The sequence below is a fragment of the Thermobia domestica genome, chromosome 18 (assembly GCF_964235325.1).
Source record: "Thermobia domestica chromosome 18, izTheDome1.hap1.1, whole genome shotgun sequence".
Taxonomy (NCBI): Eukaryota; Metazoa; Arthropoda; class Insecta; order Zygentoma; family Lepismatidae; genus Thermobia; species Thermobia domestica.
Window position 1 is genome coordinate 143,790,537 of NC_137471.1, and position 71,455 is coordinate 143,861,991.

At 34.7% G+C, this 71,455-nt stretch overlaps 1 protein-coding gene across 2 annotated transcripts; it reads right to left on the minus strand.

Annotated features, from left to right (window-relative positions):
• Positions 1 to 4,017: 4,017 nt before the first annotated feature.
• LOC145676017 (uncharacterized) lies at positions 4,018 to 42,915 on the minus strand. 2 transcript variants are annotated; one of them, XM_081746856.1, is made up of 3 exons: positions 42,697 to 42,915; positions 21,467 to 22,022; positions 4,018 to 5,618 (listed from the first exon to the last, which is right to left on the minus strand). In XM_081746856.1, the coding sequence occupies exons 2-3, from the start codon at positions 21,859 to 21,861 to the stop codon at positions 4,901 to 4,903; spliced, it is 1,113 nt and encodes a 370-aa protein (XP_081602982.1). In that variant the 5' UTR covers positions 21,862 to 22,022; positions 42,697 to 42,915; the 3' UTR covers positions 4,018 to 4,900. The 2 variants fall into 2 exon arrangements, with proteins under 2 accessions (XP_081602982.1, XP_081602981.1); XM_081746855.1 differs by having other exon boundaries at positions 21,467 to 21,981; positions 42,697 to 42,914.
• Between the last annotated feature and the right edge of the window lie 28,540 nt (positions 42,916 to 71,455).

Consider the following 71,455-nt stretch of genomic DNA (forward strand, 5'->3'; position numbering starts at 1 on the left):
ATTGTGTTTAGGTACAATATAGAAACAAGGCCTGATAGAATAATTATATGTAATTTAGTGACGAGAAACCTATATTGCAACAAAGAAAACTTTTTATTCTTGTAACTATTGTAACTAATAAGAACGTAGCTAATTGTTTATGCAAGAAATCAATTGTAAAGAACTCTGACACCACATGTTATTAATTCTTCTCTACTTGGTCATCATCCCTAGCAATACATTTTGCCAGTGCTTCTTCGCTTTCCGTAAGTCCGTTTTGTAAGTATTCAGTTTCGCTTTGAAAACAAAGTTAAACCTCAAAAATAACGTCAGTCCTAATATCAAAATGGCATCTTCTGACAGGACGCTTCATTTCTAGGAAGAAAAAGATCTCACTTGGTGCTTAACCCCGTAGTTTGGGGTGGGCAATATTTCCTACCCTAATTCCACTGTTTTTGTCATGGATGCGTGGGTGGAAAAACTGGTGTATTGTCTGCCAGCAGCAATACCCATTTTGTGACCAATCTACAACGTTTCTTCTTCAATTCTTCTCGTAACTTACTCAGGAAATTACAATAATAGGTACAATGATAGGTAATAGATTGCTCAGGTAATAGATAATTTGTCATGATGATCCATTTGCAGCCTCAGAAAACGTAAAGTACCACCTTGGTAGCATACTTCTGCCCTCATGCTTTTAGGGAAGAGGAGAAAAGATGGTTTCCTTGTTTGCTCATTTCCTTTGTTTCTGAGCCACAAAGATAAACCAAACTGTCACCCATTGTCACTAGCTTTCCGAAAAGGTCCTCTTCATTCATCTCAGAGTCATGTAACATTTCTCTTACATCATCTCTGGAATTCAACTTGTTTTTTGGAAATATGCGAGCAGTCGTGACAAATACCGCGCAGACACTTTGTGAAGGTGCTGCTGTTTGTATGTGAGATATTCCAAATAGACTAGATCCATAACTCATACTTGTTACACCCATAACACTTTCCACGATTATCTTCCTGTCTTCCATTATGATCTCAACTTTTTAGCTCAAGGTGTCATCATCAGTAAACGCTGATCTTCGAGATCTAGAAGTGCCCTAGTGGATATGTGTCCAGTTTGGAATTACCGTTTCCACTTGGATACCATCTCATAGGATGGGCTTTCATCCCTACAGACTTTTTTCATCTCTAAATAGATACGTTCTGGTGATTTCCACTGAAGATTCAGGAACTTAATGACACTTCGGTCTCAAATTTCTCAATCATCGCACCTTTAGTCATTGACCTGCAAAGAAAGTGTCCAAAACAAATCCAGTATTCGCAAGGCTATCATACAAGGATCTAGCTACTAAGTGCATTAGTGATGGGTAGTTCCGGAAGAATTCGTTCCGAAAGAACGAATCCTTCAGAGGAATGAAAGGATTCAAGCTCTGAAAGGAATCGGATTCATTTGGGCGGAATCACTCAGGAAGTTAACGGATTGAATCAGTGGATTCGGTTGGTGGACCAGATGGCGGAACCAAACAACAGACGAGTGCATTAATATGAATGGAGTCGGATTGATATGGATGGGATAAAAACAGTAGTAAAGAATAGACCGATACTGCACAACAGAGAAGCAAATAATGCACGTACTGCGCATGTCTGGAAACAAGCAATCTTACGCGCTCTCGTGTCACTTTTCCGCAATATTCTGACCATCGCAACTGCTGTCCCAACTGGAGGAGAGCGGGAGATCGGTTGCTAGTCTTATCACTATTTTTTCTTCCTTTCTTTTTGTTTTTACTTTTCCACACGTGTTCAGCATTACCAGGTCTATAGATTTTTATTGCAAAATGGATAATAAAACTATTTGCTGTAACATACAAACTCTTATTCAATATATTCTGATCTAACGTTGTAAGGATCTCGTTACGAGTTAAAGTTCCTTTTCTTTGTATTCGTGAAAGTGTTTTTGACCAAGTAGTGGAATGCGAATGTGGGATATCACAAGGCAGAATATAGTTAAAACTTATAAAGAGAGAAATATCAAATCTGATTATATTTCCATTGGGCTGGATTACAGAAATTGTTCAGAATTCTGTTCAAACAGTTGCAACGGGGAGTTGTGTGATGCAGTGGTTGCATGTTGACAGGAAATAGGAGTTTTCCCTATCTGTATAAATTGACCAAAGTTGGTCAGAGCTTCGATACAGCTTAACTTAACAGCACAGCGGTAACCAATTATTCTTGTTTCCTTTTCAATTTGGCAAAGTCGAAATGCAGTCCCAAAATAAGGAAAAATAAGGAGGTAACTATAGAATTGTAATCAACGTGAGGTGAGTGTCAATTTATTTAATTTCTAGTTGGTTGTCCTTTGTGTGTGTTATATGTTCGTGGGTTGTGAGTTCGTTTCCATTCAAGTTTCATTGAAGTCTAATACGTTTTCGATTTTTCCGTTAGAGTTTTTATCGCGTGATAATTCAGCATTTAGTATACCTGCTTTGAGCCATTGTTTTTTTATTCAATATATATATATATATATATATATATATATATATATATATATATATATATATATATATATATATTTGTAGATTATTGGAATAACCGTATCTTGATTTGGTATCTTATGATTATTGAATATTGAACATTTGGAGTATTGGAATAAGATTGAGAGATTTAGTATGATTCTTGGATGCGTTAGATGTACAGGGTGAGACACTGCTATGACGTTGACATTATTGAATTCTAATTAAAGTAATTTTTCACTTGAAATTAAATGTTTAATTTTTTTCTTTGCTTGAATTGCATTTAGAATTCAGTTTCCCCCCAAATTTTTGACTCCTTTGAATTTGATTATTATTATTCGAGATATTGAGTGAAATTAATAACTTTTGTCCTCGTTAAATAAGTGATATCAGTTACCTCTGAGAAACGTCGATTTGTCGCAAATTTTAATTTTATTCTTTGTACTGAGATCTCAATTCAAAAAATATGACATTCCGAATTGGTCACATTTCCTAATAATTATCATAGTTATATGAATATGTCTCTTCTTATTACGAGATTAAACAGTTCTTAATCACAATAGATTATCTTATTAAATTTCAGAATTGTCTACATTAGAAATTTTAATTTCATGTCTACCTCACTTTTACTAAAATATATACACCATTATACAATTTTAGTAATTAGATTTATTGAATATTTGCTTTTGCAAGTTAATTTCCAAAGAATTTTGAATGATATCCTGACACGTATTTATGTTGCAACAAATAATAAAATTACTTCCAAAATACAATTACTACAAAGATGAGCTTTAAGTTCTTCTCTTACCTGATCATATTTAACTTACCCCTTTTATAGTCTATTTTTCTTTAGTATGAAATGCATTCAGCTTACTTTATTTTATTGTTTCCTGGTAATGAGTAACAAACAAATGGTTTTCTATTCATGCTATTGTTTTTTTTATTTAAAAGTTACCAAAGAAAACCCCGTCTGAAGAATCAAACGTAACTGATGGCGAAACAGTGGAGGCGGCAGGGAGTCCACAAATAAACGCGCATGCAACACTGGAATTTTCTGAAGTCGCGAGCAGAATCAATTTTGACGAGTATTGAGTCCTTGCAATTTAGAAAATAAAGATTATATTTTCTTTCTGGTAAGGAAGAAGTTCAGAATGCGTTAATAGGTCCCGTGCGTGATCAGGTATTCGATTCAAGCGCCATATTTCTAACCTCTCCAGGCTGGTATATGTAATTAATTCTAAGTAATATTTTGATATATATTATGGCAAAACAAGAAATTTGAAGTCTAGATCCACCTGCAAAATCATAGAACTTTGATGGAAGATCTATTTTTTGAAAATATCTATTGCTAAACTGAATAATTAGAGACCAGTGGCGAACAATTTGCTCCACTCGCATATATGGGTTGGCTCTCGCTAGCTAGGTGCAACACTCGTATTTCAAGTCTCCATGGTAACTTGGTGCTCCGCAATTTTAACACATACACACATACTATATATATAATGGTTGTATTTTTGAGCCTTCCTTTGATGAGTTTCTGGCAACGACACTAAAATACACACCTGGTAAATCAAAATATCCGATCAGCAGTAGTTGTAGAATTATATTAGAGTACAGAATGTTTTTCCGACCGTTTCTTATTCCTGAAAGCACGCACATGGATTGTCATATGAAACAGCATTCACGTAGCTTTTGAGCCTATAATTTGCAGTAAATGCCTCGCACATTAAATGCAAACATTATCTTCCCGGCTTGTAGGATTGAATACTTATAGTTACGAACTAAATTTTTGAACAAACCTTATATCAAGCTAAAAATGATATATACTCTGTCGTCTGTATGGGTTACAATGTGGTTCGCCAAGCAGTTCGTTTCTTAGATACTTGCTGTACTATATGAAATATCTATTTCTGTGTATAAAGGAACACATGATATTTCAGATAAGCTTCGAAAACAAACATTTCATCACATTGAATGCAGAGATGAGATTTCCTCTATATGAGTATATATGTATACGCGTTTCATTTTTACTTATCTGAGAAAAGCTTGACCATTATGATTTGAAGCATACAATTTTTCTGGCAAGGAATTCATTATTAAAATAAAAGGAAGTAAACGGTAATACTTCCACTGAGTCAAAGGTAGAAATTCCAAACTGCCTTTTGGAGTTTAGTTGCAGTGCATTCTGCTTTTAAAACAATCGAATAATATCAAAAGTCCAGCATGAGTAAACATGTCCTTAGAATTTTTTTTCACGAGTAAAATATCCTAAACGCAAGAACATGGCATGTATCATCGTGCCATTAACTTCTTTGTTAACGATCTGCCATACTAAATAAAAGGATGAGCTTAACCTACATGAGTATGCATATTGTTAAGGTACATTGCTGAGTAGAAGTCTTGCCACACGAATCAAGTTAAGATTTTTCACTTGTATGATCAATCATATGCAAGTTTAATGACATTTTTCTAGTAAACGATCTTCCACACTCAATGCAATGATATGGTTTTTCACCCGTATGGACAAGCATGTGTGTCTTTAAATTACCGTTCTGAGAAAAACATTTTCCACATTCAACGCATTGATATCGTTTTTCACCTGTATGTGTAAGCATGTGTCTATCTAAATAACGTTTCTCAGCAAACGTTTTACCACACTGCATGCAAGAATATAACCTTTCGCCTGGCTTGTCACCTGTATGAGCAAGCATGTGATTACTTAAGTCACATTGACGGCTATAAGCTATTCCACACTCATTGCAAGAATATGTTTTTATTTTCGTATGAGTAAGGACGTGCCGACTTAATTCACTTTTGTTATTAAACACTTTTCCACATTGAATGCAGGAGTGTGTGCTTTTATCTGTATGACAAAGCATGTGACGATTTAAATGATATTTCATAGTAAACACCTTCCCACACTGAATGCACTGATATGACCCCAAACTTGTATGAGTAAGTTTGTGAGTATTTAAATGACGCTTAAACCTGAACGTTTTTCCGCACTCAGGACAAGTATGTTGTCTGTAAGCTTTATGTGTATGTTTTACATCCGTATTTACTGCACTAGGCGTTGGAACGTTGAAATTTTCGTTCAGCGTCGTATTACAATTATATGAACAAGTGATTTGTGATCTGTAAAATATCAAACAAAATTGCTTTATATTTTGAAACAATACCTCTAACTACAAAATAAGATCCTAAAGGGAGATGAATCTTTCTCAATAAGGATAACAATATTCTCTAGAGGAAATTACAGCAATTAGAATCAAAAACTCATTAGGACAAAAGCTAATGTTCAAAATATCTTCCTAAAATATATATTCTATTATCGAAATGCGGTCTTTAGCCTTGCAGACACTAGAACCTGAAGGAGACATTCCCTGTGAGAGGATAGTAATATGTTCCTAAGAAGTAAGTTTATTAGTTATGTATTCCATAATACAAAGACGGTTTTACTTTCTTCTGAAGGGACCATCTGTAATAATACACACAATTCAATAAAGAATTTACTTAAAAAATGTGCACATCATATCAAATACTAAGGATTTGCGCCAGAAATCTTCAGTGAAGAAAGTAAATAATTTTAATTTCATATTACAAATGTTTTACTTTAATTTAGTGGTTGAGGAGGTTATTCAACATATCATATATACATTACACAAAGAATACTTTCTAGGAATGTATTTTACTGTACGGTGTTTTATATAGCACTTTCTAGAAATGAAAGAAACGTTTTGTTTGCTAATAAACTAACTGAGATTAATTCTTTTATTGCGACCCTAAAACATGAGAGAAAAAAACACACGACTTCCCGAGGGAAAAAGATTACCTTCCGTCATGCTAGTGAGCTCAGATTTGGTTCCAACAGTCAAATGTTTGATTCCAAGCCATGCGAATTGGTAGCGCCGAAATTAGACAGACGGAGAGAGATTCAAATATAGAGAAAGAGAGGGAAGAATTACGTATGCAAGTTTAGAATTGGGTAAAAATGATTAGACAGCATTCGTAATATGACGAATATTTTGAGTTTGTGAAATGGAAAAGGAAAGTGTCGGGACTTCAATGACCACACGAAGCAGTTGTTGAATTAAGGAGATAGCTCCTTACACCACAGATAATTGCGAAGAAAGAGGAAGATTTGCGGAATCGAGAACTAAAAAGATCTTCAGCTTCTCAGACGGATTTCGAATCACGACCCCCTTAGCTATCAAGCCATAACTACCTATTCAGCCACGGACAAATCGAAGCAATCATTAATATACTTTCCGTTTAGCTATGTTGAACAAATAATATAATGGAATATTCGAAATGTTCGCTCGGTTGGTACACCCTTTACACTGAGCGCAGACCTCTTGTAGCTTACTTACAGTGTGCACAATGAACTTCTTCTTGTTTAGAAACATGTTTCAAGACATTAAAAATTTCTTACTATTACTCAATGGAGATTTTTTTTTTGATAGAACTGTCTTATAAATTGGTGCTAACTTTTCCCAAACCCTAATGTAAAATCAAACAAATCATTGTAAACATGCTAGACTTTTGTAAACAAAAATGTTTCGTAAAAAAACAAAAAAAAAAAACGGAAATACGCATAAAAGTGTGACCTGAATGTGAACCTATAAATTTAAAAAATAACGCGCTTAGGTCATTATGTGTTAGACGAATGCTTAGTGTAAGGGGCTACTACACGGATTGTCCTAGGTTTGTATTTTATTTCTCTTAGTTACACTCATATTCTGTATTCCAGAAATTGAATGCTATGACTAAACGTAGTCGCAGCTATTTTAACCGAAATTATTTCCAAACATCAGACTTGCTATTAGTGCTTTTCTTTAAAATCTGATGTGCCAACTCTGATATTAAATCTTACAAGCTTAATTAAACTCGCTTCCCTACGTCGTATCATCTTGAATTTTTTAACAACGACGCCAGTCCGGCAATACTACAACAGTTCATTGTCACTGGAATATATTTATGTATGTTTAGAATTGTCCGACTCAGAGAAAATCGTACAATGCACCATATCATTCAACATGGAGTCGTAAAAGAATTTCAGACGAATTTAGTATAGGTATAAATTAACATCTGAAAAATATACTATGTGAGGTTAACACACTAAAGCCATTCCTAGGGGGAAGGTGAGAAATGGAAAAAGAAGAGAATACGAAAAATATTTTTGTCGAATTTATAGTTTTCGAATTAGAAGAGATCAATAGTGGCACTCCAGATAAGCGCTTTTTTTGTCTAACGATGCATAAACAGAACATGATTTTAAAATTATGTTTTTCCATTCAAGTATGATTTTTATAAAACTTATCCTTCATCTTTATTTTTGTTAATCTATAATAGTCCTTAGTTGTACTTACACATATTTTTTTTATTTCTATTTTCCTGTATGTTAGTCATTTACTACTTAAATTTTATGTCTTATGCATTTGAAGAGAAGCCTAGAGGTTATAGGCTTCTTCAAATATATAGGACATAAAATATAAATAATGTCTAATATAAAAGTGTTCCTGAACAAGACGAAATTATCTTCATGCAAGAGGTCTACGTAGAATGTAAACGGCGCACCCACTGAGCGAATTTTGGCATATTCCACTATGTTTGTTACCCTACATAGCTAAAGGGAAAGTATATGTTTGACTGCGTAGAGTCCTCTGTGGCTGAATAGATAAACTCGTTGCTGGATAGCTAAGATGTTTGTCGTTTAAAAATTGTCTCGGAATCTCAAGATTTTTCAGTTCTTAATTCAGAAGATCTCACGAAAGTTGCGAACATTTGATCCTCATACTCCATCTTCATTCGAAAACTCTTTGATGTTATCCTCAGTGTTCAGAAACACTCGATCTTCTGTTCACAAAAAACACAATCTTCGTTATATTACGGATGCTATCTGATCATTTTTCCCCGATCCTAAACTTGCATATATAAATAATAACTCTGTCCCCATACTTGAATTTATCTCTCCTTATGTTGTCCGCTATTAACTCGCATGTCATGCAATCAATCCCCCCACTCCTGAAACAAAATGCAAGCGCTCTAACAATGCGCTATTTAAAATAGAGATTTATTCTTAAAAGCAGCGTCATTAGAGGTATTGCACGGGGGGGGGGGGGATCAATGATTCTATGCCGACATAAGAGTTTCACTATTTCATTGGTGTATTACTATACATTTCATCAAAAAATATGCGTTTATGAAACTCAAAGCAGGCGGCAATTACACTCTCATGTCTTGCCCAAAATGACGTCCATGGGATATTTGCTTGCAATTTGTGGGAAAACATATTAAATTAATCATTAAATAACACTCATTTCTGTCAGTAGATTTTGAGCTCTGCATCCACATTACAAGCTTTGGGAAGCAGAAAACCTACTACCACTGTTGACAATTTCCGAAAATTTCACAAGGAGCATCTCCCTAGCTTCATGTGATAAGCAGTCTATGAAGAAGGAAAAGAATGAGCATAAAGGCATATATGAAGCCCCGTAAGATTTTGTAACATTTATTTTTCAGGATCTAAAAACCTATTTCACAACAAATGAATGAGAGAGACGCTTTTAGAATTATAAAGATTGTAACAATGTTTCCTGCATTTTCCGTGTGAATGGGAAGAATATATTACGTCAGACAGACTCCTGTAAACAGAGGAAGACGCGTTGGTATGAATACCAGACATACCAGGAACAGTAAGTCAAACGAGACGTGTGTTTTTGAATGCATAACCACACGGCGTAAGAGTTTGTTAGTAATTTGGATTTGTAATTTGAACTTTCGTACAGTTTCATTGCTTCAAGCTGTACCTGAGGGTCTAACTCTTTCCAAAAGAAACTTAAACACATTATTATGAGCTAGACGCCGCACCGCATATAACAATAATAAAGAACACAGTAATTGTGTCTTCAGTGGCTTCGTGTTTTGTAATAAAATATTCAGAGTTCAAGTTAAATAATAAAAAAATCAGCTTTTTTAACCTATAAAATATTTACTTAACAGCCGATGAAGTAAAATCTATTAAAAATTATGTAAAACATATACATTATTGCTGTACATACACAATGGATTACAGATTCTGAAATATAAATAGACTCGGACCACCTAGTAATGTAATAGAATTCCACAATCAAAAATTAACTCTGGATTAATTTTACGTTCAGGTCTCCTTAACAGCAACTAGGAGAAGGTTATCCCATTATAATGTTGGATTAGTACGATGTTTTCAGCATATCTGCTATGGTATTGTAATGCTATGGCACTCCTGATGCTCAAATTTAATATGGTTTGCACTTTCATTTCTTACATAAATCGAAATGTTCTCGATGTACATGAAACTCTTTTCTTTTATTCTAAAATAGTTGCTAAGAGAGTATACAAGGTTATTGTAAAGTAGGCGCTGATTTCTTTCGCAGTTGAAAGGACATCTAGCAAGTTACATTCACCTCTATTGTAATGTTGCCTTTTGAAAAACAGACGAAGGGCGATGGGTTAGATCGTTTAGCTATTATTGACCCTTGAAGCAAATTTGGTAGGGAAAGAGATCTGCGCGAAGTTAACACAATGAATTGAAAATTCAATCAAGTGTATGAGAGAAAATGTTAGCAAATTGAAGAATAAAAAATAATAAAGAGGAGAATTCGTGAATCATTGTTACCAGTTATTGATAAACGCAACCTTTAGCAAGTGATCCCGAGAATCTTAAATATACTGATAGTGATCCAAATTCAGGGTAATTCCGTGTTGGGACGACGCAGATAAAACAAATGTTTAAATTTATTCTTCCGTTCTTACCAGTGTACTGTTCACCTTTGAAAACTTATAACCTTGAAGACCTTTATAACCCAAATTTCAGAAGATAGTAATTGAGCATTATATCTGCTTCATAAAAATTGAATGCAAAAAATTTGAATAGAAGACGTTATTTCCGTGTAATTGAATCCTAGAAAGATATTAGGTAATCGGCTTTTAACAAAGTCACTGATGGCTTTCTGCCTGCACACTTCCCCAAAATTTTTAAAAGCTATAAAGTTTCGTGTGTAACGCTGTCTGTATATTTCCTTTTTCAGCGTGGTTTTGTGTATCTGAATTCAAACCGGAAGAGATTACAGTTTAATGCATTGGCTTGTATTAACGAGAATTGATAGTAAGTAATGATCCACAGCTTTCTAGAATGACCACGACGGCTAGATTGAACTTTTTGTATCATGATTCTCCATGGAATAGAGATTGTCTATTATTCAAACCCGACTCTAAACGCCACCTGAATGAAAGCACGTGAACTTCGTTACCCGTTCTAATAATTTCCATTCTAAATATTTACTACATAATGTGTAAATCAAGACATTTTATGTTTGTAGGGGGAAAAATTTCTATAAGTTGCATTACTCAAAGGTATATTCCAAACTTTTTCTTTTGGCATACGGTCACCAGCTGATACCACCTCATCTAAACCCTTTGTTGCTGGCATCACATTAACACATACACCGTTGTTCAATGTCCCCTACTTTATCAGGGGAAGTTGAAATCTCTATTCTCACGCCAAAGTCGACTATGCACAATTTTAGTCATGCAAAAGAAATTAATGGAAGATAGGAAACGGAATTAATTCCCGAGGTTATGTTCCCTTTTTGTCTTAACATTTAATCTGAGTGACTCTCAGCGTAACATTAATGGCCCTGGGAGTTATCTTTAGATGAATCAACAGTCTACACTTACAATCTACTACTTCCATTCATGAAGCTCATTTTAACCGACGCAGAAATTTTGACCTCATACTTGCTGTGCAAACATGTTCTACCGATTACATTTCACTGGAAAAGACTTTTGAGCCAACGGTGCTTCATTTCACATAAATCTAATGCAACGATATTGTTTGACAAGGATCTGTATTCGCACCACACTTTATGGGATACCATTTCAATGAACGATGTCTGAACTCGCTAACTTACTTCCCGAGTTGAATAAGATGTTAATTGTTAAGGAGGACTATATTTCTCAAGTTTCTAATGTACAAAGCATAGCTCATGTATTGATTTTCTATCTACAATGTGATCCTCTCTGGCTTATTTAAATCGATTACAGATAGACGGTCTTGGTAAGTATAGGGACAATTTAAACCAGAGAGAGAAACTTTGTGGTTCATGTCAGATAAACGACAGCGATCTTGCCGTACAATATTTCGAAAATTGCTGAAAAAGTTTAAATTGGAGGGGTTCATATGAAGCAGGGCTAGAATTTTAGGAGAAATTTAATGGTATAATCAGATTTAACTGTACTAACTATGCAATTATAATGACATTAAATTCATTCTCAGATTATCTCATACAAAATATGATTAATGTGCTGATTTATGTGTTGCGCTATACACGCTTGCAAATGTGTCTCCCATGCTTTATGGACACGGGGCAATATCTCAGGTATAATTTCTGCGCACGTATTTTGTATCTCACCATATAGAATTGTTTTCAGTTGACACCATAGGTGAAAGTTCTATACTGATAAGTTAAATGACTGCCATGACATTCTGCTTGTCTACGTCGACCATGCAACAAACAGAGAATTACCATTCGAATATTGTCAAATTTGCAGTACATATTGAGTTGACGCCTCATGATGGTGAAAAAAGAGAAATCTGCTATTTGGAAGAATAAGTTCGCCTAGCATGTCCCAGTAATGGTCTGCAGTTAAGGTGACTGGATACCAAATAAACGAAAAATACGTATATCTAAGATTTTTTGCTACATTGTAATTTTCAACGAACCAAGGATTTAGCACGTACCTGTTCAGTTTCGGAAAAATGAGGAGAGCAATGGTGTTGACTTTGTTTCATTACCACCCCTTGGTTTGTGCACTTTTGATGCAAACCATTTTGCGAGGTTTACAGGTAAAATTCAATACTATGTATGGAAAGACATTTTATAAAGCACGAATTTATGCAAGCGATAGAATTAAATATAAAGTAATATACCTGTATTTTAATTTTTACAAGTACATGGTTATTAATGTAAAATCCTTACAAGTGCTTTACTACGGATAAAGTAAGTGAACGGTATTATCGCGCAGAGTTCAGAAGTTGTATTTTGTGTTTACAAGTGGAGTGCTGCTAGTATGAAGCCATGGCAAGTGCTATTGAAAATTGTATTTTCCAAAATCCATTCGTTTTCCCTACACTTGATTACACGTACAACCACATTCGCTGACGCGCCTGCTTCCTACGGACGCAACTTTTCGCTCGGGCAGTCCAGATTCGAACTGCAACGATTCGTTTAGATAGCATTCGTGTTTTAGTGACAACCAGCACAGATTGAAAAGCTTTTGCACTGTACTTTTTATGCATACATCCGTACTTCGTATCTATACGCAAATCGTAAAAGAATTTTAATTTTTCAACAATTACTAAGATGGCTCCCTTGAATTTTAGCAATGCATTGTAAAATACTTTCATGTTTGCCAGCGCAAATCATTTAAGAAAGAATAAGAATGAAATTAGTGAAATAATTCTAATTTTTGAACAATTATCTGGGTGCTCGCCAAAAGTAAACCTGAAGAGATCTTGGATGTACAGCTGGTTTGGAGTGATTATAACCACAGTTATTACAGTTATGTAAAATCTGATTATACAACTGGTTCTCTCCTAAAATTCTATCCGTTTCATATATCACATGAACCTCTTTCAATATTTTTAGCAACTTTGAAACTGGCAGATAGCAAATTGTTGGCCGTTCAACTGACAAGCACCATGAGTAAACTTACCAATTCCGGGTATCTAAAATCGCTTTTATCTTATAAGGGACGCTAAGGGACACTTTAGTAACTCTGTAAATACAGTATATTTCGAAAGCTTTCGAGTCAAAAGGTCACAAGTAACAAAATTATCGTATTACTAAGTTATAAATTATTAACTCTCTCTTCCTCGTACATTCGCTGGTACAAAGGCTATTTTTAAAATAGAATATATGGAACTCCAATCGGGATAATCTAATGCGAATTATGTAGGAAATATTATACACCACAAGCGTAGCTCATAGAACTCCCTCATTTTTTTATGTTTATAAATGATCTTGATAAAAGTAGGCATTAGAATCTGTACACCAATAATATTGAATTCTTTAGAATAGTGATTACATTGTACGATAACTACCTGCTACAAGAAGATAATAAATATAGTAAATGCGTGATGCGAAAATAATAATAAAAATATAGGGAAAAATGTACGATATACACGAACAAAAGACAATCCCGGTACTTTGTTAGCAGATATGAGGTTAATCATGTAGAAATAAAGGAAACAAGAATTATAAAGGATTTATGAAGACATTCCGTAGACAGTTAAAATTTTGTCAACATGTACATCGAATCATGAAAGGAGGAAAGAAAACCAAACGTTTTACTTTTAACCATTGACGTATGTTTAGAATACAACGCACGTGCATTTATACAATCTAAACGTAACACCTAAATTAGAATTAAGACCTGTAACATGGGGTAGAATTTTTATCACTTAAAAAACAAAATTAAATCTGAGCCAAAATGTATCGTTAATCGTGTTTCGTACGAGAAAATAATCATTATTCAAATGCATGGGAACATTGGAATAAACATTGGGAACTACAAACCCTAACTAAACTAGATAATACTAAATAATAGATAACATATATTGTAGTAAGTATTAGATAATACAGTGTCCAATATACAATGAACCTGGAGTTTGGGATAGTAGAACTTTTGAACCTCAAGCAATACACAAATAATGGTTATACCAAAATGAAGCATTGTTCATGTATACATTTTTAAACTAGGAAGCAGCGATTTAAGTACACTAGGAACCACAAATTTTGCCAGATGTAACCGAAGTTGTAAATCATTTTTTTTTCTTTGCAAAACATGTAAATTGACTCACATCTCATACGTATGTATGTTCTGTCGTTAATTTTCAGTTTATTCAGTTGGAATAGCTTGGAAACTATGGAAGAGAAAAAAAGAATTTTTCATTTCCACTCATAACTAATAGGATGAAACCTCTGTAAGGGGGAACGAGGGATATCGTAGTTTTCATAAGTTAACACTCTAAATTGGCTACATTGCTGATGTATCAGTACATCAGAAGGTGTGTTAAGGATCTGTCTACATTATGCAATTCCTGAAAACAACGAAAAAGAAACTTTGAAATTATCATGGTAAAATTTTTACTTACATGCAACCAGCAACACTGCTATTCATTTTTATGGGGATACTTAAAGCAAGAGGTATACAAGAACAATTCTGGAACTATACAAGACCTGCAAACGAACATTCGCAGTGTCATTGAGAACATCAGCACTTCTACCCTTCGTAAAGTTGCTGCCAAAATGGAAATACGTGTGAACCACTAAAACAGGTGGCACTTCCAGCATCGCTGTAGAGCTGATAACCCGTTTCGTGTTAATAGCAGTATTGCCGGGTGCATGTAAGTAAACGTTTTATCGTCATAATTTCAGTTTCTGTTGCATTATTTTCAAAAATTCCATAATGTAGAGAGGTTTTTAACACACCTTCTGGTGCACTGAAACATCAGCAATGTTGCTAATTGAGTGTGTTAATTTATGAAAACTACGAATTATCTAGTTCTCCCTTACAAAGGCCTCATCCGATCAGTTATGGGTGGAAATGAAAAATTCTTCTTTCTGTTCCATAGTTTCCAAGCTACTCTAACTAAACAAACTGAAAATTAACGGAAGAACATTCATACGTATAGGTTATGAGTCAATTTACGTCTTGCAAAAAAATTCATTTACACCTTCGGTCACACCTGGCAACACTGTGTGGCTCCTAGTGTACTTCAATCGCTGCTTCCTAATTTTAAGATATATTGTATTGTATTGTATTGTATTTATTTCGTCCTTTTTTCATATATTTAGCACTGTACTACAATGCATATGAAGCGGACACGTCATTTATATATGAATACAAAAGTAAAAGAAACAATAATATTGAAAATTACATACATTAGGTTAGTAATTAAGCCTTACTTCTTACATCTTATTACACTGTTCTTTTTACGACATCATTGTTAAAAATAAACTTAGCAACTATTACTTGCAGTGTATTTAGAAACCCTCCAACAAATATGTAATGCTAAAAGCAAGTAATGACATTGATTTACTGTACATCCTGTAACGTTTCTATTTACTTACCAGTTCATGTATTCCTCTACCGAGTAAAAGCAATGTTGTAATAAATATTTCTGGAGTTCTTTTTTAAATTTAGCAACAGAGTCCTGAGTTTTTATTTCTTTCGGAAGTTTATTGTAAAGCATGATACCCGCGTATTTACATCCTTTTTCATATAATACTGTTCTGTGTTCTACAATAGAAAAGTTTTCTTTGTTTCTTGTATCATGATCATGTTGCTGTTCTACTCGCGTAAGGATACCTTGTAGGTGTTTCTTTACAAATATCAATAGATTTAAAATATACAAACAGGGTACTGGAAGTATACGAAATTTTTTAAATATTGGTTTGCAATGATCTTTTAGTTTAGCAGTTGCCATCATTCTTATTATTCGTTTCTGTATCGTAAAGATTACTTTGGCCTTGTGTGTATTTCCCCAAAATATAATACCATATGTTAAATTCGATTGGAATAATCCAAAGTAAATTGTTTTTAAAGTAGACTCTCTTAAAACATTTTTAAGAACTTTAATTGCGAAATATATTTGGTTTAATTTTTTACTAAGCTTAGTTATTTGCACATCCCAGGAAAGATTTTTATCTATCCAAATTCCTAAGAACTTAGTTGAGTTTACATATTCTATTTCATTATTTTGAATTACAATGTTCCTAGGCTGTGCATGTGATGAAAATTGATTGCTTGTGTCTTTTCAATATTTAATTTAAGCTCATTTTCTTTAACTCAGTGAGAGATTTTACAAAGAATTTCGTTTGCACTACCTTCAACAACCTCATTTGTTTTACCTTTTACTATAATATTAGCGTCATCTGCATAAAGGGATGCTTCTGCTGGAGCAATATTACTTGGTAGGTCGTTAATATATATCAAAAATAATAGCGGCCCTAATACGGATCCTTGTGGCACTCCACATGTTATTTCTTGTTTCTCTGATATGTAGTGTGTAGCTTGGTTTGTATCCCTGTTATTGTATGTAATTTCGACTACTTGCTGCCGATTTTTCAGATACGATTGAAACCATTTGGATGCAATGCCTCTTATTCCGTAATCTTGTAGCTTTGAGAGAAGATTTCTATGTGACACTAAGTCAAATGCTTTCGAAAGATCCAGAAAAACACCTATACATTTCTCCTTACTATCTAAACTTTAATGTACACTTTCCACGAAGTTATATATTGCGGTTTCCGTTGATTTCCCTTGTAGGAAGCCATGTTGCTCGTGTGTTATTAGATCATGTTTAAGTAAAAAGGATGCTAGCCGGACACTCTTTGTGGTTTCTAAGATTTTTGAGAAAATTGAGAGAAGCGAAATGGGCCTATAATTTTCAAGCGCTGATTTGTCGCCTTTTTTATATATTGGTTTTACTTTTGCAATTTTTAATATACTAGGGAATTCTCCACTTGAAAACGACATATTTATGAGGAAACACAGAGGGTCAGCAATATATTTAATGCTTTTCTTTACAATACTTGGCGGTATGCCGTCTACGCCAGCTGACCATTTAATTTTCATTTTCTTTACCACTTTTATTATTTCTGCATTAGTAGCTGGATGTAGATACATTGTATTGTTGCAAATTTTTGAGAATATTTTCGAAGTGGACAATGCTGGATCATTATTGTACGTTTGTGATAAGTTGGTGTAATAGTTATTAAATAGGTCAGCAATTATAAGAGGGTCTTTTATTATGTTGCCATTTTTGATTACCTCTAAATTACCGTCATCATTACGAGTGTTTAAACTTAACTCGCTCTTCACTAGTTTCCATAACGCCTTCGACTTATTATCTGATTTTTTAATGATTGTGTCATTGTGTAATTTTTTTGCTGCTTTCAGAACCCGTTTGTATATGTTCTTGTATCTTTTGTAATATGTCTCAGTATGTGGTGATAGATTTCCTTGTGTTTTAGCTTTGTTAAGAAGTCTCATTTTTTTGCTTGCTATTCTGACCCCTTGTGTTACCCAAGGTTTTGATTGTTTTGTTGAAGTTACACATTTTACAACAGGGAATGCTAGATCGAAATAGAATCTTATGGTGTCAATGAAATAACTGAAAGCTTCATTAACCTGCTTATGTATATAAAGCTCGTTCCAATTTTCTTCGCTGAGAAGGTGATTAAAATATTGTATATTTTCGTCATTAAATTTTCTTTTGTACGTTACACTACTTGCTTTTGCATTACAAAAATTTTTATTAGGAGTTACATGTATGTCGAGTACTTGGGCAAGGTGGTCTGAAAAACCACTGTTGAAGACGTCTACTGTGTTGTAGTTAAGATGTTTGCTCACGATGAACTGGTCAATTGCACTTTTAGAGTATTTTGTAATTCGTGTGGGAACTTTAACAATTGCGTCCATATTAAATGAATCTAGAAGAAGTTCTACCTCGTGTTTTATAGGCTGTAAAAAGTCTATGTTGATATCGCCAACAATTACGACGGTCTTCTTGATTTTCGTAAAATAATTTAGTATCGTGTCCATCCTATTTATAAAAATTTCTAAATCACTGTCAGCAGTTCTATATACACATACAATTACAAGGTTATAATCTTCTATTTCTAATGCACAACTTTCAAAGTGTTTTTCTACATTTAAATACTTAAACCTAATGCATTCTTTTGTTTTCAGACCCCTCTTTGCATATATACAGGCTCCCCCTCTATCTTTATTACTTCTGTAGTATCCTGCTCTTAGCTGAAATTCAGGAATGCTTAGGTATTCTAAGCAGCCTGATTGTAACCAGTGTTCTGTTATACATATTAAATTTGCTCCGAACAATTTGTCCAAAAGTAGTTCTTCCAGCATGCTTTTTTTATATAACGAAAACCCTTGTACATTTTGATGGAAAATAACTATATTATTTCTATTATGTTTGTAACTTAAGTTGTCAGACTGTATACTTTGATAACATGTCTGCACTTTAACAGCATTACTCTCAATATACCTTAGTTTTAATTTATTGTCAATTAGACGATTATCAGAACTCCAATTATCTGTACGGATGTCTTTATGTTGGGTTGATGATCCTACCATAAAAAATAATCCGGACGGTGTGTTGGAGGCTTTCTTTCTCTTTTTGATTTCCTATATACATTGTCCTGATATGACGTAATTTCTTGAGGAGAGACAATGCCATTTGAAACATTCATATTTTCAATATTCGATTCTACCCTGATACCGTCTTCATTAGATGGTATGAAACAATTTTCTTGACATGGAATTTTACTACTTTTGCAATTTATGTCAAAGTTTTCGCGTACTGTACCCTTTGTATCAATAATTATGGGTGTTTTATTTACACTAATTTTTGTTGAAAGCTCTCCCATCATTACGCTAAGTTTCTCGCATATTTCTTTTTTATCTGTATTGCTTAAGTGCATACCATGTCTTGTGAAATATCTACGAGGAAAATCCTCAACAGTTAGGTGGTGCACATGACTATAAAGTTTACTTAATGTATTAAGTTTCTTATTGAAGTTTTTTACCGCTTGGTTTACACAAGAAGAGCTAATAAGATCATGGCGATGTGGAGCACCTACAACTATCACATTTGTATGAGCTAGATTTGGTAATAAAGAGCACAGATTTCTTATACCCACATCAGCTTCATTTCTAGCAATATCGTTGGTCCCTCCGATAATAACAAGTACATCGTTCTTGGTTAGATTATTACTATTTAAAGCCACTGGCTCAACTACATTACCTATTCTTGCTCCCGGTTTAACTAAACTAGTAATTTGTTTATCTACCAATATGAAGTTTAAAATACCGGCCAATCCCTTTGCATGGCTGTCACCATATATCACCACTTTCCGCTTGTTTATTTCTGTTGAACTTACTTTCGACTTCCCCCTCAAATTATTACTACCAAATTTTACACTTGCATTTCTTGTCTTTACTTCACTACTTGCTCTCAAACTATGCAGCTTTGCACTCTCAGTTTTGCCACTGCTTCCATCATGAACGCTTGTGTGATTACTACTATTTGTAGTCCTTTTATTTAGTTTCTTGCACCTGCTTGTAGCATCTAAGTTTCCATTTACACTGACATTACCTGAACTTTTGTGTACGTTGCTTATACAATTTTCACTAACTGCACTTTCACTATTCACATCTGCTAGGTCGGGTAGAACTGTGAACCTGTTTTGGGTGGGTATTTCCTGTAATACACCATGCTGACTGGTATTGTTGTTACTGTGTTTCTGAAAATTTATTTTCTTGTTACTAATTGGAAGATCACTCTTTGATGTTTCTTTATGCTTGTAATAGGTTCGTTTGCTGCAATTTGTAGGTTGTTGTGCACTTATTTTGTTATTGTGCATTATTACCTCACTATAAAGCGGTGAACCATTTCTTGCACTAATTACCGGTAATCCATCTTGTTGCTTTTGTCTAGGAATATCTTCACATTTTTCACTCGTTAACACTGAAATAACCTCACGCAGCGAATGTATCTCTTCAATTAGTTCAGTTATTAGATTACTCTGCGAAGATTTCTCCCAGCACGTTTGATCGTCATTTGTTTTCACCTCACTGATTCCAGTTTTGCAGTAACTACACTTTGCTAATGTAATGTTATCAATTTCGGGTATACTATTACTGTATTTACAGTTTCTACTTAGAGAACTGTTCCTTGACTCACCATCAGATATTTTACCATTACTAACTTGTTGAATTTCTACCAAATTTTTGTTGTTTTGAGGACCGTCTGCTACACCCACCACTGCAAGCGCCGCCATGTTGATTATATATACATGAACAAAGCTTCGATTTGGTATAACCATTATTTGTGTATGGATTCAGGTTTAAAAGTTCTACCATCACAAACTCCGAGTTGCATTCTATATTTGAAACCCTGTATATATTGTAAAAAAAAGTTCTATATATGTAGTAAGTACTGTTTAAATTACATCGGATACAAAATACACAATTACAGAATTAAGAGTTGTGTAATCTTTTCCTTTAAGGGAATAATTTCTCGTGAAGAATACTTTCGTGAGAAACCATTACATATGGCAAGAGTACTGCCTGTCTTCACGTTCCTTGTTTTCCACAATATTACGAAAACTGTTTCCTACCCCTTAATACGGGTCTCTTCCTTATAGAATGCCCTCAATACTCACAAATAAAGAACGTTTACTAGTACGCGCATTCACCTTTTCTCCTGTGATTGAGATCATCAGTACTCTGCGAGTATCAGTTTCAAGATCTCTCTTATTATGTTTAATTATCATTTCTATTTTAAGGTACATTTCATTTTTATTCTGCTTTTTTCCGTTACTTCTTCTTTTCCTGTTTACTGCTTTAAACTTTTCAAGACCAGCTTTTTATATACAAATTAAAAATTCTATTTTACTATCACACTGTTATTATTTTCGATTTGGGCTATTTCGGAGGCTTATTATGGTTATTTTAATATTATTAGTAACTGTTGATCATCGTGACTCGAACGCATATACAAGCCACACACGCCCCTATTAAATGTAAAACTAATAATTATCAGAAGCAATAGAAAGATATGTTATCGGTATATAAAGAGAAAATTATGAAAAATAGTTCTAATATGCCATGCTATACTTGCAGCTGCGCTTCTTCTGTACAGACAGCATATTTACGTGATACATAAATATTATTACTGCACATTTACTGCCACTGCAGCTAGTGTATTAAGAGTTACTACAACCTGAATTTGGAAATTGAGGACTGTACTGCCTTGCATCCGGAAAACCTTCCTTATAGGAATATCTTTGAAAAAAAATGTTTACCAGATAATGATCTAGAACATAAAGAGCAAAAAAGAACAAAAACGTTACCTGTGAAGTTCAGATCCATCTTCTCCATGTTCTGTAATTTTACCTGATAAAGTGTACGGTGATTTTACAGTTGTGTTAGAACTTTCCACTTTCCTTTCATCGGCGCAAAGGGTTAAGGCTATATTATCATCTCTGATTTCAGGCTCAGACTTTGTTTCAGAAAGTAGTTCTGTGATCTCAGAAAATAGTTCTGCGGTCCTAGATGTAACACTTTGAGGTAAAGTCGGATTTTCTTCGCGGATTACAATGAGCTTAGTTTCTTCATTATTTCCAAATTTCACACAATTCCCTTCACTCGGATTTTCATCAGGAGATTTGTTCTTCTCAGCTTCGTTGACAACTTCAGATAACATAGAAATTAATTCGCATTTAATTTTATGTTCGTTTTCCATCATAATAATTGTCACAATTACTTGATCACAATGTATCTAAGGATCTTCAACTGCGTAATTAGTAGAAGAGTGTACGTCATGTGATGTTTCCAGAAAGAAATCGTTACTTTCCCCTCCAAAAACCTTAAAAATAGATTAATAGAAGAGTTTCTATACGATGCTGTCTAAAGAAAACAGAATAATAAATTGAAGGTAAAATATACATAATTAGTTTACAATATATACAATATATTTAACAATTATTAACTTAATAGAATAATAACTAATAAATTAAAATTTGTATTTGTATTTATTCGAAGACAAATAGCGAGAACAACATATTTCTGTACATCGCCAGAAGACATTTAACATCTACATGAAATGCTTAAGTTTCTGGTTGTCTTTGCTTAATAATACTGCCAGTAAACTTGGTTTCACGTATCACTTGTATCAAATATTCAATATTTAAGAGTGATTGTCTAATACTTATCATGGGGTTTGTTGTTAAGAGATAGAGTACGGAAATTTTCTAAACAATAAGAATTTGAACATTTTATCATATACAAAATTAAAATAAACTGCAGAAATTGAAAGACTAGCTATAAAAACTCGATACTGGGAACGTCACCGTTGTTAAGAAATCACAGAAGGGTTATTTCACTTAATATTACGACGAAAACATATTTAAAGCAATTCATAGACCATAGAGCAACTTGTATTAACAAAACTAGAAATTTCCGGAGATATGTTGTAAAAATCAGTAACTTGACAACAATTAACGGATCAAATTCCTTAATAGTATATATACTCGAACGAAACAAACTATGGTACGATGAAAACTTTTTTACTAAAATAAATACTGAGATTTCCTCGTAAAACGGAGTGAAACAAAAAAAGTAAGAAATCTCAATATGGGTTAACCTGAGCCGTATGTTGGACGTGATATAACCAATACAATATCTTTACATGCCTTAACTCTTCACATTTCCGCACATACCAAATTAACAGACAACTCGTGAATAATTGTGTTGCCTTGGAACGAGTTTAGAACGGGAAAAAATAATGTCTCACCAAAAATATTACCTAGACCAAGCAGCGGATTTAGAGTTCCACAGCAGGCAAGTTGCATAGCCGATGTTCTTGAAAATAGCTTCGCAATCATTTTTCCCGTCGCAAATTATTTCTCGGTTTTGAGTCTTCTGAGATGTTTTACTAAATAGACATTCTTTAAAATATGATATTTTATACAAATATTGTAGTCGAATCCACCATTATTTACTCGTATGTCGAGAATATGTCTCATACACATAATTATATATTTTGAAATACTTCACGTGCGAAGGACTGAAGTCAATCAAGGACTGAAAAGCAAGTGATGTTGCAAACACTATTCAACCTATTCCTCAAATTGAATTTTTTCAATCTTTCTGGATATAAAATGAAAATTTTGTTTAACCAACGGTACTCGCTTTTACGCACACGGTTGCGGGTGAATTAGTAGAAAATTTTGATATAATTAATGGAACGAGATTGTGAGAGGATATGGCAAAGTATGGAGAAAACCCAAGATACTCACGTAGGCGGGGAAAAAGATCATGCAAACCTCTCACCGCAGACAGCCAGTCTACCTCTGAGTTACAATGCTCTCCGTCCGATACTTCAACCTATTCTGTAAAATCGTTTGTTTACATAGCAATTAATACACATACTTAAGAATGTAATCCGAAACAGACCCATATATTAAGTAAGACTGGAAAGAAAACCACGTGTTTTTCGTTTGTTTATCTGAATGAAATCTCAGCTTTACGTCCCACGTTATCCCGGTTAGGCTAAAGGAGACGGTGATGATGAGAGATGAATGAAATGGTTTAATGAAGAAAGTGGGAGGAAACTGAAAACCACGAGAAAACCCACGAGCACCGTGTTTGTCCGCCACAAAGTTCACTTCGCTGGAGCTGGGATCGAACCCGGGACCTCAAACACCAAAGGTGAACGCTCTACCACTGAGCCACCGCGCCCCCTTGAAAACACTTATTCTCGAGCGCTACTAGTTTTCTTTCTGGAATATAATAAACGTTTTTATTACGTACCAATTTCATGATATCTGTACTAAATAAATTATTTCTTCCTTATATGATGCACTAGACAGCATAGTGCAGAAAATTATAATAATAACAAATATATAACTCAAGGTTTAACTTTATTCGTCCTTCAAATATTAGGGAGAATACCATTTTTATTCTTAAGACGCGTTACACTTGTACGGAAGAATTACTATATACGTCATATTAGCGTTGTATCAGTTTTACCACGCTAAATTATGAGGAACGTAAAGAGAAGACGCTGAATTATGAGGAGCGTAAAGAGAAGACGCTAAAATATACGCACACAGATTTTTTTGTCTCACTGAAGCCTTAAGTTTATATAAAACTAAAACTTGAACACGGTGATTTACGTTTTTTTCCGCATTTTTCAGTTCTTTTGTATACATGTCGATACAAGCTCGCATTATATTGCGATGCTCTTGCAGTATGATGTGTCTGGCTTTTTAAGACCACCATTGTATTTTTGAGTAACGTAATCCCGAGTCAGACTGGTGAGAGAATAGTTTTGCCTTGGAGGTCACGAGCTTGGTTCTTGCGTTAGAAAAGTTTGATATGTACGTCAAGGTTCACTGCAATAACGCAAGCCTTATATAAACTCTTTAAGAATCAAAAGAAACAAAAGAAATACGAACTTTAATCGAAAAGATCAGTAAATTCAATTTTAATATAATATTTCTCAGGTCAAAGGTAACCATTTAGCCGATTCTGTCAACAGAATGAATAGTTATGTAGACTTTGAACCGCCTACGGAAATATTCAAGAAATAGAAGAAATCAGTGATCATAATGTTCATTTAACATTTGTTAACTTTTGGAAGTTACCTGTCCTTAATCAGCCTTAAGGTGACTTTCAGAGGCAGGATCCTACGTTAAAGCTGATTATAAATGACTTAGAACACAAGAAGGTTGAACCTTATTTATTAAAAGATAAGGTATTGCTGAAGGTATATGGTAAGGTATATGGTGGCGTAAGACCGGTAATACCAGAATCTTTGCAGTATTCAGTTATTGTATTTTTCCACGGCGAATTAGTCGGGCGGTGGCCATGCGGGTAAATGGTGTACATTTAGAAAGTTGGCATCTCGTTTTACATAGAATAAAATGTATCGAGAAATAATCGATTACATTCACATCTGCGAAATCTTTCAACGTATAAAGGACCGTAATCGTCATATATATATATGGCAAGCACTATGTAGAAAAGGATTCTTATGCTAATAGTTGCTTCCACATCGATGGTACCGGACCGTGGATACCTGATAATGGGAATCAGTATCTGTTGGTGGTAACAGATGCTTACAGTCGGTTCGTTATAATTGAACTATTGAGAACTGTGACGTCAGCGAGCATATGTCAGAAGCTTGACAAGATCTTTTATATGTATGGGTACCTTCACCGGGTTCTTCATGACAATGCTTCATACTTCTCGCTTGACTATTTCAAGCAATAATGTGTTAGGCTTGGAATTCAGAACTTTTGTACCGCTCCTTATTCCCAGTCGAGTAACCTACGTAGCACCAAACTCGTAATATAAAGTTGGTTCTTATAGCGTATGTAAGCAAAAATCAAACTAAATGGGTAGACCATATTTGTAAGGTTCAATATACATTGAGTTTCAGCGAAAATGCTGAGACGAGAAAAACTCCAGGTGAACATTTCTTAGAAAGCCATCAACTGAATCCGTTAGATGTTCGTCGGATTGTCGATCTAGGCATCCTTGACAGTTGTCAATAAAGAACAATTGACTTCCACTATTTAAGTAATATTAAGAAAGCGAGGAAGCAGTTTATAATAGAAAGCATGTTTCTACTACACTAACTGTTGGTGAACAGGTATTGGTCAGAAGATATTAAAGGCTTCTTTGGAAAAGAAAATTATGCCACGTTTATCTCAGTTATATGATGGCACGTACCAAATACTTTCTTATCCTACGCCAAATACAGTGTGGTTAGTGTCAATAAAGATAATAATGTTAAAATCACACGGCATGTTTCCTTCATTAAAAGATGTTATCCTAGAATAAATGTAACTTAAAGTGATTCCCTTGGCAGAGAGAAAAAATGTAGAGTTTTGAGATAAATGAAGGTTGGTTCTCTATAGCTTACAAAATTTGGTGAAAATTTTAAATTTGGTATTAAAATAGATTTTGGTATTGTAATTTATATCGTCATTTATGATTACCTAAGAAAAATATTCTATATCCTTCGCTGTTCAACACCCATTTACCGTCTCATCTAACTTCACAAACTCCTACCAAATATAGATTATTATGTTACATTTGTGTTTCAACATAGACGACCAAGTTCTTACTTTACTTTGAGTTAGTGGAAAAATGGTAAAAATTATCTTTCACAAAAGGTTTGAGAAATGGAGTCCCACAAGGAATGCAGATTTGGGGTATTAATTTTGTACTACAACAGAATTAACATACAAAACATCTTTCTATGGTATTCAGTAATTGTCTGCTATGCAAAGAAACCAATTGTACCACCAAAAACTCGAATGTTCGCTACAGACATTGAATTAGTAAGACGAAAACATGTGTATTCTACCGGATGAGGACCCTTGGTGAAAGATTTGTTCTCTTTTACGACACTTTCATTAACCCTATTGAATATAGCAGGGTTTACATAGTTTTCATCCCCAATTTAATACAATAAAGCTTAAATAGGAAACTTTCAACAGTTTATACGCAGACTTTGAATATAAGGACAGTAAATACTGCCCTAAATGTTCCTTGCAATAAGCACATTTTTCATCCCGTATTATGAAATGGTTGCAACATATTTTCAACACCGTACTTACCAGCAGGAATCTTGGCTAGACTATGAGCTTGTCTTCAACGGCTGTTTTCCAGCAGAGAATTTTATGAGAGGCTACAAGGATTGCTTTTTGAACCCATATTTAACAGAGTAGAGATTACGAACACACTTGGAAAGATTACCAACACCTGTTTACCACAGCAGAGATTACACACTAATTAACATTTTTAGTTACAATTTAAGAAAATCACGAACACATTTTCAAAAAATTTAACATAGCGAAGATTACGTTACCAGCAGGGAATTTGAAACCCCTCTTTAATATAGTAAGAAGTCTACAAAACACTTTTTCCAATCCTTATTTAAACACGCATATTAGACCAGTGCACGATAACAGATTGCATAACACAGCTACGAATATCATAAATATTTAACTGCATATAACTCGTAAAGGGTACAACATTAAAATTATATTTGCAGTCTCAGTAAAATGGCCGTAAAGCGGTGACCTAGAGTCAACCCTTATAAGACTATGGTACCTTTGTCTAACTTTATTTAACATATCACATATTACACAAAAAAATATTTAATATGCCAGAGATTACATCGATTATATGATCTTGCTTTACTAAGTGTTAAAAAGTGGAAAGGAGAGGAAATTAAGTTTCAAGACATTGTAGGCAAGTTTGTAGCAGTGAGGGCAAGAGAAATAGCATTCTAAGTTCTGCAGGAAAAAAATAAAAATTACCAAAAGTAAAATTATGATGATCATTTCCTTGAAAATCTTTGAGCCTTGTGTGACAGCAGGAAACTGAATGGTATTTTGAATAATTGGGTTCCCTCTTTTTCTCCATAGTTAAATAACAGTCATAATTATCAAATAAACAGGAAGGAAAATATCTGAATATAGTGACGAGATAGGAAGCTAGTTGCGAAATTTCCGCTATTGCCCTAGGTGTTGTCAACCTAGATACGCCATTCCTCGACCAAATGCCATCTTCATGAAAGAGGGTAGCTTAAATCGTGTACGCATTAATAAACCTTAAGTATTAAATATTAAATAAACTCCGGTAGGGAGAGAGAGTAAAGGACATCAAACGAATCTGTGCTGGTAGTTGAAGCATTTACTATTATATTCCTCCTCATACCTCAAGTTTGAGAATTTTGATTAAAATTGATGCAGAAGAACAATACTTAGACTTTCTATATTCTGTGTAGAAGTATGTGATCAGGTATAACGAATATTTTTTTCAGATTTAAACAAAAATTCTATAAATTTCTGGGAAGAACATCTGTTTGCCATCTGCTTAAACTACAATATTCTATTTCACGGGTTTTCGAACCTAGAGGTCGCGAACAAAGGTGGACAAAATAAATGCAATTAGGCTCTACTAAGTGAGAAACATTTATGTAAAGCTTTTGATGTCTTATTTCATTTTACGTTTTTATATTCTTACTTATTGTTAAATGCAGCAAAAGATTTTGAAGAATCGTTTTGAAAACAATTGGCATAAAAGAGGAACGAAACAGGTGAAACGCAGCTTATTGAAATACAAGAGAAAATACAATGCAAAAGGAACAGCAGTTTAAAATACGATTCAAAATAATATACAACTGTAAGCGATAAGCAGCAATAATTGAAAAGTTTATTACAAAAGACGTAGTTAATTATGGGTCACAGGCAAGAGAATGTGATAAAAGAGTCTCATGATGAGAAATAGATTGAGTATTATTGAAGTGCGGTTTCATTCCCATCGGAACATGGTCAGGCAGCAGAAAGTAACGCCTTGTGCTGACCACGAGCTATTTATTTAGAGATGGATAACAGAATTTTATATATTTACGCACAAATAAGATTTTAGCATGATATGTAAATGATAAAGTGACATGCAGATAACATAATATAAGGACATAGGATGTAGAGATTGTTAATCGTCTGCTGCTGGGATAATCATAGCGGGTTTAGACACTTGCAGCCTTATTAGTCAAAGACAAAGGGGTGCATTGAAGATGGCCACAATAAATGCAACAACGGGAATTATAGAGAACAGCAGTCTCATCACGTTTGTGCGTAGCGAGAAAATTATCTACTGGTAAATAAGCATAACGTGGTAAAGCTGTTGTCTCGTCTAACAGTTCACGAAAAATCCGATGAGAGTCTGATAACAGGCGTTGAATGTAGCGACAGCAGAGGCTGTACATAGTGTTGGTATTGTTGTGCAATGGCCTATTTGAGGAGTCGGAATGCATGACGGCAATAAAAGAGTAAGGTCTAAGACAATGTTCTAGGACCTGTAACTTGTTGCAAAGCTTTTGTGGGGCCGATAACCAGGCGACATATTCATGAGTAACAGCAGGACGAGAAAAACTTCATATGTATAAAAAATGGGTTTGGTATTAACACTACAAGTAGTGCCTTTCAAACTTCGTAACAAGTAAATCTGGCGGGAATATTAGCTTGTAAATTGGAAAGATGCTTGTCGAAAGTGATACCAAGATATTTTACACTATTTTGGAAAAGTATTGGCGAACCTAGTAATGTAAGACGTAAACATTTCGGTTTTCGTGTTGAACAGTACTTGTTGCGTTAAAGTCCAAATAACGTTATTTGTATTTTAGATGGATTTATCTTAAGTTTAATTTGAGACACCAACTTCTAAATATATAAATTGCTGGTTACAAATCTGCCTTTATTCGATTTACTGAGGAACATAAAGCGAGATATGCCATATCATCAGGAGACTGAAATACAGAAATTGGTGGTTCTGGTATTGGCATATCAGCAACATATAGGGTGTAGTATAGCAGTGGTTGTAACAAAACTGAACCTTGAGGTACTCCGCTGATGTGATTGTACTTGATATATTTGTATGTAAGCTGAGCCATTCGAGCCATTAAAATCTGCTATAATTCGAACGTATGATAATGGTAGAATGCGAAGTAATTTGAATAGAGGTCCTTGGTGCCAGACTGAGTCAAATGCGCGCACAATATTAAAGGAAATATTTATGTATTTATTTATTTATAGTAGGTTTCAGATACAGCACTAGGCCGTTTTGCACTGAAACATCTTAACAGTTTGTAACATAAAAATAGTATAACAATTTGAAATCAAGATGATACAGTACAATGCCATTACAAAGACAGTTTAGTTATAGATGATCTGAAAGTATGCTCATTTCAAAAAATGTCTACACTTACTGGTAACTGATTATACGTGCTAACAATTCGGTTTAGAAGGGACCTTTGGACAATATTAACTCTGGCAGCTCCAGTGTAAATAAAGCGAGTACGCGAATATTGATCTGACTTAATAACTGTTCACATGATATGTGGCTATTTTCAATTTTATGCAAAAATATTAGGTCAGAAATTTTGTTTCTCACTAGGGGAGGTTCCATATTGAGAAATGTTAAAACGTCATTTTTTGGAAGTGTTCGGAGGTGAGGTACTCGGTAGGATAGAATGGCTAAAAAGAAATTAATTACAGAATTTTTTTTTTCAGACGAGTAGGGAAGGCCATAGACCAGATAAGAACAAATATGAACAGATGCTAGCCGTTTATTCAAATGTTAACAAGACAGCACAATAGTTTTGTAGTTGACCAGTAGTGCTAAATGACGGTATAAATCCTGCTTGAGCTGAAGAAAGATGAGAGTGAACAAGGAGATTGGAACGTAATCGCTTTACGACGATTCGTTCCAATGTTTTGATAACAGCCAATGTTTATAGGATTTTTATGAGGTTTTAAGAAAACGATCATTTCAGTAGGTTTCAATAAAGTAGAAAAACAAGCCGGTAGTGAGTATAGCAATATATATCATAGTAAGCAGTTGATGCCTGAAGAAGTTCGTTGGGAGTGATAGCATCGGCCCCAGGAGCTGTATTTCGGCAATTTCGGAGAGCATAGGCAATATCCGTACACATAATTGGAGCTACGAGTGGTTGAGTCGGATCAACGGGAATGGTTAATGACTGATGTAAATAATGATCGTATAGAATTGCTAATACGGGTAATGTATCAATGTGTTGATTGAGTAAATAGCTTCGGAGAATGAGAAGTGAAGACGTCTTTGTCTATATGTCCCCTTCGCATTTCAAATTTCGAACTTGCATTCAATATGGTGGATTTCACTGTCGTTGCCAGGGTCCTAATGCATAAGTTGTGCATCCCTTCTACTACTATATCTCATTAACAATTTCACATTTTCTCTTCAGCGTTCAAAAACAGTGTGTCCAAAGACTTTTGACACGCCTTATAGAGAATTGGGTTAGTGCAACCAAATTTTTCTAAGTTTTACGTCCCACGGTTATGCCGGTTAGGCTCAAGGAAACGGTGATGATTAGAAATGAATGAAATGGTTTAATGAAGGAAGTGGGAGGAAACGGGAGAACCTCTAGAAAACCCAAGAGCAAGTTGTTTGTCTACCACAAATGTCACACGGCGCGAGCTGGGATCGAACCAGGGACTCCAAGCACCGAAGGTGAATGCTCTACCACTTAGCCACCGTAGCCCCCAAACTAAAATACTTGATTTGACACCTGGTGTGATCTGCACATTTAGCCGGGACAATCGTCAACAGTGCGTTTGGATCAGGACATGCAAAATAACCCTCTATATGATATTGGTTTATGAAATTTCGTCCACGAAAGAACGGGCTTAAGAATAAGTTTCTTGGCTACCAATGAATAACGAAACCATCATTACGGATTTACAGTGGGTATTCCCAATATTAACCGAAAATTCATATTTACATGTCACTCAAAGAATGGTGCAGGCTTTTAATGAATTTTAAGATGAAACCGTTCCTCAAGCATCGTTTTTTTTTCGAAGTCTTCCATCTTTTCCAGTACCTCGATCATTTCTTGGCAGGGGAGAAATCTCCTTATAAGCGGGTAGTGCAAGGTGCTTTAACGGACCAGTACAGTAGTTTAACTTATTTATTTCCTTTTAAATTTGGCCTCTGAACATTTTTCAACGATATCAAATTACTATATACATAAAGAATAAACATTTGTGTTGATATGCCGTTATGACTTTTATCCTGATAGATAAAAATATTGAAATTTTCGCACCATGTTCGGAAAAACCAGCAATCTATCAGCATTCCCAACTCAATATAACGTTATATATATATATATTGAAATGAGACTGCATCATGTAATCTATATGCGAAACGAAACTTTACACACGACCACACTTACTTGACCTATTTCTAATAAATAAAAATTCAGTTACAAGGAATTAAGCATTTGACTTTTTACACAGGAATTGATTTTGTAAAAGTGGTTAAAGTATTTAATCACGTAAATGATTTTCTAAAGATAGACAGATCATAATGCGGTGTACAGCAATATGATACCTCAAATCATTGCGAAAATACGAAAAACAAGGGTACAGATTAGTATACTGCTTCAAATGACACATTTGTAGGAACTTTTAAATTGTTGGTTCCCTAATCTTCTATAAAATTAAAACAGTTGCTTCTAGTAGGTGGTTAAAAGTTCTCACAATTGCAGGAATTTGATCTATGTTGTAATATAGTAGCCACCCCAAAAATGTAGAGGATATCCAGTAGAAGTTAGAGGAGCCCAATGTAGCCATATTATACTCCATCACCATATTATAGTTCATTTGCAAAGCGTACCGTGAAAATTTTAAACGGGCCTGCCCCCGTGAATAGGACCTGCTGCTTAGGATATCCCAAGAACGGCTTGATACATCAAATTGCTGTAAACGGCATTATGATATTCGCGTCTATTGAGTTGAGTTCATTTTTGTTTATCGTCCCTTTCAGCAGCGAGGTTATATGAGACGTGGACTCACTGATTAATGTGGAACGTGAAAGCGATGAGCTCCCGCCCTGAATTCGTGTCTATTGAAAACTACCTGTGTGACTGAATATGATACTTATCTAAGCAGTTTTCCGAAATGAGATCTTAGGAAAATAACTGTCACTTAGTTTCTACTTGGGGGGGCGCGGTGGCTCAGTGGTAGAGCGTTCACCTCTGGTGCTTGGGGTCCCTGGTTCGATCCCAGCTCGCGCCGTGTGGACTTTGTGGTGGACAAACACCGTGCTCGTGGGTTTTCTCGGGGTTCTCCCGTTTCCTCCCACTTTCTTCATTCCATCATTTAACTCATTTCTCATTATCACCGTCTCCTTTAGCCTAACTGGCATAACCGTGGGACGTTAAACTTAAAGATTTCATTTCATTTAGTTTCTACTTATTGGAAATATGGCATATCATTATCATAGTATTCCACTTTGGAAGTGCTTTACCCTCTCCCCCTCTCTTGAGTTATGATGTATAAGCCTGCAAAAATTATTTGCTTTTCGATGTTTGTGATATTGTAGCCTCCATAGTTTCTAACGCTTATAAGGTGCTCTTGCTGTAAACTCGAGCTCCGTCGCAGGCGGATAGGTAATTCATTTATGCTAGGATATATTTTATCTCGAGTAAGGAGAATTTATAGACGAATATATTAATAGTACCCATCAGGGCGAAATTAAAATACCGCTAGTTTGAGCAATGTTGTAATATTTACCACGGCTTAGTAGGCGAAATTAAAATACCGCTTATCGTACAGTAATTATGTGATATCTTCAAATATATAAACGATAATTGAAAACTGGAACCAAAGCTCGCTAGGCCAGTGTTCGGTTTGCAGGGGGGATGCCTGGGATTTCCCCCCTCTGGGAAAATCATCCCGGCTTCTAGTTTAGCTAATGTCGTCCCGCCCAGAGATAGTGGTTTTCTCCTGTCTATATACATAGTTCCTTTATAGTGGAAAATATTTAAAATCACACTCTTAGAGTGTTCTGTTTTCTAAGTTTGGATGACGTTTCTTCTGTCTCACTTCCCATTTCTTCTTTCCCGTACATGAGGCTGTATCTGTTTGTGCTAGCAACTCGCATAAAAATACTGTTTTGGGGAGTTTTAAACGAATCTTGCAAGAAAACAAAACCAAAGATGCGTGTTGTTTCAAGGTCTGCAGTATATTTGCAAGGTCCCATTCCTGTTTGTCACCAAAGATGAAGCAGAAGATTTGATGTTCCAGCTTACCATTCAAACTCGGAGAACCGGACATCAATTTACCAACAATGCGTTTCGTTTTCCGGCGACAAGAAAAGAAACAATTGAGGTACTAGCAAAAGCACAAGTGGACCAGAGTTTTCCCTCTTTCCCCGTGCATCACATTACAGAACAAAGAAATGTTTATTGCTCTTGAGGTCAAGATATGTTTGAAATTTTGGATCCTACAGCCTCTCCCCAAAAAAGGCAAGAATGAATACAAGTCTGTGTTGTCATCTACACTAGTCTTTTCTTTTTTTAAAATAGCTAATAATGGAATAGAACTGGAAATTTTGATCTCAGGAGAACACTCGAAACCTACACTATCACTAGAATAGAATGGTTGTTGAGAAGGATTAAAGAAAATTACAAGTATAGAGGAAATTCAAGTTACTATACATTCGCGCTTGCGAGATCAATACCATATTTCTTTTTCCTCTGTGGCTGTCGCCGTGACAAATTCGTTTGGGACATCAAGTTTCATTGCTCGTTAGGCATAGGAAAGCATATATGCTTTCCGCAGTCGTCGTTACCAAATAGGGTCCGGCGTTAAATTGCCAACAATGCACCACTTTGTTTAATTTGCATTTTCATATAATCAAAAAATTATACAGGTTTATTTGGATTTAATGAAAAAGAATACGCAAAATCAAAACTTTATAGTTTTTCGCAGCAAGTTAGATGTGGATCAGCTCTCTAGTGTTAAGTTGATGGTAGCTGTGCGTTCGTTCTTGCGCGGAATGCATTTTAAACCGATGTAAACCGAATACTTACTTACATCAATCAATATTCTGGTAGTTTGTTTATATTTGTTTCTTTATGTAATCACAAACCTATGCGTGTGTATTATTTTTGAACATTTGCGTTTGTGTAACCAATCTTAAACATTAAAGTGCGTGACTGTAGTACCATCAACGTACAGCCATCATAATGGAGAAACAAGAAACTATATCATTTTATGCTCCCAGTACGAAACAACAGGAACAGAGATCGTCCAATACAACACCAAATGAAGGCTTTTCATCGGGTAAGGTAAAATTTTCTGATGAAGTGAATACCGATATATACGTCCCACCAACAGAAAATCGTGCTAAATCTGATGCTAACAGCATCGTTTTCAAAGTCGGGAAACGAGAGTAGTGCAAATGTTAGTGGTTGTGTTGAATTATCTCGTTTTAATAACTGGAAGAAGAGCAGACCGTGGTTGGCAATAAACAAAATGAAATTAGTTATTTGTTCCAGGCCCAGTGAAATTTATATCTTAATGTAGACAGTATGGAATGCGTTCCTGTCGAGAATACGTTTATACACGGTGTTTCTGCAACTAATCCCAAAAAACTTAATGACAAAATTGGTGATCATAGAAGATGCAAGTCCCACCTCAAGTGCATGGAAATAATGGATAATCCGAAAAAACAGTACATTGAGGAATCCATACAAAAAACACGAGACTATGGCAACTCCAAAATGAAGATAAAATTAGAACAGCACCAGCACTCATGCGTATTGCATATAAGGTTGCTAAAGAAAATCTGTCTTTATTGGCACATTGTGCCTTGCTTGAACTTCAGTGATTAAATGGGGTTTCCCTTGGAAATATGTTATACTCCGGTAATTCGTGCAAAAACATGATAATGCTTATTACCGAGGAGATGAAAAAAGTCTTGCTAAGTTTATTGTGAGTCAGGAGAAAAGTTTAATATTTTAATTAATGAGAGCACGAACACATCTAATAAATCATGTATGATAATTTATTTTCGTGTAGTTTCTGAAGGCGTTGCGTGTAACTATTTTTTTGAAATTGTCGAACTTTACAACACTACAGCAGAAGCTATATTAGGAACCTTGTTAAAGAATTTATTTAACCATGGCATAATGGAAAACGTTTTGATGAATCACTTTGATGGCTTACCTACAGTTGGCGCGGCAGTAATGCAGGGTTGTTACAATGGAGTTCCAACAAGATAACGTAAACTGTTGAACAACGACTTAATTGTGGTTAACTTGAGCTTACAGTTCAAGATGTGATTAAATCTGTCTCTGATATGTATCATATGCAAACATTTATGCATGCTTTATATTCAGTGTTTCCTCATAGCTGAAGAAACCAGGGACTACTTACACAATTATCAGATGAACTGCCAACAAATATTCTGAAATTGGATCGTGTGTTTGGAGTACGTTGGATTGATTTTTCATACAGTTCGGTGTGGTCACTGCGGTAAAGTTATATTATATTGTGCAGTCTTTTGACACAAATGTAGTAAAGATACATCCCGTCCTGTGCGTAAGAAATCGAAATTCAATGGTGTAGTAAAGAAGCTAACCAGCTTGTTATTCGTCAGGAAATTTATATTAATCTAGGCTATGACGTTCTTGAAATTTTGATTGGCTTTTCGCTCTATTTGCAGAACGGAATCCATCTGCAGCTGAAGCCAAACGTGAAATCGATTTGATGTAACAATCAATTTGTCCGTTAAAGACTGTTGATCCAACGAGATCAAGAAATGCCCTTAATGAATTAGAGGAAAGAAACACATTCAAAAGAGTGTCTATCACTAAGCCTACTGCTAGTGATACAACAAAATTTGACACTTTCCGATTGAAATTTCATCAAATCCGTTTTAGAGAAAATAAACTCCCGTTTTCCAACTAAAGACTTTTTCGTTGATGCTTCATTGTTAAATCTTGCTTCTTGGTCTGGTGATCAAAATGAATTCGTGTTCTTCGGAGACGGAACAGCATGTAAAAAAAAAAAAAAAAAAAAAAAAAATTGAATGTATCCCATGTAATTGAAGATAAAGCGTAATTGCCTATGTCATTGTTTATGGTCTATGAACGTTTGTAATGAGGAAAAGAATTATGCGATACCGCATATATGTACCGGTTGCTGCAAAATAAGTGTAACAACTCTTGGGAGGTGACTCCTGCCACTGAGACAAGAAAAAAAGTTCCCTTGAACTTTCGGCTATCGGACATACTTTCGGATCTACAAGGTGCCGAAAGCGTGGGAAAATGACTTTCGGACGCCAATAGTTCGGAAACTATACAAAGTAAAGGGTGCGGGTAAAAAATTCACTGAAGAAGTCATACCTCCCCTATTGAATTTTGCATGTTTCACAATCCTACAATGCACGCGCAAGGGATTCCCCAAAGGAACGTACGGAATCCCGGATAATCTGCCAAATGAAAATTGATATAAATAGATATGAATTGATACGGTTTCTACCGGGTAACAATAATGCGTTTGTATTAAGTCGATATCTGGAACAAATACAAAATGGCGGACAACTTCAAGCCCATTGTGTGTGGTTGCATAATCGCCAGGTACGGATGCTGGTCAACAGTGACGTTCTGAGTATTAAGTGTAGCGAATTTGTACTCAAATGCTCTAGAAAGGCTTCTGGAGTCTCGGTAGAGCACAACAGATGAAGCAGGGTGATTCACATGTATGGAAACATGTAACGAAAAATGCCCAGAAATGCACTCATACTCAGTAAACGTGAGTTCAAAGCGTCGGAAATGTAAGGATTAGCGTCAAGAACATGAAAGGCATTACCAATTCACCAATAATATCCCTCAAACCGATGCAATATGATGTGCACGGTTGCATACCAATAAGGATGCAACAACTGAGGTCAAGTTGAAATTGTGCAAGGGGACTAACTAAAAAAACTTGGTAAACTAAATGAATGTCACTAGTGGGATCGCATGATCGATATTGAAATGTGGTAAATGTGTGTTGATATCTAAATGTAGCTAATAGACAAATGTCATGTCCCAGTACTGCTGGGACACCGTCCCATGTGCGAAAAATAGGAAAATAACTGCTCGGGTCTTGAATCTGAGGCCGTGGGTTCCCAGTAAGATTGGAAGCTGCTACCACGCGAGCGAAAGCTAGCACTCTAGCCCTGTGGTTTCCAGGGAACCTCACTTTCTCTATATTAATTCCTTTGAGGAGTACCCACTTTGTTTGACGAGCGCTTTTGCACAGCCTCCTGACATGCTTGTGTTTCATTTTGTTACTCCTACTGCACAGTTGTAAACAATCAGAGCTTTAAGACGTTTCTTTCTATGTCTCATTTCGTTTTATTTTCCATATTATTGGTGTTCCAGCAGCAGTGTTACATGTGACAAATTGGTTCATTTTCGTCTTTGTCTTGGCATGTGCACTGTGCGTAAGATACGAATTTCTGGAGTTATTTTCCTATATTTCGAGTACGTCATATGTCCCAGAAGACGTGGGACATAATACAAGTTCGTTATTTTCACGCTCCATCAGAAATTGAACCATGGATTAAGATATTTCTTTTCATATGTGTCGGCTGTGGGACAATGTCCCAAACAAAGAGGGACATTGATACAATCGTGTTCTAGTTACGTTCTACCAAAAAGTGCACCAGATGTAATAGCAGAATGTACAACGTTATTTTCCTAGTTTTCGCACGTGGGACGGTGTTCCAACAGTGGTCGGACATTTGATATCTGTTCATTAGCTACATGTAGATATCAACACACACATTGGCCATATTTCAATATCTATCATGCGATCCCACTACTGACATTGCCTGAGTTTACCAAGTTTCTTAGTTAGTGCCCTTGCACAATTTCTACTTGACCTCAGTTGTTGCATCCTTATTGGTATGCAACCGTGCAGATCATATTGCATTGGATTGATGAAATATTATTGGAGAATTGGCAATGCCTTTCATGTTATTAATACTATTCCTTATATTTCCGATGCTTTGAACTCACGTTTACTGAGTATGAGTTCATTTCTGGGCATTTTTCGTTACGTATTTCCACACATGTGAATCACCCTGCTTCATCTCTAGTGCTCTACCGACACTCCATATGTCTTTCTAGAGCATTTGAGTGCCAATTCGCTACACTTAATACTCAGAACGTCACTGTTGGCTAGCGTTCGTACCTGGCGATTATGCAACCACACACAATGGGCTTGAAATTGTCCGCCATTTTGTATTTGTTCCAGATATCGACTTAATACAAACAAATAATTGTTACCCGGTAGAAACCGTATCAATTCATATCCATTTATATCAATTTTCATTTGGCAGATTATCCGGGATTCCGTACGTTCCTTTGGGGAATCCCTTGCGCGTGCATTGTAGGATTGTGAAACATGCAAAATTCAATAGAGCAGGTATGACTTTTTCAGTGAATTTTTTACCCGCACTCTTTACTTTGTATAGTTTCCGAACTATTGGCGTCCGAAAGTCATTTTCCCACGCTTTCGGCACCTTGTAGATCCGAAAGTATGTCCGATAGCCGAAAGTTCAAGGGAACTTTTTTTCTTGTCTCAGTGGCAGGAGTCACCTCCTAAGAGTTGTTACACTTATTTTGCAACATTCGATATATATATATATATATATATATATATATATATATATATATATATATATATACATGAATACATAGATTGGCTGAGTGGAATAAAAAATATTTTTGAATACAGTAAGTATATTTTCTCTACAAAATCAGATTTAAAAAATATACACAATGGATGGAATGAAAAATGTAGAACGACTAAATTGACATAGCTATTTTCAAATTTATTTGGTTCATTAACTTCTATAAAAACAGCAACACAGAACGACCCAACTTTTAACATTAAGAAATAACATACCATTTCAATATTTGAAAATATGTTGTCCAAATGTGAAGACAGAGTCGTAGTGCTAGTGGAATTCGTATTTCAGTCCATGACAAACTCATCAAGAACTGCTATTATGATACCATTACTAAGGGATCTGTAAAAGTTCCTCGCCGAATCGTTTGCCCTTTCGAATCCAGAAGGATGCACACAAACAACTGCCAGAATTTATGGAAATATTTCTGTACATTTAAAATTTAACACGGATGATTTTAAGAACGAATGAAACTATGTTCTTCGAATAAACTCGGGAAATTAGACATCACCATTTTATCTATCTCTATTTCTGATGGGTAAATGTATGAATGTGAAGCCAGTCTATTATTGTTATGGAACGATACTCTTTCCTGAATGAGTTATTAAAATTTCTTGTTAATTATCTGTTCGCAGTCTAACAATAAGCAGGAACAGCTGACAGAATAAGAGAGACTTCCACAAATTTTGTCCTTGAAAAGTTCTATTTTAAGCTTTGGAAACAAGACAACAACACAATACAACCTATGTCTTAATTAGAGAGAAGCAAATTTCCATTTCTGCCATACTGATCTACTATCAGAATAAATATAATTTTACTGTCTATTAATAAATTCATATTAAGATTTTAGAGACTTAGTGGCGAAAATCGCAATACCATTGATTTAACTGACATAAATATATGCCTGTGCGGTGGCCAGACATATCATTTATCTTCGATGCGTTCGGTTCCTGGTTCGATCCCATTACACGTTAAGTGAACTTTGAACTGAATAAGCAGTGTGTGTGTGTGTTTCTCAGTTCTTGCGTTCCCTCAGACTTCCTTTCCTGAACCATTCTTATCTCTCTAAGACGTGCACACGAACAAATTTAGGGAGTGGCCAAAGGTTGGGACAGTCTAAATTCAATATAAAAATAGCTACTAACGTTTTTAAAATCAAACCTAAAATTAAACTTAGGTTAGAGGAAAGTCGACTTCATATGTACTGATCAATCTCATTTTTACCATCTTCCAATATCCTGGTACGTAAAGCGAGAAGTTAAAACAAAACTATAATATGTCTAGGTAACGTTGGTAGTATACTATAAATACAATGTTGGACTTTTAATAAGGAGAATGGTATAATAAATATATGTAGAAATTACTTCCATTTTCAAGTGAAACCTGGCTGAATTAATATTAAGAGTGTTCCATTCAAGCACAATTTTTTTTGATTAGTAGACATAAGAAAATGCCAAATTTTCTTTCTGTAGTTCTCGTATTTTCTAAATATATATATAGAGGAATTCTATATATATTCTAGAATTTAACCGAAGATCCAGTGCTCCAGAAGCTGCGAGAACAATTTGTGCAGTGTAAAGGAAAAAAACAATTGCTGAAAAAAAAAACCGCAGAAAGATTTTTTTCCCCGCTTTCGAGCAGGACAGTTTGACTTGTCTGATGATCCATGTTCAGAAAACTCATATTTTGACGAAAATAGCTTGAATGAGATCCTTCATGAGAATCCTTGTTCAAGAACACGCAGAATGGGGCAAGTTTTCCAATGTGATGTAGGTTATGTATTGTTACACACGTAGAATATTTTAATGTTACGTGTATATTGTATTTGTATTTGAATTAACAGAACTGCAGAATAAAGATGAAATACAAAATATAAGAACCGCATGAAATTACGCAACGACCATATGTGGTCTGAGAATGTTGTCCCGATATTTCGTTTATAAAATCTGGCAACCCTAGCCAAGTGAGATATTTTCATGGTCCCGCGGAAACCTTTTAGCGGACAAGAAGAGAATTTCGTTGAGGTTTACTTTTCGCGCACCACCCGAAATAACTGTTCAAAAAATATAATTCCTTCTTCTTGTCCCCTAAAAGATTTGCGCTGGGCGATATGAAAATATCTCACTTAGCATATATAAAATACAAAGCGACAAGCAGATATAATTATCCAAAATTTGCAATTCCTCTTGTACTCCTTTACAAAACGCTTCGGGACGTGGCACAAAAACTGCAGTGCCAAAACACAAACCAACATTTCGTAGGTGGCCACAAAAAGTACCAATGACATCTAACCGATTAAGCGCAAGGCGAATACGGTGGGCCCGCGCGGAAGTGCGAGGGAGCATTCGAAGGGAGCAGGCGCATCTGCGATGGTGGGTATGCGCGTAAGCGAGAATAGCGATAAGAAGTAGGTTTTGACAAAGATACGTGTTTCAAAACCACTCGTCATCGTTTCCTACTAGTAACGCTAAGCTTCTAAACACATAATACAGGTTCTGTGCATTGTGCATAAATACACCGCCGGTGGAAAATAACACCGAACATGGTCATATTTCACATGTACTCACTTATTTTATCCATCATAAAGCAATTGTAACGATCTTACATCAGTAACTTTACACTTTTAAACCTAAAATACAGCTGTATTACTTTGTACAAAATTCTGTCGCCTCCAGAAATATGCTCCTTAAAAATATATTTTCCATACAATGCATTCAATTTTACCTGTAAAACTTGGAAAATGTGATGCGCCAAAACTACACCAGTATAGAACATTTTCAATAACTCTTTCTTGTGGTGCTTTAAAAATAGACATGTACAAAGATCAAATTTAAACTTGTTTATTTACCCATGCAGACAATACCACGTCACACGATCTCCCTTAAATCGAAGCAGAAATCGCGTGAGCATTGATAACAATACAGAGTGAAAAAATTAGCAATATTCTATTGTTGTATCAGATAATTAGAAAGTGGGGATATAGTATACGACAGTGCCTCATCATTTAGCGAGTACTCACGAAGTGCAGTCTTTTACGGATTATTCATTGAGGATCTAGGAACTTGGAAATGAGGTAACAAGGCGACTTTCATTTAATTACTGAGTAATATAAAATAAAATGTACGTCGGTTTGCGTTGCGTTTCGTTGTGTTTTATGGTATGCGAAGAGTAATAATGTGTCCTTGTACGTAGTGTATATGTGGGGGATTTGGTAATAGTATACAAAAGTACCTCATCTGCGTTTCTTATGTGTTACATTACCACTTCTACATGAAATAAAATTTTTATACGTAGTGCAACAGTAAGAAGCATCCACGTGCACGTGACATGCGATATGTGTTTCAAATCCCCCACATATACTCATACACTACGTACAAGGGCACATTATTACTCTTCGCATACGGAATTAGAGAATAAATAATAATTTGACACATAAAAAGTACTTGTATATCGCAAATAAATATTTGTAGAAAGGATACCAAATACATACGCATTACACAAGCCAGGTTTCTTTCATCCTATAAAGGGTTCTTCCTCTTAACAAGTTTTTGCCCCAGGTAAGATAGACCGTTGGGAAGTTATTAAGTGTTAAGGTTATAAGTTAATAAAAGCGTTTTACACAGTAAAATATTACATAGAGATTGCAAAAATATAGGATGAGAGGTGTTCCTACCCCCGCAGTCCAGTAAAACGAATACAAAGATTTCAGTGTTGCCAACAGGTTGATATAAAATCTCGCTAAATGGGAAAAGAAAGGACTCAAATTTTGGGTGAAAAGTCACTAAAAAATATTCGTGGAATTTCCTCTATCTCTCTCTCGAATATATATATATATATATATATATATATATATATATATATATATATATATATATATATATATATATATATATATCAATGGCGGCTAACGTTAGTGTTGCAGCGTTGCGCAACGACCTAAATATTTCAAGAAAAAAATATTATCATCAATAGTAGTAAAGAACAGAAAAAAATACTTTTTAATACTTGCATATATAGCCTACACTTTAACTATCATACTTTTTTTGTTCTGTAACTGTCCGTTCAATTAATCCGTTTTAAAAAGCGAAAAATAATCCGTCACAGAGTCTCTAATTTATATTGTGTTGCAGCATGCATACAACGACCAGATTCCTTCAGCGCGGCAATTGGAGCAAATGCTAAGTCTCCTTTCCCCTATCTCAGCAGTTAGAGGGACTGGTCGTTGCAGTGCTTCTGCAACACAGCACGGTTTCCAGTGAACGAGAAGATTTTTCACGCTAAATAAGATTTTAAAATTTTTCTTTCATTAGCAATTAACAAATGAAATTTGTTTTTATGCATTCATATTTTTAAATTACGGGGCCATACTGAAGCAAATCAATATACTAATGACAATTAAAAAGTGATTGCAGAATTACAAAATAAGAAAGAAAATCAAGGTGACCAGACGTCCCGTTTTAGCCGGGACAGTCCCTTATTTTCAACCGTTGTCCCGTTTTTTTCTAATTCTCAAACGGGACGCCTAAATGTCCCGTTTTTAAGCAAAAATGACCCAGGTGTCCGGTAATTATTAGTCAAAATATAAATGATCAATGCAAATTCTACACTTTCCGTACCACCACTCATTGGGAAGGTTCAGCCGTGCCTAGAACTTCTGAATATTCAAATGAGAATAGAGTGTTCTAAGGTTTAAGTGGAAATTCTGAGTGTTCAAGTAGTTAAAAAGTATTGTTGAGTAATACTTAAGTTAGAAACACTCCGCCTTATGCAGAGTCGTTTTGACGTATGATTAACGTCATACTAAAAGCCTGACTACTACGGGAACCTTATGTCAGTCGAATTCTTTAGTATGGCACTAATCACACGTCAAAATGACTCTGCATACGGCCCACTGTGTTATCATTCTTACTTGTGTATTTTGTAAATTGAAAATACTGATGAGTCCCAAAATGCAATGTGTAAGTCATTCCCCTTCCCCGCCATTTCGTATACGTCCCGTTTTTGAAAGTAAAAGTTCTGGTCACCTTGAAGAAAATATCTAGTAGAGGAGAAAACAAATGAAAGTAGACCCGCATTTACAAGTTAATTCTTAGCTTATATTGATAATGGAGGCTTCTTCTACAGTAATTTGTGAATCAAATATTAATAAGTCAGTATGTTGAATCGCTCCCCCCGTTGTCTGTGGATAGTATTTTAGTATAAACCTATTTCTTTTATAAAATAAGTATATCTTATACCCTTGATAATTTCCATATAAAACTGTATGATGGGGAACGCCACATTGAATTTGGGACTAGTTAGCAATGCTCAGGGGCGTAGCCACGAGGGGGGTCCACCGGGTCCGGACCTTCCAAAAATTTCGAAACTTGACGAACATTTGTAGACTTTTTAACGAACTACACTTGTTTAACAGAGAAACGATTGATGTAGGCTAAATATTTTATTTTAGGCCTCATCATGTACTCTTCTTTTCTTATAAAAATAATCGTTCTATCATTTTTCTAAAAATATAAGTGACAGTAATTATGAATTACTTATCGTCTTTTCGGGTGCAGTATAAGACAGGTTCCATATTATGTAGACGTATTGGACCTTCCTCAAATACTTTGGACCCCTCCCAGTTAACATTTCTTGGTGTAGAACTGGCAGTGCTGTTTGTTTTGATGTTCTTTGATTTTTGGCTTCTGTTACATGCTGATCTTTCATCTGGCGGGTTTCGAGGTTTCCTTTCCAGAACATATCACATTGGTAAGAGTTGCTTCGCCACATGTGGAAGTATATTGTGTTCATCGTGCATTGCGTAACCACCAAGACGGATGATTTGGAATGTAGTTTCTTTCTTTTACTCACGTGTGTGTGTGCTGATGTATGAATATGTGACATTCGGAATTCATATACCAGTACCTATTTTGTATCAGCTGTTTTGGTTTTTAATTCTTAGGTTTAATTTTATTTTGTGTGCTTTAATTCTGTAAATAACCTACAAATTCTGAATGAATTGTATACCATGACTTCTGTAAATAACTTTCAAAAAACATTGACCAGTTTTCAACTGAGGAAAAATTTGCAATTAAGGTTTAGACAAAACAAGCAAAGGGCAATTCAGGAGAGTGTTCGAAAAAAAGAAAAATCAGTTTAAATTTACAGGATATCTTATGGCAGTAGTGTTGTTTGCACCAGATACGTTTCCTCAATTTATTTTAAATTTTCCTGGATAAACTGTGAATAAAGTGTGTTCAATGTACATTTTTTATAACACTAATCTCTGCTACGAACTCTCTTTAGTCAATGCTTCAGAGGAATTCGGATCACTGTCAGGGACTGAGTTTGCTAGAATGAATCGTTCGCAATAATCTAGAAAAAATATTTAGTGAATCTACAAAGCTCTGAAATTAATATTAACTGTACCTATAGTGTCAGCAAAAGACGAAAAGTTTTTCCCACACATCAAAAAGAATTGACACTTTCAAGGAATTGAATGTCTCACGAAAGGTTATCACCATTGGTTATGCTTTCCATAGAAAAAGATCTGACAATAAGAAATGAAATGAAATCTTTAAGTTTTACCTCCCACGGTTATGCCGGTGAGGCTAAAGGAGACGGTGATGATGAGTGAAATGGTGGAATGAAGAAAGCGGGAGGAAACGGGAGAACCCAGAGAAAACCCACAAGCACGGTGTTTGTCCACCACAAAGTTCACTTGGCGGGGGCTGGGATCGAACCCGGGACCCCAAGCACCAGAGGTGAACGCTCTACCACTGAGCCACCGCGCCCCCTATCTGACAATAAGAATACCAGAGTTCAACCAGCATGTATTAGACAGATTTGCTTCAATCAAAGAGAGAAGAACGAACTTACTAATTAATTAAGGTGATTAATCGGTATAAATGTTCTGCATTTTTATTTTTTAAAAACAGAATTTTATTTAACATGTCACAGCATTTTCATCTGAAGTTATGCTGATTAGTCAATGAGTCAACTTTGTCTTCTGTCTCTTATCGTTCGTACTGCAACACCCGAAACCACAATCCACCGGCCGCCACTGATATATATATATATATATATATATATATATATATATATATATATATATATGGGTGCGTGTGGGTGTGTGATCCATTCAACTCCTACAGTATGAGTGGGCAGTGGGAATATTCCCGGTGGGAAGGAATTGGAAAAATGGCAATATTCCCGGGTTTTTCCTTGGCCTATAAATTCCCGGGAAGGAATTTATTTCCATTTCATTACTGTATCTTCCAAATTATAACCGCATGACTAATTACTTTATTTTAATATATTATGATTTACTTCTAGGTTTTAAAGAATTTGGAGGATAAAAAATTTAAAATTATCTGACGGTACTTAATATAACGAATAATATGATTTTTTAGTTCCATTTCCATTTGCAATAAAAAGTAAGGGAATTGTTTAGTATTGAGGGGCCAAAACTAGCAAAAAGTAGAATGATATACGGAAGAAATGAGTTGATAGTGATGTTCAAATAGTGAAGAAAGTATCGAACACACTTTTTTTTTTTTAGGGCAGTGGGGGATTTATACAAAACGGAAAGGTAAGTGGAAGTGATTTATGTGAGAAAAGAAAGTGAATTGTTGATAATGAAGATAGAAAACAACATGTCATGCGGGACTCTAACCCGCGTTCATTCGCTAACGCTCGCTCTACAATGCTGTCTGAATTTAATGTTGGTAACGTAATTTAACGTATGAAACCATAAAACCGCATTGGAATAGAATATCGCAAAAAAAAAGTAGGTGCAAAAGCTGGCCCCCAATGCTAAAGAATGGCCAAAATTAGCAAAGTACTAATTTACAAATGATGAAAAGGAACCATTTTGTAAAGTAATTTAGAATTATGTACAAATAGAGATGAAGTACTATTAATAAACCCTGAACCACCATTAGTAATAGACTTCGTCTGTCTCCTATCACTGACTCGATTTTCTGAAGAGGTACCGGTACTCGAACTTCTTTACATGTAAATTAACGTACCGGCATGGAATTTCGAGAAATAAGTAGAACGAAAGGTCGTGTATGTCAATTATACGTGCTAAAATATAAAGATAAGTAAGTATCTTGCAAATTTTGTGAACATAAATATATATGCGTAAATGTTGATAAATTGGTGAGACATGTATCTTCTAGCATTTACCCAATCTAATTGGTTTATAACTAGGCCGGTAGCCAGCCCAAAAATGTAGGGGGGGGCCCGGCTGAAAGGGGTGCCCGATCCAACCATATTATAGTTCATCCCCATATTATAGTTCATTTGTAAGCCTACCGTGGAAAATTTGAAGTGGGCCCGCAAAAATTTTGGAGGGGCCCGGCCCCCTAGTCGCCCCTTGGATACGGGCATGTTTATAACATTTATAAATTTAATATGTTTATAATATCAGTAATAGAGTCAAGTTGAGCAAATCCACTTACATATAAATTTAAACTGTTTAGTGGTTTAAAAGTATTAGGTCTTAATATATATATTTTTTCACACATATTTAATTGATAAAACATATTGTAAATAAATATACATTTATGCGCACTCTCTAAATATAATAAAGTGTTAATAAAGTAGCATAGTACCGTTCAGAATATACATTTTAAAGAATCCTCTGTGGACAACAGTAGTAATATGCTTTGATATGAAAATTAATTCAACTTTGAAATCATAATATAGTAATAGAATGCAATTTTCTTTCTGATTGTACATAAATTCCCGGATAAAATCCCATTTTGGGAATCTTCCCAGGGAATATTCCCGAAAGATATCTTCCCGGGAATTTACCCATCACTAGTCCTAATACGCTACAAAAACATAGATGAAAGACTGATATGTAACTAACAATAATTTTCACTTTTTATCTTTTTTACTTTATGATCAATTTTACTTCAACGAAATCAAAAATGAGTTTAGAAAACCGAACAACAATAGAAGTCTACAAACAAAAATGTTACATATTTCATTTCTACTCACACTTCTATAATCAGCTTGCTATTCGTAATGTATTATTTGTGCCTCGGAACGGAAGCTCAGCAAACTAAAGGACATGAAATGTTAGAATCGGTTGCCATTAGATGGCAAGAGATAACAGCAATCAAAGCGGGAATATGAAGATAAATGCTATGTACTATCCCAGTTCGTCAACACCTGCGATGGTTTTAGTAAGCATAGGTAAATATATATATATATATATATATATATATATATATATATATATATATATATATATATATATATATATCCGAACTGATTGGAGCTAATAGTCTCTGATTACAGTATTAAGTTGTACGCTGGAAAAACGTCGCTAGATTTTTAAGTAAGTCCCCAAATTACCATTCAGAAATCACCAAAAAGTCCCTAATTCAAAAAAAATGTCGCTATCCTGAAATTCGAATCCCTACATTTAGCGACTTTTCCTCCATGTCGGCAACACTGAAAGTCTTGCCAGTGTGTTCATTGCTAAAAAGAATTGCCAATTCTTTGCCTGAAAAATTCTTTCGCGCGACCAAAAAATTACATACTTCGTACAGTATTAAAAATGAAATGAAATCTTTGAGTTTTACGTTCCACATTTATGCCGGTTAGGCTAAAGGAGACGGTGATGATGAGTGATGAATGAAATGGTGGAATGAAGAAAGTGGGAGGAAACGGGAGAACCTCGAGAAAACCCACGCACACGGTGTTTGTCCATCACCGTACAGTATTAAGTACGCTGCAGTAATCTAGCAAGACAATCATAATGACCACTCCCTGCTTTGTTTGTCTGCTGAAGAATTACTTATTCTAGAGCGCTAATAGCGCGGAATTTGATCAACGCTTTCTTACACATGTCGATATCCTGATATGTGGGCTAAATTAATTAAATTATTTTTCTCTTATATGGTGCATAAGACATCATAGTGCAGGAAATTTTAATAAGAAAAACTAAAATACTCACTCATACGAATTAATATCTAATTCAGGTTACTTTATTCGTTCTTCAAATGTTAGGAAGAATTTTTTTCTCTTTAATGAGTGGCACTTTTTTACACGGAAGAAGTACTAGATTAGTTATATAAATAAACTAACTATGAATTTAGAAAAACTAAAATTCTCCAATTTCGATTCCCAGGCGGAAGAAATGAACTTATGCCAATATCAATAAACTCAGCAGAATTATCTCACTCTAAATTTGTTTAATTTGTAGTTGTATATGGTAATGAATACTTAACATGGAATACTCATGTTGAATATATTAATACTTAAGTGGGTTCACTGTGTTTTGCATTCCGTAGACTGCAAGGCAGTTTGTGCAAAGAAGCTGTCATGTTCTTACACCATAATAAAGTTTCTTATGTTTTTTTTAATGTAATCGAACACAAGGAACTGTTTACATTAGCAAATACTATCCACTCATACCATACTGAGAAAAAATGTTATATGCATATCATCCGGCAGAAATATGCAAAGTTTAGGAAAAGTGTTTATATGAATTGTATAAAATTGTGTAACAAATTACCGACAAAGTATGAGTACTTTAACGACAAACGGGTATTCGGAATTAGTAAGGGACACGGGACATGCAGTTAATTGGAATAAAGTAAAAATTCTAGGCCAAAAAGATAGAAGTAAAATCAGGAAATGGAAGGAGGCACGGTTTATAGAAATGAGGGGTAATAAAGCAATGAACTGGAACTCAGGACTATTCGTCGACCAACAGTGAAATAGTTTTTCACAAAAGCTTAAAGTATAAGATTTCAATGCTCATATTTATTATTATTATTATTATTATTATTATTATTATTATTATTATTATTATTATTATTATTTATTCTGCCTTTTAACAGGTTCTGGGAATAGTGATTTTTTCTTCTTTTTTTCTTATTTCTTCTTAATTTTCAGTTTGGACCTGGAAATGTTTCTTCCGTGTTTCTCGATTTTTCAGCTTTTCAGATTTTCAGCATGTTTTAACTCCCAATATTTTCTTCCATTTTTCATATCATCGAGTACTTGTGTTCTTCTTCTTCCTATTAATTGCTTTCCTCCCATCTTTCGTTTTATGGTGGTATGAAACGTATGATATGTCTAATCCAATTGGCTTTTCTGCGAAGGATGGTGGCTAGTCCTCTTCTCTCCTATCCGTTTTAAAACGTCTTCGTTTCTTACTATTTCTGTCCATTTTATTTTCTAGATCTTTATCCAACACCACATTTCGAAGCTCTCTAAATATTTCTTCCTTATATTCCGTAAGGTCCAAGTCTCTGAGCCATAAAATCCAATGCTCCAAATATAGCACTTGACCAATTTCTTGCTTACTCTAATATTAAGGGAGCTAATTAAAAGTGACCTCTCTTTGTTTAATTCTTCTTTGGTTATGGCTATTTTCGACCTGATCTCTTTTGTGCAGTACTCGTCTTTCGTCAAAATACTTCCTAGATATTTGAAATTTCCAACGTCTTCAAATACTCTTTGTTCTACTCTCACCTCTAAGGGCGCATTTCCACCTGATATTCTCATGACTATAGACTTTTCGATGTTGATTTTCATTCCATATAGTTTCCCAATGTCAGCCATTTTGTCAACCATCTGTAATCCTTCTTCAGTTCTAGCTATAATTATCTTTCCAGTGAGGGATATATTCTAATTTTTCTCTGTTCGCTGGACTTCTTTGCTTCCTTTTTCTTGGGTAATGCTATCATTGTAACATCAAGAAAATTTTTTGGCCACTCAGGTAGATCTTGCTAATAAGTGAAGTCAGTACTTTCATTCCATTGTTTCCTAATCTCTTGAGCAGATCTGCTAGTATGTAATCATCTGTATTTATTATGGTTGTTTCATATATATTGATTGTTTTACATGTGTTTATGTATTTATTAATCAATATTTGTCATGTATATGCATGCGTGTGTATATGTATATACATAAATTTTTATTCATATATAGATATATGTGTTTGTATATGTACATGTGTATATATGTGTATATGGCTACATGTTTAACTTTTAAATTCACGCGCTTCCCACCCATTTTATTTTTCTGCTAGAAAAAATAAAAATGATTGTAGTACCCTCTGCTTATAGGTACCTTGCTGGCTGCAACTTCTGATTGTATTCACCCAAATTTCAGTCACTTTCCCTTAAGCGACCACGGTGCGTGGATCATAAAACTTTGGCTGCAGTGAAATTTACCCCGTGCGTGTGTTTGTGTAATATAATTTTTTACTAAGTCTTTAACGTATGTTTTCAAAAACTGTGTGTTTAATATTTATATATATAAACAAAGGCCAATATTATTCTGGTAAACTTTTAAAATGTCAGTAAGAGAGGTCACAAAATGGACAGTGTTGCGCAAGAAGGCAGGGAATAAGGAACCTCTGATTCTGTTGAGAGCGATAAGTAACTGTTTCATAACGATTCTTGTGACGCAGAAGATAATCTATATGAAAGTTTACATGATACAAATACTAAAGAGAGTACTAACTTGTATGGGTACAATCAGCAGAAACTAAGAGCAAAGAGAGTAATGAATAAGTATTGAAACCTATTCCATTCTTCTAAGGATATGACCATTACTTCTTATGCTCCTAAGCCCGGAAGGTCTTTCCATAAAGAATGCACCATGACAACAAAATTGATCCAGACACAGGTGAGGAAAAGAAATATGTTATGATAACTGATTATAATTTACATAAGGACAGCATTGATGTCGTTGTCAAGCGATGCGGAACGTATACTGTGTCAAGAAAGTGCAAGCGTTGGCGACTTACAGTGTTTCTTAGCATGCTAAACGTTGCAGGCATAAATATTCTTGTAATTTCCAAAAACAACATTGGACTACAAAACCAAGTAGCCAGAAGAATATTTCTAAAGGATGTGAGTTTCAAGTTTGCATGGTCCATGCTGCATCTAGGCTATCTGTACATTCCCTGCCCATTTATCTGAGACAGCAGTAAAGAGCATCACCAGTCTTGAAGATTAACCAAAAGAGGAGATAGTAAAAAGAGCTTCTTGACAATGAGAAATATGCCCGCGTCAAAAGAACAGGAAAACTCAATCGCCATGTTGCAATTGCAACAAGTTGATATGCAGGAAACAATAGCCTTAAGTATTGTGAAAAGCGTGTCCCTGATTACGACTCTGCTCTTCCAGTGGATGCATGGAGAAAATGAAAGTAAGTATGTAGTACAGTTACAAAAATTTCTATTTTCATGTTATATAATATTATTCTATTTTCGTTCGACATGATATTAAAATTTCTTTTTCATTTAGTGGAGATAACTCAAGTAACGTTTTGTTTTGAATGTTTATAAGTAATTAAAGTTTAATGTTATTTTTGTGAAAATAATTTGAAATGAACAAATGAAAAAACGCCCGGAATTGTTTCATATATTCATCCTCTTAATATACACAAACACTGAAACACCCACTAAAACTTTAAACACATATATTAAAATATTTTGTAACGATATAAAAGAAAGTATAACATAAAAAGAGGGTAAAATATTATTCTTTAGAAATGGCGATGATATAAAAATAATCTACTAGAAAAATGATCATATGTTTATCTGTTTATATATATATATATATATAATGTGTGTGTGTAAGTTTATATATATATATATATATATATATATATATATATAGTATATATATACAATTATTTAATTATTTATGTTAATTAGTTGTTACTTTAGATTAGTGGTTCTAAGATCGTTAGTTTTATGTGTGTTATTGACAGCAGATAGAAAGCCTCGGTATAGAAATATTCAAATCAGAATACTTGAAGGGAGTTAGCTGCTCCCAGCAGCCAATCAGAAGCAAGATGTCTCAGCTCTTTCTTTTAATACAAGAATGTACATTTCTCCAGTAGCGTATGATGAAGCCAAAGTGTTAGTTGGCGAAACTGTAAAACATATGTAATGTTTTAATGTGAATATACTGTTTTGCTAAGCAAATAGTTTGTTTGTGTTAAAGAATTATTCTAAAAAATATTACTATTTTGAAACTTGCCTTACTGATAACATATAAAAGATGTATCTGTATGTGAAAATTGTAAAGTTTAATTAGGAAATATTCTCATATTGTTAGCTATAAACAGGCAAATAAATATGGATATGAATCAGGTTTTCCCACGTTGAATTACGAAGAACGTAAAGAGAAGACGCTAAAATATATGCAACTAGGGTGGTCTCAGTGAAGCGCTATCGTAACTTCACTTAAAATTAAAACTTGCACACAGAACCAGATTTACTTTCCTAAAACCTGGAGCATGACTTCGCTGATGAGGCCAATACTTACATATGATAAGCATTGTATTAGCATTATTTTCAATGTGGAATATGGATAATTGACATAATACTTTGAGTTAAAATGAAAACCAACAAAAACTCATATTACTTTTAGAATATCTACAAAATGCAATTTAATGCAGCAATTAATATTAATAATGATAGCAAAAGCAACACAAACACCTAAAATGATTTTTCTCTGGTTTTCCTCATAAAACTTCATCAATTGCATCAGTTACCTCCTCATATCACCTTTGCTATCCTTATGTAGCTACGCTCTCTGCTGCTAACTTTGTTTGTGATATAGATTTTGAAGCCACTTTTAATTTCTTTGACTTTAGTTCATTTTTATTAGTTTCCATCTAAGAGTTTAAGGATGAGAAAAACACATAAACATTGGGAACAACTCCAAAATAGTTTACAGCATGCCAATTAGGTAAGCAATGTAGTGTTGCGAAGGAAATGATAAAAAGATACACATAATTTTTAAGGTGTGAAATTACATCTATTCCAAGGAAATGTGTTAGGTTTCCTTCTTCTTTTGAAAATTCGTGCGGACGTTGTTCGTGTAGTCCTTAAATTTAGAGGTCCTTTAAATGCTGAGGCTTTGAGCCTAGACATTGTTGGCCTATGCCAAAATCAGGTCCTCCTTCATAATTTACTTCTGATCATTTCGGCGCACCAAGTTTCCTTTCGTGAACAAAATAGCAGATAGTGGCTTGCATATAAGTAGCCCATCTCTTTGTAAGTTTTCCTTTTATATATTTACTAACGAAGTTTCTAATATAGCAGCTAAAGGACAATTTTATATTTAAATATTATCAGCAACTAGGAAAGGGAAATTGTGAAGGAAGTCCGCCAGAGCTTGTTATTTAAAGTATGATCCCGATATTCATGGAATGAGACAGCGAAATCGCTGGAAAACATTCAGGATGACCGCTCTGAGTATTTGAACCTAAAACCTCCCAATTTGCTGGGATCAGGCTTGCCACTCACCAATTACGCTCGGTGATATATGGAATGTTTGAAGTAATCTATCCCACTTCCTTTCTTACGATCTTTTGTGCTTAAACCTGAGCCCTATTTTCGATTAAATTTCGTGCGGTTGGAGTCGTTACCAAGTCTGTGTCTCTAGTAATGTTCACGAGACGAGATGTGACCGTATTTTAATGAAAAGTTATGGAATAAGCCAGTGGTGGATCCAGGGGGCGATCGCCCTCACCAGAAGAGGAAACTTTTTTATTTTATATATAAATGAAATCAATTCCCGAGTTTGGAGCTCTTAAAATTAGCTATAAGCTTAAAATAAGCAAAAATGGAGCTATTACAACCCACCGCCCTCCCAGAAGTCCGTCCTGGATCTGTCCCTGATATAAACAAACCCCTTCCAATATAAACAGATACATTTTTCGAGATAAAATGGCTGTTTCACTGTGATTTTACATACTTGTGCTAAAAAGAAATGTTAAATTCCAAACACGTAAAACCATACTTAAAAACATTGTTTGCGTCAGATTAGAATGCATAATATTCAATGGATCTCCTTGTACTTCAAAAATTTCGTTCTCAAAATAATATTTAGTAATAAGATTCTTAAATCACTTTCATATCTTTACTGTATCTGTTTATTTAGCTGTTCACTTCATTTGTGCTTATGACAGTCCATAGCAGAAGAAATGTCATTAAAAGAATTGTAATACAATAGGATGTACTTCTTATAGCGTTCTTCCATTTCCCAGTTTCTGCTGCGGCTCAGAGGGAAGTAGTAAAGAAGAGAGAAAAATTTTATCTGGCAATAAAAGTTCTCCAAAATAAAGCTGCTCATCAGTTTTTTCTCAAGTGGTAAAAAGGTTGTTCTTTTCAAACGCAAGAGAATTAAAAAAAATCAGGAATAGTATTGGTTTATGATATTCTTCAGAACTTAGAATAACACAGAGTATAAAGGAACATAAACTAGTATATCTCTATATTCTATGTCGAAAGAAAACTACAAAAATCCATATTAGTTAATCTCTAATCTATTTTTGTATAATGTAAGAAACAGCGGCGTTTATGCTAAGTTGCACTAACCGACGATTAATCCATGGATAGGGATTAAACTAAAGTTAATTATTGAAGTGAGGATTAAGTGTTGCACCAACACTGATCAAAATATTATATCGCCATATCGTCGGATAAGGATTAGCCATCGAAAACGGGAGATTAATCCTCGATAATGTCGTCATCAGCTGTGAGTAGAGTGAATATCCTTGCATACGATTTGGATATTTTAGATGAATTTGGAATGCTGGAAGAGATAGAATATGCCATCAGACCTAGAAGAATGATGAGAGACAGGCAAAATCCTTCTGAGTACTTCAACGATGATGAATTTTTATTCGTTTTCGCACGTCGAAGTATTCTGTTTTGGATATTTTACAGCGTTTTGTTGCAGGATTGCTTGTAGATTATATCAATTATTTGGATGTTTATGTGATTATGTAGATATAAATGGTGTACTGTGCCTATTTCAATTGTTCCTAAAGCAAGACGGATTGATATTTGAGCCAATAGAAATCTGTCATTAGTACAATGCTCCGATTAAAGTAGCATATATGCACTAACTTATTATATTATTAGTTGACTTATTCATTTACTACAGGTTATGAAATGAAGAAATAAATATTTTATTGACCACCTAGTAGAGATGAGCATACATAGTAACTCAACTTTATCTAACATCTAAGGTTATTATCTTTGTAAGATTCTACCTTGCTGCAAGATACTCTCATTGAATCATTTATATTTTATGACATACACTGTTCCATTCATTCATATAACAGGCCTATTGGAATTTTAGGTCTTTTCAATTATGCATTATTTGTTTTGAATATGCCCTTATATACTGAAGCAATAAGTGTGAAAACAAAAATAATAAACCGAAAAGGAAAATAGGAACAGGAATTTTGTACACCATAATCTAGAAGTGCTCCCATTCTTACATTAAATTTGCTAACATGTTCTCCATATTTTACAATAAAGATTACTGATTGGCGCTATCGTACTTTTATTACCAATAAGTCATGCAGCAACCAAAGTAAATAATAAGTTCATGTGTATAGAATTTAAAAAAGTGTAAATAAATTTTTATTAGAATCGCCGGTGCACATTTGCTATACGGATCCACAGATTTGTAAAATTTACAGAACAAATTTGCAATAATACTTTGATATTATAGTGCATTGCCGGATCTATAAAGCGCAAGACACCTGGTGCGAGGAGGAGCCAGATCCTAAGGGGCCCAATAACCGTGGGACGTAAAACTCACAGATTTCATTTCACTCACTCCTAAGGGGCCCAAGGGCTTTCAAAAGTTACTGTTCACCATGCTTATAAATAGTAACTTTAAAACACTTGAAAAAGAATATTATTTTCACAATAGTTTACTTACATGAACTAGGGGTCCAATACTTTTATTCCAAATCCTTAAATAGGATACTTTCCAAAATTTAAGGTGTGGGCCAAGTTACCCATCCCAAATTTTAAGTACGGTACCCTAGCATACCTACGTCTTATGTAAGAAAATGGGCCACTATACATGCACATATAACCATATAACGTAATAGGACATCATCAAAAGGAATAAATTGGGCCAAATTCCGAATACATGATACAACATATTGCTAACGTTTATAATTTGCCAACTTTTTACTCTTAAAACGAACGAGGTGAACCACCCAAATTTATAGTGATATATATAGGGTCCTATACTATTATACCAAATGTTTAAATTGGAAAATCCCAAAATTTAAGGGGTTGGGAAATTTACCCCTCCCAAAATTTAAACCGGTGCGCCAATATACCCATGTCTTATAAAAGACAATAGACCTCTGTATATGTAAATATAACTATATAAGGAATCTAAAGTACATGGAAACTTTCCGAGTGTTAAGATTAAATCAACATTTCGAACTTTTGTGTATGCAACATTTTAATTTCGCATGTATTTTCATTAATGAGTCCAAGAATGTGTTGTAATCCTGGTGTAGGACCTAATACCAATCATATATTGATCTTCTAATTTTAAAGAATGATTAATAAGAATTTTATTTTATATTCTAAATCTTGTAACATGCGAAGTTTTTAAGAATCATTTGTAGAATTCATTCACTAGAATAATATCGCAGTGTTATTTTAACATGATGACGTTCAAGTTTATTTCAATAACACTAGCTATTATGATTTCTTCATTTTCACTGGCACTATAAAAACTCCACGGCATAATAATTGTGTTAATGCAATAATCCATTCTCCATCTCTGAAATCAATAGGTTGTGCTAATTTAACTCGAAATGATGAAGTAATATTATCGAAAAGTTTACTACTTGCATTTGAAGGAAGAGTAACGTAAACGTTGTGTGTAAAATTCGAATTCAGTTTGCAAACTTAACCGGGGAACGGTCGACTGGTGAGCGCAGCGCTCATCCTGGTTTATGTTTCCATTTCAAACCCGTCCTAGTGGGGTCACAGACTTGAGGCGCCGTCTAGCTGTCTCTTGATGTATCTTATGTGTGAGAGCCAAGTGTAACCTTTTCATTCTCTTCTGTTGTAGTAGCGCTGGCCTTATAAATGCGACTATGTGTAATTTGTGAGCGCCACGCTCACCTGTCGACCGACGGCGTGAGTGATTTTTCCGAGATCATGGACAACAACAAAGAGCGGATTCAGCTACGGCTTTCAAAAGAAAATAAAAAAAAACTGTATGATATGCTGCCTGTGAAGTGCAAACATTTTGTAATCATTGTGCTTAAAATATTGCTGTTTGAAACACACTGTCAGAATCTGCTGTAATTGTAATGGGTGATATCAAGACAGTAATGAGACATGGAGTAGAACAGCGTCTTATTCAAATACCTACTGTATATGTCAAGAGACATAAGTAGAGTGTTCACACAAAGATATTTATATCTTTAACTTGATTAGAAATTTCCAACTGAAAATATGAATAGTATGAACATATCAAGAGCATATATTGAAAACTCGCTCTAATTATGTAAATACTTTTTTTAGAAAAGGTAACCCTTATGAGATAATGATAACAAAATGTGATTTTGCGACAATGATAATCAACTAATTGTATAATTTATGGGATAAGAAACATTGATTTAATAAAAATCTTTGATAATAAAAATACATATAACTTATAGTAAGAAATGGTTTTATATAAAATCATTATAATTTTATTTGCGATTTTATTTCAAAAATAATAATAATAATCACAAAATGTCAACATATAGAAATGTGTTTCAGATAAAAACTATGTAAACTTATAAACAGCTATAGAAACGATTATATTGTGAGTGAGCGCCGCGCTCACCTGTCGACCGCTCGCGTGACAAATAAGCACTCGACCATTCCCGGGCTAGTGGAACCTCATCTAATCTACGAATTCATACCTGATGGATATTGTAACCATTTTACATACATCCAACCATTTTTACGTTTCAGTACTTATCAATTAATTAAAATTTATTTGAATTTATAATTACTTTTTGTAATCCTTGTGCTTAAAATATTGCTTTAATTTCTTCACCATTCCAATCTTTAAAAGTGATAGAATTTGATTTAATTCTTTACTCATCAATAAACATTTCTTCTGATCATTTAGGTATGAAATTCTTTTTCTAATTTATTTTTATACCTGCTAACACAAACATAATCACCCAGACTAAATTTACAACATACATTCCTTTTATTCATAATATTTAAGTATAATGTTTCCCATACTTAACTCACACTAAAATCATTTACTTGTGCTGTTGCCATCTTAATACTTGAGTGATGTAAAGGATTATAATTATTTAAATTTGACCTAAAACAATAATATAATGATAAGTATTCTTCCCGGTAAAATAAAGATATAATATTTCTTTTAATATATGTATCAACCGTTCTGCAAAATCACAGTACTGCGGAATGAACAATATAATGATTAATTTCATATTCTGCAAACAATCCTTTTACATCATTATTATAAAATTCTCCGCATAATCTGTTCGTACGATAAACACGGGTAGCTTAATTTTTTTTAAAACTTCTATTGTTGCTCTTACCATTTCAGGATTCTTTGTTCTAAGGGAACACAATATACATAACGTGAAAAATATCAATATAATATAATACATATTTATAATTATTATTACACTTTCCAATATTTTGCTTATCTGCTAAATCCATTTTTAATGTTTCATTTGATGCACTAACATAACACTTTTTACGTTCAAAAAGTCTAAGAGCTGGTGCACGGAATGCATAAGAATCTTTTGAAGCTAATCATTTCTTAATTTTATTCTTAGAGAATTTTGTTTTACAATAATGTTTTTATACTTGATAAATAATCAGAATTTAAACAATCATAATATACTTTTGATGATTTTGTCATTTTTCCATACTAGATTCTTTTCAATGTTTAAATAAATTAGCTACTACTGTAGGACTAGGCGATTTTCTTATTTGGCAACTACATTGTCTGCTACTAGTAATACTACTACTACAACTATACTTTTGGCGCTGGTGTGCTAATAGAAGTATCAACAAATTCTTTAGGAACATTAAGATATTCCACTATTTTTTAAATTCCTGACTACATATGGGATTTCTAATTATTTTCTTGTATGAACATTATTTCCTAAATCTATAATATTAAACCCAGTATTGTTTTCCTTGAATATGGACTATACCAGGTTGTCCCAATGATTTTTATTTGAACTTGTCAATTGTCTTAATGACAGATCTGTTTTCCTACATAGTGCTTTTGGTGCTGATAGTAAATTGTCTGATACAAATGGTAATATAGATGTATTGTTATCATGCTGGAAAGCTTATGATACTGAGGATTTTTGTTCTTATTCTGGTTCTTCTTGAATGAAAGATAATGCACTAAGCTCATGTGAAGATGAAGTATACTGTAAATAACGATACGAAGCTTGTTGATATAATTTCCAATTTTGTTGTACACTAAGATCGCGACTTTTTAAAATTTTATTCATTTTCTCATCTAAATGTGAATTATGTGAACCTGTTGATTTAATATTGGATTGAATTTCCTGTATGTCATTTTCAGAAACTAAAATTATTTTACGTAAATCCGACATACTAAACGACTAATAATTCTACTTTCTGTTGTGAAAGATGGTCCCAAAATTAACAGTACAAGTGCGCTACCTTTTGGTAATAATAACTTATTTTCTCATTCAACGCAATACTCTGTTGAGATAAAGCATGCAAGATCTTTTCACGTCTACGTAAAAATTGCTTCTGCCGAGTTTAAAGGAATGTTTCCTTTCAATGTATATTTTGCTACCTGATAAATTGTTCTTATTAAATCCTCTGAAGCTTTCTGTAAAACTTGTTTTCCTTTTGTACTCTTGCATTTGCAGAGAGAACTGACTGTGTTGTAGTGTTGTCTCATCTTCAAAATCTTGATGTATACTGAACAAAAAACTATGTATTTCCTTTTACGTTAGCGTACTAACTAACTAACTAACTCTATGGCCTATGGAACCCGGAGGTTCAGTGCCGCATTCACAAAAGCTCTCCACTGACTTCTATCCTTAGCTAATTGCATCCAGTTTCTACTTTGTATTCCTATCTCTGCGAGATCCATCTTAATATTGTTCTCCCATCTGCGCCTAGGTCTTCCTAATGGTCGTTTTCCTATGGGTCTACCAGTCAAGACTTTGAAAGCGTTTCTACTTTCTTCCATTCTAGCTACATGACCTGCCCACCTAAGCCTCCTAGACTTGACGACCCTAACAATGTTGGGTAAACCGTATAAACTATGTAGTTCCTCGTTATGAAGCTTCCGCCATTTCCCATTCTCGTTCCTCTTGGGTCCGAATATTCTTCTCAGGATCCTGTTCTCAAATACTTTCAGTCTATGTTCTTCCCTCAGAGTAAGCGACCATGTTTCACAACCATACAGAACAACAGGCATGATTATCGTTTTATATATTTTAAGCTTCAAATTCCTCGACAGAATTCGCGACGACAAGAGATTTTGAACCGAATAGTAACACGAATTCCCTGCTTTTAGTCGACATTTAATTTCTTCGTGAGTACGATTTTCGTCTGTTAATATTGATCCTAAATATTTGAAAGTATCCACTTTATCAAAAGTATTATTTAATATTTTAACGCCTCCACGATTTGCCGTATTACGGTCCCGACGCACTTCCAAGTATTTAGTTTTCCCTGCATTTACTTCCAAACCCATGTCTCTGCAAGCGTTTAATAAGATCTCTGCATTTATTTCTACTGTTCTCCTATCATCCCCTATTAAATTTACATCATCAGCATATGCCATAACCTGGTGAATGCCGTTCAACTCTAGGCCCTGGTTGCTATCTTTGATTTTCCTTATGGCGTATTCCAGCACAAAGTTAAATAATAATGGCGACAACGCATCTTTTTGTTTCAGGCCATTTTCGACGTGGAAGCTCGTGGACAAAAATTTTCCTACCCGGACTTTACTTTGGGATTCACTTAAACATATCTTAATTAATCTAATTAGCTTTCTCGATATTCCAAGTTCTGTAAGAACGTTGTATAATGTTTCTCTCCTAACCGAGTCGTAAGCCTTTCTAAAATCAATAAATAGTTGATGTACCGGGGTATTGTATTCCCACTTCTTTTCGAGTATTTGGCGAATGGTAAATATTTGGTCGATAGTTGATCGATTTCGTCTAAATCCGCACTGATAATCTCCAATAATTTCATCTGCGTATGGGGTCAGTCTTGCTAACAGAATATTTGAAAGGATTTTATAGGATGTTGACAGAAGAGAAATGCCTCGATAATTATTACAGTCAGTTTTGTCGCCTTTCTTGTGAATTGGAACAATGATCGATTCTTTCCACTCTTGTGGCAATTCTTCCTTGTTCCAGATAAGGAGAATGAGTTTGTGTATCTTGTTCCACAATTTTTCGCCTCCAGCTAAAATTAACTCAGCCGGAATTTCATCTACACCCGGAGATTTGTGTTTCTTTACGTAAGCGTACACATAGAATATTTCAACGGGAAAATATTTCTAAATATGCGCAATGCATCTTTTGTTTTAGTGCTAAACTAAATAATAAATAAGTATCAGGCTCACGTGTTACTTCTTCTAACACATTCACGATATGTTTACTATGTTCAGGCATAGTTCGCCTAGCTAAATATTGTACCTGCTATTTATCACGAGGATTTTCAAATACTATAATACGTATAATGTGCATTTAAACTTATACCACGTACATTTTTCTTTTGGAAATTAATTTTGAATAATAAAATAACATTTAAATTTTTAAGATGTGCATGTTTGGAAATAAATTAGCAATATCACCACTGGTCTCCGACATGAAATCAGCAAGTTTTAGTAATGAATTTTCTTTAATTTGAAAATTATTCATATCAGATATTCCTTCTACAAAACGTATTCCTGCACTTTCATCTAATTTTGGTATTACTGTACTATAACACCATACAATATCATTAAATTTTATAAAAGAACATTTTATCTCGTTCATTAAGTAAACGATTTACAAAACAAATTTTACAACTCCTTGAAGTAGCATCAATTAAAATAGTACAGGGATGTTGAAACTTTAGTATCTTCTACTCAAACGGATGCATACAATATTATATTTGTTTATATGCACACAAAAAGTAAGAAAGAAACAAATTAACAATGAATAAGAAATAAATTAAGAATCAATTAATAAATGGCATTAAATGGTTCACACCACAACTGTTTTACACTATGTAAACGAACTTGCATAAGAAGCGATCCGTGAAACAGGAGTCACATTTACTCGTTCTTTGGCCTATAATCGTAAGGTACACGTGCTCAATTCCGTAGGGTTCATCGTAAGTCACATCATGTTCGTCAACAGGGTTACGTTTTTTATTGGCCTCACGGTGTGTCTTTGTCTCTCTACAGATAACGATGCGAAACCCCGGTATATGCACAATACTATTTAGATTCTCAATTACTGCGAATTCAATTTCTCCAAATACTAATTTATAGAAACTCTCAAAATTAATTTTCTGAAAGGTCCTATTGTTTCGTGTTACCCTCATAATTCTGAGAAAATGCCAAACATCCCCTTGGGCATTTTTTTACCTCATAATGACTTTTTTGCGCCTAAACCAATAATGGTTGTAAACTACCAACCTTCTGGTATTTCATATGTCAGATCACCAAAATAATTTTTCGAAAGTAAACAAAGGTTATTTATCTTTCTCTATAAGTACGAAATGCTGTCAGTGTCACAGTAGATTTCTCTGTCAGGTCATATAGTCGTCAGTAGTTCGTAGTCTACGTCTAGCCCACAAGGTAAAAATACGGTTAATATCACATTGGAGAAGTGTAACGGTTCGTTTTCAGCTTCAATATCTTTGTAAGTAATAATTAGATGGTCATCATCAATTGGGATCACATTCTGAATTTCATACCGCGCAGTCATTAAATACCTAAGGAATATTGTTTCATCACTAACGATTACGCTCTGTGACATTCCTTTACTTTGACTCATTTACCATTTAACGAATGGAGGTATATTTTGCACTTTGCCTCAATAACGGATCAGTCTTATGTTATCATTATTTAACTGTATGGCTTGATATGTAATATTTCTCTAAATTGTACAAGGCTGACTTTAACCCTATGTTATTAACCCCTGGCTTGGGATCCCAGCAATCCTAATAGGAGCCGATGAGACAGTAACAAGCTCAACGGAGTTTATACTGAAGTTTAAAACAAAGAAAAGATTAGTTTAGAACCAAGATCTTGCCTTCAGAAGATGCAGTACACATAGAAAAGCGAATAAAATTAAGAAAAATTGTTCTTAAAAAGCAAATTCTTTGAAAGATTAATTCAAGGACAGCGATTAGTTTGCGTAATACAGGTTTCAATTACCTTGTAATTTAAGCTGGTGTTCGAACTTTAAATGAACTAAGCAATAACTCTTAACGTGTACATTTATTATCTAACAACATAAAATTCATTATCGCAGCAAGAACTATCACAAGACTCAGGTATTACAGTGCGCTTAGCTCATCAGTTACGAGTATCAAAATAAAAGAAAAAAATCAATGACAGTTACTGAGTTTAGTATAAGCTGAAACAGGTTTCACTCGCTTAACTTTAGATTATCAGATTTCCATAATATGTTTCTCCGTTGGCAATCAATAGTTATTCAGTCCAAAACTATTTCTATTTAACTTAATAGTTAATCGCCGGAAGTTTAATTTTGTTTGACTTCACTAATTGTCCATTTTAACTTTAGTTCAAAATGATCAGAAAGAGTTTCGTCGTTCTGGAATTCGTAATTACATTGAGCTGCCTACATACTCTGCACGAAGTTTAGTGTGGTTACTCGAACAACTCACAAAAAGAAAAGCATCTAAAAGCGAGACAAGTAAAATAACTTCATACTACGCAACCAGGACAAACAATCGTGATAATAATTATCTGACACAAAACATTAGAAAGAGAAAATACGTACGTGACCCGACCAGGGTCCTTTCGTTAAGTCTACTTCTCTTTGTGATTTATTTATCCTGATTAGCGTTATATGAAGAGGTTACTATACGTCTATTAATGTTTGTTTCCCTTTGTAACTTTGGAGATCCAAGAAAAGACTGCTTAAACGATTCAGTAGCCGAGAACGAAAGGAATAACCCAGCAGAAATTCCCCGTACTACTACAGAGTAAATGATTGAGAAGATATTAAGCCATTTTAATGACTTTACGATTGTCTAGTGCTCCACTCCAGCCGAAGATTTCAATTGTCTTTATTATGAGATCTTTCAGTTACTCAAATAGAATTTGGCGGATAACTAGAAGTTTCTGATATTTTATATTATGCTGGTGACAAAAAGACTTACAGAGATGTGAGCTGAACTGAGAATGTATCAGAGACAATAATTTGAGGATACGGAAGAGAATGAAAATATGTATTATTGAGTACAGTAATAATATCTTTTATATGTGCAGTACGCAACGAAAAGTAAACAACAAACCTAGAGTAGATATCGAAAACTGAAAGGAGATAATAATACCCATGATTACATGGTAGTTTTCCCAATAAATCGATTCCTAATTTCTCGTCAGGTGCTTGATTTTCTATCTGATATGTTTCCTTAGCTATGATTCGATTGGCAAATTTAGTCTTAGCACACCGAGTGCAATTCCTGACATAGCTTTTTATAGAATGTCTTTGATTTCACCAGTAGAAAAGTCTACGACATAGAGACAAACGCTTGTAAACACCGAAGTAACCGAGCATATGAACTGCTTCAATCATACTACCAATTAGACGTTCAGATACTACTAAGACCCTTTGATTTGCTGGGATATTTCTACGATATAGAAGACCTTGATTCTCTCGAAAGATCGAAGATTCAGATGAAACCACAAGCGATTCATTTTCTCTATGACAAAACGTATCATCTTCCTGACCTTGAAGAAATTCTTCACGATTTACAAATGTAAAGTCGAGATTGAATAAAAGGTTTACTGAAAGATTTTTATTATCCTCAGGAAGATGAGCAGGATATCTGTTGAGTACATCTGCTACATATTTGTGTTCTGATTATAAATGTTGAAACTGTAAGTCATATCTTTGAAGTTTCAACAAAATGCGAGTGGTCCTCGGTTCTAGGCTTTTCGTATTGAATGCATGCATACCTGTTTATTGTCGCAATGCACAATCGTAGATCGTCCTAAAATATACTGTGAAAAATGATCACAAAGAAAGAAAATGATAAGTACTTGAAGCTAAAAAATTGATAATGATAACTCATGAGACTTGACTGCTGCTAGCATAAGCGATAACCACTGGTGACGATTCATTTTCCGGATATCGTGCGAGGAAGCTGCCTAATTTTTTTCCACTTGCGTCAAAGAAGATATGAAAAGAAATTGAACAGTTACTCTGGTATAATGCTGGAGGCTGACTAACAACTACTCTGAGTACATCTGGTGGAAGCACAAATTTAAGATCCGTTTTTCCAAAAAGTCGTACGAAGATGTAAAAGCAAAAAGTAGCTATAAACTTTCTTCTCCAATTCACCAATTGTTTCTGGGGTTTAGTTGAATATTATTTTCATTAATATGTCCCAAGAAATGTATTTCCGTTTGAATAAATTGAGACTTTCGGATATTTAGAGAAAAATTGGCATGAGCGAAGATTTCAAAGACTCCAAATGTTCAAAGTGTTTCTCGAGTGAAAAGCTAGAAATTAAAATGTCATACAGAAAAATAGTGACAAAGGATTTAGTTGTTTCATCGAAGAAAGAATACATGATATATTGACAGTGCACTCTTGATACCTACTGACAATACAAACACGACATACTGATGACCAGCATAAACTAAACTGGTGCACGGATATGATGCAGGATCTAATCCAATTCCATAGGGCCCTGCAAAACACTCGAAGGAAATAAACATTCAGCTTTCGAAACACCATTTATAATTTAAAAGAACTCAACTTGGATTTTTGGGTCAAGTGAACTTTGTCGTGGACAAACACCGCGTGCGTGGGTTTCCTCGGGGTTTCCTCCCACTTTCTTCATTCCACCTTTTCATTCATTACTCATCATTACCGTCTCCTTTAGCCTAACAGGCATAACCGTGGGACGTAAAACTCTCGTAAAGATTTCATTACATCTCATTTTTGGATTTTAGGAGCTAGCACCTTTTTATTTAAAGCTCGGAGATCCACAACTGGACTTAACTCCCTGATGCTTTATGTACGAAATGAATTGGGCTTCGATAGGGAGAAGTTTTTTTCTTAACTAGTCCGAATTTGATCCACGTTTGATGTTCTTCCTCAAAAGCGGGTTGAAGCACTTGGGGAACCGGATAGTAAGATCTTACTATTGAAATCTCATTCATTAATTGAACTTCGTAAAGTGGCGCACGCAACCGTCTTCGTTTCTTAGAAGAGTTGTAAATTGTTGTTTTGTATTTTCATCTAAGTCAGATCGACAATTCACGTACTCTTGTTTATCAACTTCCGACACATTAGGCTAGGGATCTATTGACGGACAATGCTCAGTAGAGTTCGACGAAGAATTAGAAAATAACTTTACAGGTCACTGATTTCATTCTACTAGTTGATTCTCCAAAACAAGAGTAGTATTCTTACAAATATGGTAAATAGCCTACCCTAGCAGATTTGGCGCGAAAACTTCCATACAATTAGAAGAAATTCCAACAATAAAACTGCAGTTTTTATTGTCTGCAATGAGATATCAGTCCAACAAGAAGGTTGAAGCCTAACTTCATTTTCGCTTACAAAAATTCTACCATTAAATTTATTTACAAAGGGACGTCCTAGAATGTCAGTACGTAAATATTTCATTACAAATACGGGTGTCTCAAAAAGGTAACCTAAAAAATTTAAATTGAAAGTGTGTAATCCTTGCACCTGACTTTTTCCCGCGAAGAAACCTAAAGTAAGTCCAGTATACAGAGGTAACTTAGTAGACGGACAAGTCTGTCTTAGACATTTCCAAATTTTCTAATCAATCAAATTCAGTGCTGGTCCAGAATCTACTGTACATCGTAATTCCACATCAGCAATATTTCCTTTTACAATAGGTGAAGGAGAGAAATAGTAACCCGAAGAGATACACAATCATCTTCCAGCACAAAGTTGACCCGAAATTCTAGAAAAGGATTTCTAGAAACAGATGGGACATCCGAAGTTACAGAGAAAATATTTTTTAAGGGATTTTTCCTTCGAAGCTCGCCTCACCCTTATTCATTGGTAGCTGTGAGTCGTGTTTTCCACACCTTTTACATGTTCTCTTGAATACGTTTGACCCTTAACACCATTTCTAGTCATCTGTCTAGGATCGTAACTTTCTTCTACAAGATTATTAGTATTATTAATTTTATGTCGAAGAGTAAATAGTTACTCTTCTTTGAAAATGTAGATTGCGGTTATTTCCTCGAAACGAATTTCGATTATAGTTACTTCAATTATTGTTAAAGCTCTGAGAATATTGGAAGTTTTCCTTTCAGTTCGACAACTACTACCTATCTTTTTCTCCTGATTGAAATTTTGATTAGAAGATTTTTTAATCTTCGCCTGTCTAAGGAATGGTCTTTTCCGAAAAGGAGGTTGGAATTCGGTACGAGAACCGGTAACTAAGAATAAATTACTAATCTGAATCATCAGATCTTCTAAGTCTTGACTTGGATTTACCGACAACAATCTTACATCACCGCAGCATAAGCTCCCGAATATTAGACCTGAAAGTTCTTGAAAAGTAGGATTCTATATAATGTGGTAATAGGCCTTGACCAAGAACCAAGTAAATTCAAACGAAAAAGAGTATTTGCTTTCGTCATTTTTAAAAATATTTTCGATATCTTTTTTGCAGTATTTAAGTCTTTTCATTACAATATTGACTTTTGAGCAATGGGATGCAATCATCGAACGACCGAATTTTATGGAAAACGGACCGAATCAAAAACCTCAACTCCGTCTGGCAGACAACATTGGAAGTCCATGATCGTTTCGAAGTACGAAACAAGATACATGTCTATACAACGTTTAAAATTCCTAAGGAAGACTGCATGCAGCAGGTCGCACTTCTCCAAATGTAGAAAAATAACTGAATTCCCTTAATGTTATTGTTTCAAATTCATAACTAAAATGATGCGTCGAGAACCCAGGAGCATTGGAAAAATTGCCAGAAAGACTGGAATCGGAAACATTGTAGAAAGCTTTGGGTCTCTGACCTATTGGATTACTAAAAGAATTTCACCAACCAGACTGATTCAGCAAAGGGTATTTAAGAATCGAATAACTCGAAGTCCAATCAGACATGGTATACACAGGAGGACTGCTATTACTAAAGATTGGTACCGTGTCTCCAACAGTATTCGCAAACGTGTCCTAATTGAAGGAGACCTCACTAACGGCACGCTTGTAATAGGTTTCGGAGAAAATAAGTATCATATAATGAGTTAACACCACTAGATGAAGTCATGATTGCATGCGACGTCGACTGACCACAATTACCAAACTCAATCCCTTCAGCAGACGCTTTATCTGCACTGATGTCTGTAAAACAGACATTCTACGGAGCGATATTATCATCTCCCCTCCAGCCTCAACGCTCATCTCTTTCGAGGCAAACGACTTAATTCTAGCTAGGTTAATCTCTCTTCGGAATTGGTCATAACGAAGCTTAAGGCTTTGTTGAAGAACAGAGACTCATTTGGTTAAACTTTTGTTCATCACAAATCGATTCCGAGGATAGAGGCCGTAGTTTCGTAACCCTATTTCACTGAAGTTTTATCCTTACTATTATCACTTCCTACCTCAGGTAACTTTTGCAGTTCACTCTGCAGTTTTTCTGCTGTTTGACTTACTTTCAAGAGGTCATTTCGGACTTTTTGCAGTCGAGCCTCTTGATCTAACTGCGACGCCGCTACCGAATTGATTTGCTCACGTAGTCTATTTGATTCTTCTTCCACTTCCCTGTGTGACACAAATTTAAAATCATCGATCCTAGCTGCTAAAGGCAATACGTGATCACTTACACGATCAACTTTCTCAAAAATTTCTTCATGTTGTTTATCTAATTTCTCATTAACTTCATCACGCTGTTTGTCAAATTTTTCATTAACTTCCTCATGCCGTTTGTCAAACTTTTCGTTTAAATTTTGCAACAATGCAACCAAGCGTGCCTCAATAGAATTCCTTAATCCACACCAGCTACAGGGTTTTTTCGAATAACCTGATCATCATTTTCATTTGGCTTAATCAAGCCAACATCATCAATGAATTTCACAGCTTTTTCATTTTCTTTGAGTACGTGGCAACCCTCACAAATCCACTGGTATGAGTCCCTGCTTATTAACTTAAACACGTTACCGGATTTTTTATCCTGACACCGCGTAAGTGATATCACCGGGTATACTTTTCACACATTGCTGAATCGTGTCGTTCAGTGGTTACGGATATTCCAGATTTGATACTTTGATTACAACACGGATTCTCCCTATCAGAGTCGGAACTAGTCACACTTGTGAATCCAGAAACGCATTCAGGCGTTAACATTTTGTATGGTTATAGTTTAACAATACCACAAAATTACATTAAACTATATATATATATAATTACCATTTTTCTGGCCAGAGTATGTATTTTTATTTTTTATTAAAGTTTAATTTAATACGTAATATTTTTCATAACGTAACGTTATCATCTTCAGACGTTAATTGACGTAGATACATATGCCAATTATTTCCCATGGGTAACCCTGTGGCATTGCACTGTAACTCTTACCAGATATGACGGTGTGAATCTACTGACTGTTTTCAGACTCAGGTTTCAGATTTGCAAACACAATGTAGAGTGCAAATCAGACGGAATATGTCTCATTTCACATGTAACTACTTGAGAGGCGTCTTTGGACAGCCAGAGCCTAAAACTTGTCAAAAACTTCAACCTGAAATTACCGATAGAGATATCATGCAGTACCACATAGTGGCCTGTACATAAACTTTTGCTTCAAAGTCCCAGTGTGAGTCTCGCCATTTACATATTTACAGGCTATAGGTAAACATTTCGAACGTAAATGGTTTGATTCGGTGACTTGAACTCTCTATTATCACAGTAACGTTTTCAATGATATTATCTATGCTTAAGTACATTTAAATTTCATGAGATAATATATCGAATGGTGCCTTTGAATAATCTCCTTGTTGGCAGGATAAACTGCAAAATGTAGCCAGTGGATGCTCCAGGATTGAAACTTGACGCCACATTCTATCATCATTAAATCCCATAGATGTATTCCTTCTGATAACGTTATCTGTACGATTCAACATAGTCATATATGGGAGTATGTGAAATGATAAGAGCGAATATGTAGCCATTTACGATATGTAAGTTATCTGCATATAGTATTTTTCCAC

Coding starts and splice junctions, on each gene's coding strand:
- LOC145676017 (XM_081746856.1), bottom strand. CDS start 21,861: ATGATGGAAAACGAACATAAAATTAAATGCGAATTAATTTCTATGTTA. Junction 5,619..21,466: donor GATGGATCTGAACTTCACAG/GTAACGTTTTTG, acceptor GATATTTTACAG/ATCACAAATCACTTGTTCAT.